General features: G+C 37.8%; 2 protein-coding genes across 2 annotated transcripts; both read right to left on the bottom strand.

The window, feature by feature from the left end:
* Positions 1–33188: 33188 nt before the first annotated feature.
* LOC124943020 (zinc finger protein 6-like) lies at positions 33189–34019 on the bottom strand. The gene is made up of 2 exons (XM_047483590.1): positions 33727–34019; positions 33189–33642 (listed from the first exon to the last, which is right to left on the bottom strand). Exons 1-2 carry the CDS (start codon positions 34017–34019, stop codon positions 33189–33191), a joined length of 747 nt encoding a protein of 248 aa, XP_047339546.1.
* Positions 34020–34216: 197 nt separating this feature from the next.
* Positions 34217–34573, bottom strand: LOC124943013 (zinc finger protein GIS-like). Its single transcript, XM_047483584.1, has one exon. It carries the CDS (start codon positions 34571–34573, stop codon positions 34217–34219), a length of 357 nt encoding a protein of 118 aa, XP_047339540.1.
* Between the last annotated feature and the right edge of the window lie 37516 nt (positions 34574–72089).

Here is a 72089-nt window from a genome sequence, read left to right as displayed (position 1 = left end):
ATCTAGCATTTCACCTACCCGCGTGCTATAACTGTACCCTACTTCTGCTCCACTTTCTAGTGTAGATTAGTACAGCAGCTATACGCATCCAATCAGGGAATGCAATGTAAGAGAATTTTACTCACATTACCTGTTTTACAGATACATCCCTGATGGAATATTCGGCGCACTACCAGTTCTGTACGGCCACGATCCTTGTGCTCAGAACCTGCTTTGTACAATGGAGGCTTTCCAATGGAAGAGTGCCACGTATCATTCTTGAAGTTTCGACCATTAACTCTTGTTCTGTATTTAACAAATCCTAAGGACAACGGACGAAGCACCTGACTTGTCAATCTTGCTTACTTAAACTACAGAGAATTCAAGCCTTTGAATATTGTGAAGCTTCTTTCTGATTGTAATGTGTGTGAATCGAGAAAGAGAGAGCTAGAATGAAAACACCTTTAGCTGAGAGATATTCTTCATCTTGTAATTGAACAGAAAGTGTTCTATTTAATAGTGAGCTAAGTGTGTGTGTAAACTGTATTTGATTCTAATCATATTATAGTGAATCCTTCCTATGGTTGGAAGAAGGGGTGACGTAGGAGAGTTTCTCCGAACATCCATAAACAAATTGTTGTGTTGTTCTTTTCTGTCATCTTTTCATATTTCATCTTGTGCTTCAAACCCAAGTAAACAATTTCGCCTTGAATCCATTTCAAATGTTTACACAAGTTTGCGTAGAATAGAAAATGTATTAAATCCCTAACAGTATTTCTTTCAAACCGTTTTTCATAAGCCTTCATCCTTAGCCAGACCCCCGTCTCTATCGATAAAGCCGATCCTATCAATTGGTATCAGAGCCCTGTTTCTATTCTCAAGCCTGTCCTGAAAAATGTCGAATATACCCAAAGATGTCAGTGCTAAAGCCATTCCTCCCATTTCTCGCGAAAACTATATTGTTTTGAAGAAAAGAGTTCGTGCTCATCTCTCTTCCTCTTCATGATGACACGTGGAGCGTCGTCACAGAAGGTCCTATATGATTTATAAGGAGAAGGATGACTGGACCGCTGATGAAAAGAGGCAGAACATGGCTTTTGATGTTCTGTACAGATATTTTGATGATAGTATGTTCAACTACATCATCAAATGTGACACTGCCAAAGAGGTCTAGGACAGACTCACTCAATTGTGTGGGCAACAAGCAAACCAAGGAAAACAAGATCATGGTTGCTACTCAATAGTTCAACAGCTTCAAAATGCGTCCTGGTGAAACAATGAATGATTTCGACACCAGATTCAGCAAGATCGTCTACTCTTTGTCCATTCTAGGCAAGACCTATAGAAACCGGGAGCTTGCTATCAAGGTCATGCGTGCTCTTCCAAGAGAATGGGACATAAAGACTATGGCGATGAGAGAATCCAAAGATCTTAACAAGATCTCTCCTTTGATCTCTTCGCTGACCTGAAGGCCTATGAGTTCGAGTTGAACTATAGGATGGAAGAAGATCAACCCACGTCTGTTATCATTGCCAAGGCGCTGGTGATTGCTGAAGAGCCACCAACCGCTTCGGACATGAAGATGGCAGCTCAACAGTTGAGCAGCGATGCCATGTCTCTCTTTCTGAAGAAGTTTGTGGACTTCATGAAGAAGAGAAACTCTAACTCAAACTCTTCAAATTCTAATAATAATAGAAAATCTAAAGCTAATATTACAAGTTTTAACTATGGTATTAAAGGTCATTATGCATCGGAATGCCGGAAGCCAAAGCTTGAAGATACCAAGGATGATGGAAAAGAACAGAGGAAGCAGTCGTGGCTCGTACTTTTCATCCAGTGAAAGTGATGAAGAAGACGTGGCTTGCTTCATGGCCAGAGAAGATGAAGAAGGAACTCAGGAGACTGAGGTATTTGATTTCTCTTCCAAAAGTTTTTCAAGGGAACAACTGGTAGCTGCACTAGATGACATGGTCATCGAGTATAGAAAGCTAGCAGAATCTCTAAATGAAACTAAATCTTCATAAGATTTAAATAAATCAAATCTGTCTAAGGAGAAAGAGTCAAATGATTTTGAAAAGAAGATTGAAGAGATCTCATCTGAGAATGAGATACTCAAGGAACAGATTCAAACTCCTTCATCTGAAAATAAAAGGCTTAACTATGTTGTCAGTGCATGGACAAGATCCTGTGATGCTATCAAATATCAGATCAGCATGTTGAAACCTGCTAGATCTAAATCCGGATTGGGATTTGATAGCAATGATCCTAATCTGTCATGCAAAAAGTCAAAACCAAATACGTTTTGTCAAAGGGAGTATGACTGACATTGAATTCGATCCTATTAATGAAGAAGTTTCTTTCAAAAATGAAATAGTTTATGTCCCACCGACTGTTAGCTGGCTTAAGAATAAGCTAGAAAAAGCTAATAAGTCTGGTAATTTAAAACCTGACTCTAAGTCAAAGAATTTTAAAAGAAAATCTTCTTCAAAAGTTAAAGGATCAGTGGCTAGTAGGAAGTCATCTGCTAAGTCAAAATCTTATGCATTATTCACAGCACAAAATGGGAAATCCATTAGAATAACTCAAATATGGATCCTTAAGGGACTAATTGATCGAGGACCCAATTGAGTGTGGGTACAAAAATGTGTAAATAGTTTATTTTGTAGGTGATGCAGGAGGATAGCAGGAAGGAAGCTAGAAGAGTACTCCTCTGAGTACACAGCTTGGAAGATCAACAATGGCATTTGCAATTCTGGAAGAATAAATGTTTTTATTTGTTAAAAATGGTTTTGGTCTTTGGACCACAAAAATGATTTATTAAACTCTAAATGCCTATATTCATAATGAGAGAGAAAAATTTCTTTGGAATTAAAGATATTCTCTAGACGAATATCCTTAATCGGTCTAATTAGACAAGGGTGCCTAAAAGAAACAGTATGTACTTAGACGTATTTTTGCTCATAATCCATACATCCAAGTCTATATGTTGAGGTGTTTTACCTACGTAATTAGACGGACACGTCTAATAGACGTTAGACGTTTTTACGTAATGAGCAAGAGGATGCTCACGTCTAATAAACACACGTCTAACACTTGGTGTTTATGCGGAATTAGACGTACACGTCTAATAAACATTAGACGGATTTTTATAAACACGGACATAGACGTATGCGTCTAATAGACTCATCCATCTAATAGACGTGTGTTATATGGATTTGTGGAGTAAGAAAAACGTCTAACTACGTGCCAATTAGATTGATCAAGGACAGTTGTCCCACGTTGAGAGCTATCTGCTTTTCCCGCTCAAAACATCAAACAGTCATCTCTTAATAACATAAAGACACGTGTCTATCAAGTCAGAGAAACTGACTGATATACCCTCATTTTTAATGACGATCTCTTGAAAAAGGACGTCTAACATTTATTAATGGGCCATACCCTAGAATAGACGGTTATTCTGTATTTCCCACTTTCATCTATATAAGGACATTACTGCATGAATTTGAAAGCTTTCAATCTCTCGAAATCATTAAGAACCCTATCTTTCTTTGCATTTCTCTCACTAAATCTCTTTAAAATCATGTGTCGATTCATATTCTTTCAAAAATGGTGAAGAAAATCACTCTCGGTCACTGTACTTTGCAGGTGGATTTTCCATCGGTGTATACGTTTGATCAACCGGAAGTGGTAAAGATGTTCCAAACCCTAGAATATTATGGGTTAAGGAAGTATCTGGGCGGACCGTTCATCTTCTACGAAGACGAAGTTCGCGAGTTCTTCAAAACGGCAACTATTGTGGATGATTCCATCGTAGAAACTGTCAAGGGAACAGAGTTTTCTTTCAACGAAGCAGTTTATGCGGAGTTCTTTGAACTTCCGACGGAGGGTCATCTATTCGACTTGGTTCTCTCTTCAGAAATCATGGAAGAGATAAAGACAACCTTCTCTGCAGACGGTTCGAAGATCCATGTGAATGGATTCAAGAAGGTATTTAAACCGCATTTCATTCTTCTAAACGACGTGGTGGCGAAGGCGCTTCAGGGGAAAGCTGGTTCCTTCAATCTCTATAGTCAAGACCGTTTTGACTATATGTGTGCTATCTCAAAAGGGATCCAGGTAAACTAGGCTCATACCCTTTTTCGGAACTAATGTTATTCTATCAGTCAAACGAACAAAGAAAGTATTACATATGCGGCTCAACTGAGTCACTTGTTGAAGCATTTGGGGGTTCCCGTTGGTGAACCAACGCATATTAACTCTCTAAGAGTATTTACTGCTCTTACAGTGGCTAACACGCTGACGAGGTTGAAGAACAACCTTGAATCTGCATCTGGTGCTTCCAGTTTCTAGACCGGTGGAAAACCTTCCACCCGATCCAAGCCTTCTACTTCTTTTACATCAACAGGGGCAAAGAGAACCAAAACGGTGAACGAATCGAAGGCCAGTTCCTCAAGTCCAAACCAGATGGACTCTAAATCTGTTGATTCAAGGTTGAAGCAAGGTCCAGGCGTACTTGCTGCAACCCCAATGTCATCATTATCCACTCCCTCAACCTTTTTGAGGAAACCTTCGAAGTCTTGTGCCTCAAAGGATAAGAAGACAAGGGCACCCCGAGCGTACAAATCTGCAAAGGTTAAGTCCTCTAAATCTTTGGCCTCTATGCCTAAATTTGATAGTCCCATAGTGGAACAAGCTGAATCCATATTCTCTCCTATGAGAGAATCTGCTAAAGGGCCTGATGTTGAGTCAGCCGGTCCAAATGATGAAACTGTTGACAGGATTGAGTCTCCTGGTGTTCAAACTATTCTTGTAGCTGCTGGTACTACAGAGTCATCGCAACCAGAACAAGGTGTTGTTCTTACCCTTGTAGCTGGTGAACCAATTATTCCAGTTCCTAAAGACTCTTTGGTAGCCGGGAAAGTTGCTTGTATGGAGCTTCCTGCTGAGCTCTGCAAGAAACCACAATCTGCGTTCGAACTGTTGCGCTCCAGAAAAGGAACAGGTGGAATCTTGATTGGTGAACCTAAATTTGCTCTAAAATATGTAGAGGTTGTTGGAAAAGGAAAATCCATTGCAATTCAAGCTCATGAGAAGGTATCTGAGGCAACAGGAATCGTTGACCTTATTTTGGATCAAGTTAAAGTTCTTACTGCTGAGAAATTGGGAATTTATGAGTCCTGGTCCATGGAGAGGCTGTCCTCCAAGTACAACGACTCTCTGTCAAACGCTGCCATAACTAAAGAATGGAAGAAGAGGGTGGCAAACGAGAAAAAAGTCTTGAAGTGGGCAAGAACTTCAGAAGTTGGTGAGGCTCTGAAGAAAAGAGAACTAGTGGAAGCTTGCATTTTTGGAAAAACTCTTTTTCCAATTTTTGAAGCCAAGAAAGCTAACTTCAATCCTGATGTGAAAGGAGCTGATGTTGAAGTGAAGGTATTAAAGAAGTTGAACGATATCCTGGACAGTTATGTCTATGATGCTTCTAGACACATTCATGGCGCCAATTGCTCTGGCGCAGAACCTCTAAATGAAGAAGAAGCTATGGACATTCCAGATACTGATAATGATGTTGATGAGCTAGATGCTGCTCTCCTGATCGAATTCGGGAATCTTTCTGCCGAAGAGAGACACATTCTAGATGAACCCTTTCAAGAATGTCTGAATGAAGAATAAGAAGAAACTGTAATTGTCCAAGAGCCTGAACAAGCTCTTGAGATAAATGAAGAAGAAGTTCTTGTGGAATATGTGACTAAGGAGGCTTTTAAAGCTCCTATTGAAGAAGACGTGTTAATAACCCTTGTTGCGCGAACAAAGGTTATTCAAGAGAAATTGGGCGAGGATACTTCGCTAGAAACTGCCAGAACTGAGGGGGAACCCTCTAAAGAGAAAGACGATGAAGAAGAAAGTTCCTCATCTGAGGAGGAACAGGATCAGCAAGCAACTTTTGTGAAGCCCTGTCTATTTCCCGACACAATTGTGGGAAGTGTTCACGAAAACATCAACATTCCTCGTCACTACTCTGGAAATCTACTTGAGAGATTTCAGAGGGCTGAAAAAGAAATTGAAGAAGAAGAACGAGACAAAGCTGCTAAGAATGCCGAAATGAATCAGCCGGAGCAATCTTTGCAGGTTCATACAAACTTTGAGCCTATTCAAAGTATGGCAGAAGAATCTGAAGAAGTCTCGTCTCATGAAGAGTCATCTACCGGAGGAAACAAAGTGTTAAGATCTATGAGGTCTATGCTTTCATAGATTCAGAAGAGCATGTCTCATACCATGAACTCAAGGGAAGAAGATAATGAGAGCTTTAGTAATATTTTCAAGGCCCTCACTGAGCTGGATAACACTTTGAAGAAGAACACATATGAGACCTTTATCGCGAATGTAAACTTTTAAAAGTTTGAAAAGGATCTCTTCAACCGTCAAAGTGAATTATTGGACATTGAAAGGCAATTCAATGATGAACGCCACAAGGAAACCATGGAAGATTTCAGTCTGGTGAAGAATCAGATGGTGGAAATCCAGGGTTGTATGAGTATAAATGATAATGAACGTCAAAAATTTGTTGACTCCATTGCTAGAAGGTTTCAAGCGAAGGAGGATGCAAAGGTCAATGCTGAAAGTGCTCAACCTCGACCAGTTCAAGGAGAATCAAGCAGAAGAAATAATTGTGTGTCAACCGGCACAAGATCAAGGCGAACTCCAATCACTGATGACAACCTTAGGCCAACCAAGAGAGGTGGTGGTCGAAGCGGTGGTGAGCTTGGAGATAGAAGTGGTGATGGCCGGAGTAGGCTATCAAATATTGATCAATGTGGACGTGCCAGTGGTGGTGAACGCGGTGGAAGATCAAGTGCAGGCGGTCGTGGTGGTCGCGACTATCCTCCTTTCTTCAACATGATTCCTGGTCAAGAGATGAGTCCAACCGATCCTCGAGTTAAAAGGGAAGAACAATGATATCTCTTCTTTCAACTTATTTAACTCTTCTGAACAATTGTCTTTGATGGTTTTTCGAATACTGGTTTTTGGATGAATGATGTAAGTGAACAAGGTTTTTGTTTATATGATGAATGCATGCTTTGATATATGTATGCAGGTTTGCAATTTCTTTATCAAAAAGGGGGAAATTGTTGGGTCAAATTATTTTGACTAAGTGTTGAAATAATTTAACCACTGATTTTTTTATGACTAAGAGTTTTGATACAGGTGTATTGAAACAATATGTCATAAGACTTGTACCTAATGAGGGTCATTATACTGATTTTGGCTTTCATTGCATAATATTAGACTTACAGTCGAACTCATCGGAGTTAGACGTGTAGTGTAATAGAAGTAAAGAATTAGACGCAAGTCTGATGAATACATAAAATTAGACTTACAGTCTAACTCATCGGAGTTAGACGTGTACTCTAATAGACGTGTAATTAGCCACAAGCCTAATTGATACACAGAATTAGACGTAAGTCTAATAGAATTAGACGTACAGTCTAACTCATCGGAGTTAGACGTGTAGTCTAATGAATGTACAAAATTAGACGTATAGTCTAACTTAGTGGAGTTAGACGTGTAGTCTAATATATTTATAATTATTTGGGTACTCTAATTGTTATTCGGAATTAGACGTACAGTCTAACTTAGTGGAGTTATACGTGTAGTCTAATATATTTATTATTAGACGGGTAGTCTAATTTATGCGGAATTAGACGTGCAGTCTAACTTAATGAAGTTAGAGGTGCAGTCTAATAGAATGTGAAAGTTAGACGTGCGTCTAACTCTTTCAGACAAGTCTGAGGTAGAACCAGAATTATACGTGCAGTCTAACTCAGTAGAGTTAGACGTGCAGTCTAATGGTTGTTGTATAATTAGACGTGTAGTCTAATTAATGAAAGTTAGACGTGCGTCTAACTCCTTCAGATACGTCTGAGGTAGAACCGAATTAGACGTGCAGTCTAACTTAGTGGAGTTAGACGTGGAGTCTAATAGTTATTGTATAATTAGACGTGTAGTCTAATTAATGAAAGTTCGACGTGCGTCTAACTCCTTCAGACAAGTCTGAGGTAGAACCGGAATTAGACGTGCAGTCTAACTCAGTGGAGTTAGACGTGCAGTCTAATGGTTATTGTAATTAGACGGGAATCTAATTCTATTAGACCAGGAGGTCTAATAAACGTTTTTATGTTAGAAGGAGATGACTTATTTCATTAGACTGATTTTCACAATCCGTCTAACTGAAATACGTTTAATGCTCAGTTTAAGCAATACGCTTGAATCTAGCATTTCACCTACCCACGTGCTATAGCTGTACCCTACTTCAGCTCCACTTTCTAGTGCAGATTAGAACAACAGTTATACGCATCCAATCAGGAAATGGCACGTAAGAGAATTTTCCTCACATTACTTGTTTTGTAGGTACATCCCTGATGGAATATTCGGCGCACTACCAGTTCTATACGGCCACGATCATTGTGCTAAGAACCTGCTGTGTACAATGGAGGTTTTCCAATGGAAGAGTTCCACGTATCATTCTTGAAGTTTCGACCGTTAGCTCCTATTCAGTATTTAACAAATCTTAAGGACAACAGACGAAGCACCTGACTTGCCATTCTTGCTTACTGAAACTACAGAGAATTCAAGCCTTTGAATATTGTGAAGCTTCTTTCTGATTGTACTATGTGTGAATCGAGAGAGAGAGCTAGAATCAAAACACCTTTAGCTGAGTGATATTTTTCATCTTGTAATTGAACAGTAAGTGTTCTGTTCAATAGTGAGCTAAGTGTGTGTATAAACTGTATTTGATTCTAATCATATTATAGTGAATCCTTCCGGTGGTTGGAAGAAGGGGTGACGTAGGAGAGTTTCTCCGAACATCCAAAAACAAACTGTTGTGTTGTTCTTTTCTGTCATCTTTTCATATTTCATCTTGTGCTTCAAACCCAAGTAAACAATTCTGGCTTGAATCCGTTTCAAGTGTTTACACAAGTTTGCGTACAATAGAAAGCGAATTAAATCCCTAACAGGATTTCTTTCAAACCGTTTTTCATAAGCCTTTATCCTTAACCAGACCCCCGTCTCTATCGATAAAGCCGATCCTATCACATTTGCCCATCTCACATTGCTAGATTACAGTATAAAATTAATCTTCGTTTCAAAATTCTCAACAAGTGGTATCAAAGCTGTTAGGTTTATTTTGAAGAGTGCTTTTGTAGGTTGAGATGGAAGGAAATAGCACAATGATCAGGTTGAAAAATAATAACTGGAAGATTTGGAAATCCAAGATGGAGGATATCCTTTACTGTAAAGACTTTTATGAGCCGGTTGAAGGACATAGTTTGAAGCCAAAAGATATGTCTGACGATGATTGGACAAAATTGAACAGGAAAGTAGTTGGCACAATCAGATAGTGCTTGATGATAGCGTGTACCACCATGTAGCAAGTGAGAATAGTGCACATGAGTTGTGGAAGAACCTGAAGTCATTGTATGAGCAGAAAACAGCAGGTAACAAAGTGTTTCTGATTCAAAAGTTAGTAAATCTGAAATTCATAGAAGGTGTATGTGTTTCTGAGTATTTAAATGAGTTCTAGAGCTTCATTAATCAATTATCAGTGATGGAGATGACCTTAGAAGATGAGTTACAAGCTTTATTGCTCTTGGGATCATTGCCCGATAGTTGGGAGACATTGGTTGTGACAGTTAGTAATGCAACTCTAAATGGTGTTCTTACTATGAGTATAGTTACTAGCAACTTGTTCAATTAGGAGACAAGAAGGAGATAAACTAATAAAGATAGTGCACAGGCCCTTGTCACAGAGAACATGGGAAGAGCTGAATACCGAAAATAATCAAGAGGCCATAGCAAGTCCAGAGGCAGATCAAAATCTTAGGGAAGACATTGTTATCACTGTGGTAAAGAAGGTCACATAAAGAAAAATTATAGAGCCTGGAAAAGACTTCAGAATGAAGACAAAAATCAGAAGAATGATGATGAAAACAGAAATACCACAGTCATAGTAACTGCAGATGATGTAGTGATTCTTTCTTGTGAAAAAGAACAATATCTACATGTAGAAGGTCACCAAGAAGTTGAGTGGATAGTTTATACAGGTGCTTGCTATCATGCTACACCAAATAGAGAATGATAGAAAAATTAAGTAAAGTTAATTTTTGGAACCGGCCAGAAAACTAAACAACTATTAACTTCTATGTGCAGGAACAGATCGAATTGCATAAACCGGCTAGAGCCTCACAAACTGGATGACACGTGTTCGAATCTACAAACCGGCTACGTCATCTTTACCTGAGGAGTATTTGCATGCTTGCCAAGTGTTAGGAAGGTGAAACGTGCAAGCAACCTGTCTGCACCGGCGTGACCCTGAATTAACAAATCCCACAGTGAGAGAAGAAAGTGATTGATGGAAGACTCTTCACTATAAAAGGAAGACGAAGCGGCCTCATTAATGACAAGTTACGAAAAAAATCTTAGAGAGATAAAGAAATCTCACGCGCGATCTAAAACCGTTGTATCATTTACCGAAAGCTATTGTTGTGTTGTGTTATTGTATTACATCAAGAGTGAGTTGGTGTAACCGGTGAGTAGTAAGTTAAGGCTCGACCAGCAGTGTAATTGTTGTAAACTTGAAAGTTAGTGGAGATCCTTCTCATAACCTGAGAAGAAGGGGTGACGTAGGAGGGTTTGCTCCGAACATCCATAAAAATCTTGTCTCGTGTCATTTCTTTTATTACCGGCTTATTCACTTAACCTAAACACAAACCAAGACAATCTTACTCCTTAGATCAAAAATCGGTCCACTTATATTTCTAAAACTGACTCCTCCTAAACATCATCTAATTCGCATACGTTGCTTCAGACTGAAACAGACATTTCCGCCCTTGAACCCGGTTCAAGAGTCTGTTGCGAAGTGCTGAGAACGGTCATAGTCTCTAACCGGACTATCACAAAAAGTGTGTTGCGTGTTGTAAGCGGCCACCCTTCCAGAAACCGGAAACACCCCGGTCCTCCACGGGCGTCCCCGATCCTAACAAGTGGTATCATTGATAGAAAAATTAAGTAAGTTAATTTTCAAACCGGCCATAAATTACAAGTTTTGAATATTTATTCTAAATAATCAAAAAGGGAGAAATTGATAGAAAAATTAAGTAAAGTTAATTTTTGGAACCGGCCAGAAAACTAAACAACTATTATCTTTTATGTGCAGGAACAGATCGAATAGCAAAAACCGGCTGGAGCCTCACAAACCGGCTGAAGAACACTTTAAAGAAATCCAGTTCCAAGTGATCAAGTCAAGATCAAGAGAAACCGATTTCAACATTCTCAAGGGACCGACTAGCAAAGAAAAGTCTACATCCCAGCCGGACTATACTATGTAAGAGTTAACCGAAACTAAAAGCTATAAAGATGACGTAATATGACGAAATAGACGTGTCTCAGAGAAATAAAAGAAGATAAGATCCGATCAGAAGCATGCAATAAAAACAATGATGATTTACTGATCCGACCTCGACAGCCGGAGGGTGCATGCCTAACACGTGTTCGAATCTGCAAACCGGCTACGTCATCTTTACCTGAGGAGTATTTGCATGCTTGCCAAGTGTTAGGAAGGTGAAACGTGCAAGCAACCTTTCTGCACCGGCGTGACTCTGAAGTAACCAATCCCACGGTGAGAGAAGATAGTGACCGTTGGAAGACTCTTCACTATAAAAGGAAGACGAAGCGACCTCAATAATGACAAGTTACGAAAATCTTAGAGAGATAAAGAAATCTCACGCGCGATCCAAAACCGTTGTATCATTTACCGAAAGCTATTATTGTGTTGTGTTATTGTATTACATCAAGAGTGAGTTGGTGTAACCGGCGAGTAGTAAGTTAAGGCTCGACCAGTAGTGTAATTGTTGTAAACTTGAAAGTTAGTGGAGATCCTTCACATAACCTGAGAAGAAGGGGTGACGTAGGAGGATTTGCTCCGAACAACCATAAAAAATCTTGTCTCGTGTCATTTCTTTTATTCCCGGTTATTCACTTAACCTAACCACAAACCAAGACAATCTTACTCCTTAGATCAAAAATCGGTCCACTTATATTTCTAAAACCGACTCCTCCTAAACATCATCTAAGTCGCATACGTTGCTTCAGACTGAAATAGACATTTCCGCCCTTGAACCCGGTTCAAGAGTCTATTGCGAAGTGCTGAGAACGGTCATAGTCTCTAACCGGACTATCGCCAAAAGTGTGTTGCGTGTTGTAAGCGGCCACCCTTCCAGAAACCGGAAACACCCCGGTCCTCCACGGGCGTCCCCGATCCTAACAAGTGGTATCATTGATAGAAAAATTAAGTAAGTTAATTTTCAAACCGGCCATAAATTACAAGTTTTGAATATTTATTCTAAATAATCAAAAAGGGAGAAATTGATAGAAAATTAAGTAAAGTTAATTTTTGGAACCGGCCAGAAAACTAAATAACTATTATCTTCTATGTGCAGGAACAGATCGAATAGCATAAACCGGCTGGAGCCTCACAAACCGGCTGAAGAACACTTTAAAGAAATCCAGTTCCAAGTGATCAAGTCAAGATGAAGAGAAACCGATTTCAACATTCTCAAGGGACCGACTAGCAAAGAAAAGTCTACATCCCAGCCGGACTATACTATGTAAGAGTTAACCGAAACTAAAAGCTATAGAGATGACGTAATATGACGAAATAGACGTGTCTCAGAAAAATAAAAGAAGATAAGATCCGATTAGAAGCATGCAATAAAAACAATGATGATTTACTGATCCGACCTCGACAGCCGGAGGGTGCATGCCTAACACGTGTTCGAATCTGCAAACCGGCTACGTCATCTTTACCTGAGGAGTATTTGCATGCTTGCCAAGTGTTAGGAAGGTAAAACGTGCAAGCAACCTTTCTGCACCGGTGTGACTCTGAAGTAATCAATCCCACGGTGAGATAAGAAAGTGACCGTTGGAAGACTCTTCACTATAAAAGGAAGACGAAGCGACCTCATTAATGACAAGTTACGAAAATCTTAGAGAGATAAAGAAATCTCACGCGCGATCCAAAACCGTTGTATCATTTACCGAAAGCTATTGTTGTGTTGTGTTATTGTATTACATCAAGAGTGAGTTGGTGTAACCGGCGAGTAGTAAGTTAAGGCTCGACCAGCAGTGTAATTGTTGTAAACTTGAAAGTTAGTGGAGATCCTTCACATAACCTGAGAAGAAGGGGTGACGTAGGAGGGTTTGCTCCGAACATCCATAAAAAATCTTGTCTCGTGTCATTTCTTTTATTCCCGGTTATTCACTTAACCTAACCACAAACCAAGACAATCTTACTCCGTAGATTAAAAACCGGATCACTCATATTTCTAAAACCGACTCCTCCTAAACATCATCTAAGTCGCATACGTTGCTTCAGACTGAAACAGACATTTCCGCCCTTGAACCCGGTTCAAGAGTCTGTGACAGTTTGCAAAGTGCTGAGAACGGTCATAGTCTCTAACCGGACTATCACCAAAGTGTGTTGCGTGTTGTAAGAGGCCACCCTTCCAGAAACCGGAAACATCCCGGTCCTCCAAGGCGTCCCCGATCCTAACAAGTGGTATCATTGATAGAAAAATTAAGTAAGTTAATTTTCAAACCGGACATACATTACAAGTATTGAATATTTATTCTAAATAATCAAAAATGGAGAAATTGATAGAAAAATTAAGTGAAGTTAATTTTTGGAACCGGATAGAAAACTAAACAACTATTAACTTCTATGTGTAGGAACATATCGAATTGTATAAACCGGCTGGAGCCTCACAAACCGGCTGAAGAACACTTCAAGGAAATCCCGTTCCAAGTGATCAAGTCAAGATCAAGAGAAACCGGTTTCAACATTCTCAAGGGACCGGCTTGCAAAGAAAAGTCTACATCCCAGCCGGACTATACTATGTAAGAGTCAACCGAAAACTAAAAGCTACAGAGATGACGTAATATGACGAAATAGACGTGTCTCGGAAAAAAATAAAAGAAGATAAGATCCGATCAGGAGCATGCGATAAAAACAATGATGATTTACTGATCCGACCTCGACAGCCGGAGGGTGCATGCCTAACACGTGTTCGAAACTGCAAACTGGCAACGTCATTTTTACCTGAGGAGTATTTGCATGCTTGCCAAGTGTTAGGAAAGTGAAATGTGCAAGCAACCTCTATGCACCGACGTGACTCTGAATTAACCAATCCCACGGTGAGAGAAGAGAGTGACCATTGGAAGACTCTTCACTATAAAAGGAAGACGAAGCGACCTCATTAATGACAAGTTACGAATATCTTAGAGAGATAAAAAAATCTCACGCGCGATCCAAAACCGTTGTATTATTTACCGAAAACTATTGTTGTGTTGTGTTATTGTATTACATCAAGAGTGAGTTGGTGTAACCGGCGAGTAGTAAGTTAAGGCTCGACCGGCAGTGTAATTGTTGTAAACTTGAAAGTTAGTGGAGATCCTTCTCATAACCTGAGAAGAAGGGGTGACGTAGGAGTGTTTGCTCCGAATATCCATAAAAAATCTTGTCTCGTGTCATTTCTTTTATTCCTGGCTTATTCACTTAACCTAACCACAAACCAAGACAATCTTACTCCTTAGATAAAAAACCGGTCCACTCATATTTCTAAAACTGACTCCTCCTAAACATCATCTAAGTCGCATACGTTTTTTCAAACTTAAACATACATTTCTGCCCTTGAACCCGGTTCAAGAGTCTGTGACAGTTTGCGAAGTGCTAAGAACGGTCATAGTCTCTAACCGGACTATCACCAAAGTGTGTTGCGTGTTGTAAGTGGCCACCCTTCCAGAAATCGGAAACACCCCGGTCCTCCAAGGCATCCCCGATCCTAACAAGTGGTATTAGAGCGAGGTTCTTAGCACTCAAGCAACTGAAGAAGATGGGAAGCATGAACCACAACGACAAGCCACCAATGTTAAACAGTGAAGCGTTTAGTAGTTGGAAGAAACAGATGTATCTACATCTGATCACACTAGATGATGAGATGAGCCGAGTTCTGAAAAAAGGGCCAATCAAAATCAATAAGTAGTTAGACGAATGGACAAATGAAGATCGAAAACGGAGTAACTTGGACAACCATTGCATGAGGCACATCTATAAGGCTATAGACGATAATACCTTAAACAAGATATCAACATGTGATAATGCAAAGGAAGCCTGAGAAACAATCATTCAGATTCATGAAGGAAACGAAAGAACAAAGGAGAACAAAATTTTGGTGGCTACACAGAAATATCAAAACATTAGGATGAAACTAGGGGAAAATATGAAGGAATTCAGCAACCGGTTGACCAACATGGTCAACGAGCTTCAGACACTCGGAAAGAAATACAATAACCGAGAAGTAATCATTAAAGCCTTAAGATCACTTCCGAGCACATGGGATATCAAAACCATGGTGATGAGGGAATCAAGCAACCTCGAACAGATGAAGTTGCATGACGTGTTTGAGGATCTAAAAGCCTACGAGTTCGAGATTAAGTCTCGGATCGAAGATGAAGCATCCACGTCAACCGCAACAAGAGCTTTAGTTACATCGGTGGAACCGTCGGTCCAAGTATCAACCGTTCCGGCTCCAGTCAAAAACGCTGATCAGATCAGTGAAGATGTGATGGCGATGTTAGCTCAAAAATTTGGGAGATTCATGAAGAAGAATCAGCCGCCATCTAACAACAACATTAGTTATAATTATGTAGATAAATCCAATAAAAGATGCTATAACTGTGATGGTTTTGGACATTTCAGGTCAGAATGTAGGAAACCGAGAAGAGGCGACAGAAAATCGGAAGGCAACTATCAAGGCAACAACTACCAAGGTAACCGGTACTAGGGTAACAACTACCAAGGGAACAACTATAGGAGAAATGATAACCAGCAAGCCGACGAAGGAAAGGAAATACATAAAGCACTCATTGCATCTGACAGTGGAAGCGAATGGGCGTACTCTGACAACGAAAATGATGAAGAAAGAGTAACATGCTTCATGGCAAACGACGAAGAGGTATTTGATTTCTCTTCTGATGAGTTCTCTAAGGAAGATTTGATTTCTGCACTCAACGAAATGGTCGTTGAGTTCCGAAACATATCTGCATACATACCGACTCCGGTAGAACACAAAACCGTAGAGTCAAGTGGTATCGCTGATAAGTCATGCGAAACTGCAATGTATGAACCGGATGAACTATCCTTAGAAAATGAGGAGACAGTTCAACCGGTAACTAAATGAGCACTGTATGTTATGGCTGCGTGGGAAAGATCTCGTCAAGCCTTAAAACAGATGTGTAATTATAAAAGACACCCTAAGTGTAGATTTGGTATTGGTTATGAACAGAACAAACAAAACGAATCAAATCAACCTAACGGGATGAAACTCACAAAAGACAATCTTCCATTCATAAGATTTTTCAAGAGTTCATCAACCGAAAACGAGGAAGCACGTGATCTAAAACCGGAAAAAAGAACTTAAATATATAAGTTCTACTGAATCAGAAAACTGGCTTCATCCTAAGAGAAGGAAAGCCAACCGGAAAGAAAATAAACAACATAAAATAAGCAAATCTCGGTCTCAAAGACATTCATCACCACAACATAAGGCATTCTTGAGCAAGGATCAATAAGTTAAGCCAAACATTAGAAGAACAGATACCGGGAAAGTGATCCGACTTATTAAAGTCTGGATCCCAAAGGGACTAATCAACCATGGACCCAACTAAGTGTGGGTACCAAAAAGGTGTAAATATTTTTATTTTACAGGTTAGGAGAAGCAACCGGCTAAAGAACTCGGAATGGTACCTAGACAGCGGATACTCAAGACACATGACCGGCAACAATGAACTACTAACTGACATCAAGTATGAAACCGGAGTAGTCATAACATTCGGTGACAACTCGAAAGGTAAAACCGTGGGCAAGGGTAAGATTGTCCATGGTAACCTATCCATAAATAATGTATTACTGGTAGAACACTTGCATTTTAACCTATTAAGTATAAGTCAAATGTGCGATGTAGGTTATAAAGTTGAATTTCATAAGAATGCATGTTTAGTTAAGAATCATCAAAATGATATTCTTTTAACCTGTAACCGAATGAGAAATATTTACAAAGTTGATTGGAAAACTGAGTTTGAAAAACCTATATGCATGATAGCTGGAAATAATCCAAACTAGCTTTGGCATAAACGGCTAAACCATTTGAATTTCAAAACAATCAACTTTATATGCTCTAAAGAACTAGTTTACGGTTTCCCAAATGTTAAGTTTTCAAAAGATAAGGTATGTGTTGCATGTCAAATGGGTAAACAAATAAAGTCATCTTTCAAAAGTAAAGGAAATTATCAATCTGAACGGTGTTTAGAACTCTTGCATATGGATCTGTTTGGTCCAATTAGAGTAACCAGTCTAAGAGACATGCATTACACTATGGTAGTTATTGATGACTATTCTAAGTTTACGTGGGTAACATTTTTAGCCTCTAAAAATCAAGCAACTCCAAACCTGATCAAATTGATTTTGAGAATACAAAATGAGAAATCTATTCGAGTAAACAAAATCAGAAGTGATAGAGGAACTGAGTTTATAAATAGCAGATTAACTACTTTTCTTGATGATTCCGGTATTAGACACGAGTTGTCTAGTGCTAGAACTCCTCAACAAAACGGTCTGGCTGAGAGAAGAAACCGAACTCTCAAGGAAGCTGCAAGGTCAATGATAGCCGATTCGGGTATCGCTCAAAAGTTTTGAGCTGAGGCTATCAATACCGCATGTTACACCCAAAACCGATCTTTAGTAACTAAACGTTTTTCCAAAACTCCTTTTGAAATATACTATGATCGAATTCCAAACATACGCTATTTTCGAATTTTTGGTAGTAAATGTTTTGTTCACAACAACGGCAAAAATTATTTGACCGTTTTTGATGCTAAATCCGATGAGGGAATAATGTTGGGATATTCAGCTGTAAGTAAACAGCCCGCGTTGTTTTTGATGAAACGATTGAACGAAACACTGCTCTACCCTTCGACCTTCACAACAGAATGGAAAACATCAATATCTATTCTGATGATGAAGATGAGGTTCCGGTTTTTAGACGATTTATCAATGACCAAGCGGTTGATGCTGAACCTCAGCCTGCTCAAGCTGCCTTACCGCAGAAAGTTGACTTTTCAGTTTCGACTGAAGAAATCGGTCGGTCTGACTCTGTTCAGCCTCCCGATTAGTCTAACCTTGATCAGCCAACCGAAAGTTTGATAGACACGTCTCGGATAAACCTCAAAAGGAACAAAAATCATCCTCTTAAACTAGTAATAGGTAACATATCCTCACCCGTCCGAACTAGGCAACAAAATTTGGAACACTATGAAAACTCCGCTTTCATATCACAAATTGAGCAGAAAAAGGTGGATGAAGCATGGGAAGATCCCGATTGGATCCTAGCAATGCAAGAGAAATTAAACAAGTTTGAGAGAAATAAAGTATGGTACCTAGTTCCTAGACCGAAAAATAAACCGGTTATAGGAACACGATGGGTATTTAGAAATAAACTCAATGAAGACGGTTTAGTTACGAGGAACAAGGCCCGGTTAGTGGCTCAAGGCTACAAACAGGAAGAAGGCATTGATTTTGAAGAATCATTTTCCCCTGTAGCTAGACTTGAGGCCATTAGAATATTTTTAGCATATGCAGCTTTCAAAAATTTCAAAGTTTTTTAAATGGATATTAAAAGCGCTTTTCTAAATGATAAGGTAAATGAGGAGGTGTATGTTAATCAACCTCTAGGTTTCAAAAATCCAGAACACGAAAATCATGTTTACCGGCTGAACAAGGCCCTTTACGGTTTGAAACAGGCTCCAAGAGCCTGGTACGATACGTTAACACAATTCTTATTTGATCACAAATTTACAATAGGTTCAGTCGATAAAACACTTTTCAAATTTGAGAAAAAGGAACACCTATTACTTGTTCAAATATATGTTGATAATATTATTTTTGGATCAACCGATCCAAAACTATGTGATAAATTCTCAAAAATGATGACTGACCAATTTCAAATGAGTATGATGGGAAAATTGAGTTTTTTCCTAGGACTTCAGGTTAAGCTGATTGAAGCAGGAACGTTCATAAGCCAACCAAAGTACACAGCCGAACTACTGAAGATGTTTGGAATGGATACATGCGCCGAGGCGGCTACACCAATGAGTCCTTCCGTAAAGTTAGACAAAGAGGAGGATGGTCAAGCCGTTGACATCACAGCATATCGGGGAATGATTGGATCCCTGCTCTACCTAACAGCCAGCCGGCCGGACATCCTGTTTGTGGTTGGAGTATGCGGGAGATTCCAAGCCAATTCAAAGCAATCACATTATACCGCGGCTAAAAGAATATTGAAATATCTGAAGGGAACTCAACACGTGGGACTTTGGTAACCAAAAGACTCAAGTTTCAATCTCATAAGTTACTCAAACTCGGATTATGCAGGATGCAAAATCGATAGAAAGAGTACAAGTGGAACCTACCAATTCCTGGGTGACCGGCTCGTTACTTGGAGCAGCAAGAAATAGACCTCAGTTGCAACGTCAACCGCAGAGGCAAAGTATATAGCAGCCGGAAGATGCTGTGCACAACTCCTCTGGATCCAACAACAACTAAGGGACTTTGGCGTAGTAGCTGAGGAATCACCAATATTTTGTGACAACACTAGCGCGATAGCGATTACATACAATTCGGTGTTGCACTCAAGAACGAAGCATATTGATATAAGACACCATTTCATCCGGGAGAATGTTCAGGAGAAACACATCCGGTTGGAATATGTCTCAACTGAGCAACAAGTAGCAGACATCTTTACCAAACCGTTGCAGAAAGCTAAGTTTTCTCATTTCAGAAATATTCTAAGATTTACTGATGTTAAGCAACTTATACCATGATCATACATACTGCTTACATACATAATTATGAAAATCCGGGATATGTGTTCAGAGAAAAGCTCTCGCTTCTCAAACCATATTCAAATAGTCCATTGAAAATTCAAGGATGCTAACTGGGAGGAAGTCTCCGGTTATGCCTGATCACTTCTAGATGTCAAATCGCGTGTATATTTACTACACGGTTGAAATGACCTGGTAAAAGTGGATATACTTAATCCAAAGCTGAACAAATGTTGATATGATTCAACATTTCTTCACATCGGAATAAAATATCCAACTAAAATCGGTCATGGAAAACCGATTAGTACAAATGCACTCCGGTTTAGATGAATTGAACTTTTCGGTTAATTTGAGACGACTAACCGTGTTTTCGTGCAAAACCTTGAGAAATGAAGCCTGTAACTAATAAAATAGTTTACCTCAATCGAGATGACGACATGTGTCCATCATCAAGAGAGGGAGACTCACATCTTGTCAATAGATTTTTGTCGTCATGAATATCTTGGTAATAATTACCTTTGCATTGGAAATAAACATTATACACTTCAATAAGTTAAAGCCTATTAACTAATTGATGACATCACTAAGCATGCTTAACCTATTGATCTAGCCGAACCCCTGGCTATATAAACAACCCTCAAATTTTCACAACTGTTCACAAAAATCTACTATTCACAAAACTATCTTGAGCTTAAACTACCTCAAGAACATGAACTCCGACCCACTCGCAAAGAAAATTCTCTTGGCTGATTTCAACTCGATTTATCAATACGAAGATCACGATGTCAAAGAAATGTTCTTAGCCGTTGAAAGAAGCGGGCTAAGAGGATTTCTGGAAAACAGATTCATCCTCGACTACCTAGTAGTCGATGAATTCTTCCAGATTGCAAAGGAAGTGCACCGAGACATAATCGTTGCACGAGTTTACGGTCAGTCCTTTCTATTCAGCGAGACGGATTTCGCTGAATACTACGGTTTGCCCACTGAAGGGGTAACCGATCTAACCTACTCCCCGGTGATCATTGAGGAAATGTGTCATCGGTTCTCCAACTCTGACATCCCGGTTAGACCCTGGGGTGCTAAAAGCCAACTCTCTCACAAGTACCAGCTTCTATGTGAGATTCTGGGAAAGTCTGATCTGGGTAGAGAGAAGAGCTACTACTACACCCAAAGGCTCTTCGAGATGATGATTGCCGTTACGGTTGGGACACCGGTAAACTGGTCCTGGATCATCTTCAGTAACCTGAAGAATTTGATTCTCTCAAACAAAACCGGCTATGCACCTCAGCTAAGCAGTTTCTGTGCTAGTCTGGATATCCACTCCGGACTTTTCGTCACTCTCCATCCGAAGCACGTGCTAACGAAGGAGAGAATCCAAGAGCTGATCGACCGGTGGGAAGCAACTAAGGCCAAGAGGAATCAAGCGGCCGGGTCATCAAACGTTTAACTCTTCCTCATCTCCTTTATCCTTTCCCAAGCCGGTAATTTTGTTGTACTACCGGTTTAGTACTTTGCATTAATGAAGACCATTTCTTCCTTCCTCAATCAAAAACAAAGAAATCCTAAAGTAAATAACCAACATTAAATTCGCCGTATCAAAACAAATCAAATCACTCTTGGAAACAGAAATATTCGCTTTCAAGAAGCATGCCTGATCCGATTAGACTAGACATACCCTTATCCTCTTGAAAATTGATAAGGCATTTATGACCAGACATAAACGGTCTGATTTTTCAAAATATTCTCATTTAATGCATCCAACCGCTCACGCTATAAAAGGGGACTTAATCCCTCCTCTTCAAACACACTTTCAATACTCTTCTCTCTCTAAGCTTGAAAGTTCAAAGAACTCTGTTCGATTCTCAATCTCTTTCTTCTCCAAAATGAATGCTGAACTACGAAACACAATCATAGTTAACTTCCAAGAAATAAGAAATGCCCGGTTTCACGAAAGCATATTCCAACCGATCGTAGAATCGGGGCTACAAGAATTTCTTGAAGGATCAGACACCATTCTCGAAGATGAGGTCTACGAGTTCTTCAACAACGGGCATATTCTTAATGATGGTAGCATTCAGACCATCATTAACGGGAAATTTCTTTGGCTTACCGAAGAACACTTTGCTCTATTCTTCGACCTTCCAACCGAAGGATTCTCAGACTTCCCAACGCCGTTCTTCCCGGCTAAGGAAGACTACGCCTATATCTTCTCCTCCTCCATCGAACTGGTCGCCGACCACGGGGATAAGGACAACCTCGCTCCTCAATACCAAGTCTTTCATGACTTGGTTCAGCGGTCTATCATGGGCCGAATGCCCAACCAAAACTATAACCCAGAGGCTTTCGACATCATGATAGTCATCGTCCGAAAATCGCCCATCAATTGGGCTTCCTACCTCTTCACAAATTTGAAGAAGCTCATCACCGCTCCAAGGGGAAGGATCGGTTTCGCTCCACAAATCACTCGATTTTTGGAGGATCATCGCCGCAACCTCGGGCCCGGTGTTCCTGTCGGACCGGCCAACACCCTAACTTTATCCATGCTAGATAGATGGATATCGAGGATTGAGGAACGAACACCCGACAACACCGTGAACAAATGGCTTGTCAGAATGATCGATGGGGATTGGATCGATCTAGTTTAATCTATTTGTATTTTATGGTTTTCTGGTCATTGTGTTTTACGACCGGAAAACCACTTCATTATTCTATGTCTTGGATTCATCCATAAAATTTCCCATTTCTAAAAGTCTCCGGTTTTTCACATTACATTTCTTTCTGGTTTTGATCTGAATAAACAAAGGACTCCATGTTAAATGAAACTTCCGGTTAATAAGCTTCCGGTAAATCAAGATCACAAATAAAGTTCGAAAACTTACCCCCCACGGTTTTTACCACGCATAAATTACTGCCCATAGTATTCTCCGCATTTACCGCCGAAAGTTACTGCAGTAACTTTTGGAGGGAAAGTTGGCGCCAAAAACATAACCAAGTGACGGTTCACCTTCTAACCGCTCAAAACCGCCTCCTATATAAGTTCAAAACAGTCCATTTTCTACACAAGCTTTCGCTCTTTAAAATTTTAAAATCTTTAAAATCTCTCTGACTTCCGATCATCGTTGTTCTTCATCTTCTTCATTCACAAAATCATCATGGATCTAGTTAAAACACCCTTTCAATACATGTTGCAGGTCGATTTCAGCGACATCGGACGAACACGCTGCGAAAGAGAACAAGGCCGTGCTGCAATCGCTAAGGGATTCAGGATTAGAAACGTATTTGTTTGGTCCATTCATCGTGCACCCGACGGAAGTTATGGAGTTTCTGGCGACAGCGACTCTAACGAAGAGGACGGTCTCCGCTACCGTGAACGGTAGAGCGGTTAACATCACGGAGGAGATCTTTTCTGAAGCACTCGGTTTGCCAAATATCGTGCTGGACTTCAAAACAAGTTTGACAGACGCAGAATCCAACGCGGTCCGGTTAATTGTATCGACTGACGACAAGGATCTAGTAACTCACTCAAGCCGGAAGAACAAACTCAAGCCAGAGTTCAAATGGCTGCTAAACATAATCTCAAGATCACTTCAGGGTAGAGGAGGAAACATCGATAACCTAACCAAGCTGAAGTTGAAGATGATGATGGCGATTGTCCGTAGTGACAAGATCGATTGGGGAACCGTTCTATTCGAACAGTTTTGGGAAATGGTGGTAAAGAAGGATGGCCGGGTTCAGGCCTATGCAATGCAAATAGTGAAGATTCTTAAGTCCTTAATGTGGAACTCGGTGAAGGTGAACCGCTTCCATCCGCCAATGTTCTTAACTCTGAGCAAATGAGGAAGAAAACTGCTAAAGCGGCTAGGCCAAAGTCCTCCAGAACAAAGTCATCAAAAGGAACCAGCTCATCCGCACCGGCTGGTGAAAGTTCGAAACAAGAAGATCCCATAGGGAAGGCGGTTCAAGCCGAGGCTTCTCAGAAGAAAAAGGAAAGGAGTAAGACGTCCGCGAAGAAGAGCTCCAACAAATCGGCAGACTCCGAGAAACTCTCTCCTCGGATCATTCACCAAAAAGAACCGCAGACATCTTTCAGCCCACTCCCATCAACACAGTCCATCCCATTCCAGTCGACTCTCCATCATCAAGGCAAACTGAACCCTCGGGGATCCAAGAAACCAAGTCAGCATCGAAGGAGGCAGAAGAGGTTAGTATTCATTCTGAAAACTCCAAGTCCCCGAACAAGAAACTCAATGAAATAATGGTTGAAGTAGGTTTAAGAACCTCAGAGATTATAGTGGACGTGGTCCAAACTCTACATCATGAAACCGAAGACGACGTAACAAGTCTTCTCAAGCCAACTGATCAGGTTGAGATACCCGGTCAGAATGAAATCCATCCGGTCGAAGAAACGGCCAACACTGAGAACATCATCCCTCCGGCTTAGGAGGGAAATATTGAAGAAAAAGAACCATCCGGTTCGGCGGGGAACAAATACGTTCGAACCGAAACAACGCTCCAATCGGCTCAATACGGGCCAGTCGATTCAACAATCTTACCTGAAGGTCCATCTCAGGTTAGCAAAGGAAAAGAAGTCCTAATTGAGGATTCTTAGGCAAAAGGAAAAAGTGCATTGCAAACCGGTTCACAAGCTGAGATTGTAACCGAAGCTGAGGTCCCCATTTCAGCAGAAGAAGAGGAGGAGATGTATCAGAAGTTCCTTCTAAACATGAACAAAGAAGCTGAAGAGATGGCCTCATCATACCACTTATGGGTCAAGCTACGTTGTGAAACAAAGCTATCAGACATGATCCCCGATATGAGCGGCAACAAGCACTAGGAGAAACTGTTGGAATTAGAAGAAGAGGCTCTCAAGCTAACAGGTACCGACGTTATTCAAACCGCATACACCAAAACTTTGGCGATACATGAATACGCACGGCTACATGCAGTAGAAGATGCCTTGAGAGAGGCAGAAGGGGCAACACTAACTCCAATGGAGTCAATAATGTTTGAGCGGTTTCACACGGTGCGTAATAAACTCATTCAAAGTGTTGACCGGCTCAAAGCAGAATGGAAGGACGAATGAAAACACGTCTTAACTCATGTCGATCTCTATCAAAGCAAACCCTTCTTTGTTACCGGAGAGTCCTCCAAAACAGAAAAAAACCGGAGCAGTGCCCCTCCACAGACTGATAAGACTCCGGAACTTGAGCAAGTAAAGGAAATAATGGTTGGTACAATCATCTATTGTCTTCACAAGTACAACATTGCTACCGATGAGAAGATTGCAACCGTTGAAACCAATTTGACAGAAACTATCCGGGCATCCATTCAATCTGAAATTGCCAACACCACTCAAACATCGATCAAGTCGATGATAGATGAAACCTTGCAAACATCAATTAAGTCAATGATCTCCGAATCCGTTCAAATCGCAACCGCTCCTTTGATAGACATGATGCAGGCCATGGCCGCTCAGATTGAGGAGCTGTCCAAACTTCAAGTCAACAAAACTCAAGCGCAGATTAGTTCTGATGCCGAAACTGTCAAGAAACTTCAAGACGAAGAAAAGGAGAGGGAACGGTTAAGGAAGGAAATTGAAGACAAAGATCATGAGTTTGCCAAGAAATGCAATGATGAAGAAAAATCCGCCCTACAAGAATCCACACCGGCTCAAGCCTCGCACTCTATGAAAACAAGGAATAAGAACAAACGAAAAGCGGTTGCGGCTGTAATAAAGCTGGCGGAACGAAGCGGTCTAGGAGAAATTCAACCGGTCGGACTAAACGAGGAACCTCTTGACGAAGAAGAAGAAGAGAATATCAAACAACTTAACCGGCGAAAGAAGAAAGCAGTCAAATATTCAATTGCAATTCCAAGTACCAGGCCGATTGTTGCTCAACCGTCTCGCCCACCAAGACCAGTAAGTGGCGGTTTTAGATTCGGCAAACGAACTCCCGGCATCTCAAGTGTATGTACCGGATGGCAATTCGATACTGAACGAAGAGAGAGGGAATGGAAGGCGAGGGAAGAAGAAGAAAGGAAGCGGAAGGAGAAAGAAAATGAAAAGGGGGGATCATCCAATCCTTAGTTTATTTTCTTTCTGATGAACAATTTATCTGTGTTTGGTTTTATTTCAGAACTCAATCACCTTTTATCATATTTTAAAGTACTTATTTCACTAAACATCCTTTGAAAAATCAAAATATGTTTTGAAATTTTTCTTAAACAGAAATACATCAAATAGGGAGAAATTGTTAAACAGATTTTTCAAACCAGCCATACATTACAAGTTTTGAATAATTATTCTAAATAATCAAAAAGGGAGAAATTGATAGAAAAATTAAGTAAGTTAATTTTCAAACCGGCCATACATTACAAGTTTTGAATATTTATTCTAAATAATCAAAAAGGGAGAAATTGATAAAAAAAATTAAGTAAAGTTAATTTTTGGAACCGGCCAGAAAACAAAACAACTATTAACTTCTATGTGCAGGAACAAATCGAATTGCATAAACTGGCTGGAGCCGCATAAACCGGCTGAAGAACACTTCAAAGAAATCCAGTTCCAAGTGATCAAGTCAAGATCAAGGGAAACCGGTTTCAACATTCTCAAGGGACCAGCTAGCAAAGAAAAGTCTACATCCCAACCGGACTATACTATGTAAGAGTCAACCGGAAACTAAAAGCTACAAAGATGACGTAATATGACGAAATAGACGTGTCTCGGAGAAATAAAAGAAGATAAGATCCGATCAGAAGCATGCGATAAAAATAATGAATATTTACTGATCCGACCTCGACAGCCGGAGGGTGCATGCCTGACACGTGTTCGAATCTGCAAACTGGCTACGTCATCTTTACTTGAGGAGTATTTGCATGCTTTCCAAGTGTTAGGAAGGTGAAACGTGCAAGCAACCTCTCTGCACCGTCGTGACTCTGAATTTACCAATCCCACGGTGAGAGAATAAAGTGACCGTTGGAAGACTCTTCACTATAAAAGGAAGACGAAGCGACCTCATTAATGACAAGTTACGAAAATCTTAGAGAGATAAAGAAATCTCACGCGCGATCCAAAATCTTTGTATCATTTACCGAAAGCTATTGTTGTGTTGTGTTATTGTATTACATCAAGAGTGAGTTGGTTTAACCGGCGAGTAGTAAGTTAAGGCTCGATCGGCAGTGTAATTGTTGTAAACTTGAAAGTTAGTGGAGATCCTTCTCATAACCTGAGAAGAAGGGGTGACGTAGGAGGGTTTGCTCCGAACATCCATAAAAAAATCTTGTCTCGTGTCATTTCTTTTATTCCCGGCTTATTCACTTAACCTAACCACAAACCAAGACAATCTTACTCCTTAGATCAAAAACCGGTCCACTCATATTTCTAAAACCGACTCCTCCTAAACATCATCTAAGTCGCATACGTTGCTTCAGACTGAAACAAACATTTCCGCCTTTGTACCCGGTTCAAGAGTCTGACAGTTTGCGAAATGCTGAGAACGGTCATAGTCTCTAACCAGACTATCACCAAAGTGTGTTGCGTGTTGTAAGCGGCCACCCTTCTAGAAACCGGAAACACCCCGGTCCTCCAAGAGCGTCCCCGATCCTAACAGAGAGTTCTTCACGACTTACAAGGCTGGAGATCTTGGTACAGTGAAGATGGGTAATACTAGTCACTCAAGCATTGTGGGTATTGGTGATATTTGTTTGCAGACAGAGCTAGGATATCAGTTAACACTTAAAGATGTGCGACATATTCCTGATTTGCGTCTAAACTTGATATCAGGTGATGCATTGGACAAAGATGGATTCAAGCATTATCTTGGTAGTGGAAAATGGAAGCTCAGTAAGGGATCAATGATTGTAGTAAAAGGGAAGTCATGGCACTCCTTATACTGAAACCATTTGAAGATACTCAAGAATGGGTTGTATGCAGTACAAGCTGAAAGCTCTTTAAATCTGTGGCATCAACATCTCGGCCACATGAGTGAGAAAGGGTTACGAATTCTAGTGAGGAAGCTTCACATCCCCTCAACTAAAGATGAGGTTCTAGATCTATGCGACTACTGCCTATTTGGTAAGCAACACAAAGTCTCTTTTACTCAAACATCAGAAAGGAAACATAATGTGCTGGACTTTGTTTATTCTGATGTGTGTGGTCCTTTTGAGGAGGAGTCATTGGGTGGCAATCGATACTTATAACATTTATTGATGATGCATCTAGAAAGGTGTGGGTTTATTTTATGAGAACGAAAGACCATGTATTTAATTACTTTCAAGAGTTCCATGTCATGGTAGAAAGAGAGATAGACAATAAGCTGAAATGACTTCGCTCTGTAACGGAGGAAAGTATATTTCCAATGAGTTTAAAGTATATTGTGTAAAATATGGAATTCGATATGAGAAAACAGTGCCTGGAACTCCACAACACAATGGTGTGGCTGAGAGAATGAATCGCACCATTGTAGAAAAGGTGAGATGCATGTTGAAGATGACAAAGTTGCCAAAACAGTTTTGGGCATAAGCAGTTAGCACAACTTGCTATCACATAAACAGGTCAACCTCTGTACCTTTGAAGTTTGAAATACCAGAAAGTGTATGGTCTAAGAAGAATATTTCATACTCGCATCTAAGGGTGTTTGGATGCAAACATATGTGCATATTTTAAAGGAGCAAAGATCCAAGTTGGATTATAAAGCAATTCTATGTATTTTCCTTGGGTATGGAAATGAGGAATTTGAGTACAGATTATGGGACCCAAAAAAGAAGAGAATTGTTAGATGCAGAGATGTTGTGTTCTTCGAGAGTTAGAATGGGATAAATCTAGAAATCATTGAGAAGTCAGAGAGAGTTGATGAGTCCATAGAACTCATACCAATTCCTTCACATGCACAGCAACAGTAACCGATGAAGATGAACATAATGAAGAAGTCACTGAGAAAACCTCTGACATGAATGATAGTAATGATGATGAGACTGTTTATGATGTTCTTGAGTAGGGGAGCAACATCATCAAGAGGAGCCAGAAGAGCCTCCATTAAGAAGGTCTAAGAGAGAGCACCAACCTTCTAAAAGGTACCCTTTTTCAGAGTATATTCTATTGATAGAAGAAGGAGAACTAAAATGTTTTCAGGAGGCACAAGTTCATAAAGACAAAGTTAAGTGGCAAAATGCAATGAAATATGAGATGAAGTCATTGCAAGAAATGGACACATATGAGCTGGTGGAACTTCTAAGGGCCGATAGGCATTGAGAAACAAATGGGTGTTCAAGCTAAAGAGAGATGAAGATGGGTGTTCAAGCTCGACTTATTGTAAAGGGTTTTGGACAAAAATAGGGCATCACTTTGAGGAGATTTTCTCACCAGTGGTAAAGATGAATTCCATTCGTACAGTGTTAGGTCTAGTAGCTAACTTAGACCTTGAGCTTGAGCAACTTGATGTAAAAACTGCATTTCTTCATGGTAACTTCGAAGAAGAGATCTACATGGTGCAACCAGAAGGTTTTGAAGTGAAAGAAAAGAAGAACATGGTTTGCAAATTGAAGAAAAGTCTATACGGTTTGAAACAAACTCCGAGACAGTGGTACAAGAATTTTGACTCTTTTATGATGAGTCATGGGTACTAGAGAACCAAGGTAGATCCGTGTGTTTACTTCAAAAGATTTTATAATGGAATGTTTCTGATCCTTTTACTTTATGTTGATGATATGTTGATTGTAGGACATAATGCTGAGAAAATAGCGATGTTGAAGAAGGAGATGTCCAGGACATTTGATATGAAGAACATGGGCCAAGCACGTCAGATATTGGGAATGCAGATTACTCGTGACATAAAGGCTAAGAGACTTTGGTTGTCACAAGAGAAGTACATTGAAAGGGTGCTTGAAAGATTCAACATGCAAGGAGCAAATGAAGTAAGTTGTCCACTTCCTAGACATTTTAAATTGAGCAAGAAGATGTGTCCATCAACAGAGAAAGAAAATGATGAAATGTCAAATGTTCCATACTCCTCAGTTGTGGGGAGTTTGATGTATGCAATGGTTTGCACTAGGCCAGATATAGCGCATGCAGTCGGTGTTGTAAGTAGGTTCTTCTCTAATCCAGGAAAACAACATTGGGAAGTAGTGAAGTGGATTCTTAGATATCTAAGAGGCACATCCAATTTGTGTTTGAGTTTTGGAAATGATGAAACTGTGTTAGAAGGTTACACAGATGCTGATATGGCTGGAGATATAGATCACAGAAAATCCACTTCGGGTTATGTGTTTACTTTTGCAGGGGGAGCCGTGTCATGGCAATCCAAGTTGAAGAAATGTGTGGCTTTATCAACAACAGAAGAAGAATACATTGCAACAACTGAAGTTGGTAAGGAGTTATTATGGATGATTAGATTTCTCCTAGAGCTTGGTATACAACAAGAAGATGCAATTGTTTTCTGTGATAGCCAGAGTGCCATAAATTTGAGCAAGAATGCTACATATCATTCCAGAAGTAAGCATATTTATGTGAGGTTTCATTGGTTAAGAGATGTAATAGAAAACCAGCAGATGAAGTTGAAGAAAATCCACACGGATAAGAACCCATCAGACATGTTTACGAAGATTGTTCCAAAAGACAAGCTCGAGCTCTGTTGTCGGCTTGTCAGCATGAATACTAAGTGATGACTTGAAGATTGGTGTACCTCTCTCTATGGGATGGAGGGGGAGATTGTTGGGCCTTTTGGGTCTAGGCCAATCAGGCAGTTAATTAAATGAGAAAAACCTAAGAATGTTTCTCATTCTATCACTTCTAGAGAGAGAATACATTTTACAAAGAAGAGAAGAAATAGAGGAGAAGAAACAAAGGAAGAAGATGAGAAGGAGAAGTAGATCTCTTACATTTTCACCTTCATGTTCTAATCTCTTGTTGTCTTATATTTAGACTAGATTAAGTTTGAATGAAATTGGTTTTCTCTGTTTGTATACCTCAACTTTGGGTTTAAGTTGAGAAGAACATTTGTATATGTTTCTTGTTTATAGTGAAATTTGCTGGTTGGCCCCATGGTTTTTTACCCTCCAGGTTGAGAGGGTTTTTCACGTAAATCTGGTGTTATTTTGTTTTGTGCTTGATCTTCTGTTTTAGACTTGGATAACCTGTGCATTTACCCATCTCACATTGCTAGATTACAGTATAAAAGTAATATTCGTTTCAAAATTCCCAACAGTTCTAAGACCATCAATTCATCCCAGAGATTCTTGATCTTGGAAAAATATTTTTCAAGACTTGATGTACCCTATCTCAGGTTACTAATGGCCTTCTGGATCTGATAAGCTTGTGGACCGTTGTTTTCTTTATATCGTTCTTTGATATCAAGCCATAAGTCCAACGATGTGGTTGTGGAAGAATAGTTTGATTTAATCTCATCCGACACAGTGTTCAGAATCCAAGAACGGACTAAACAGTTCATTTTTCGCCATTTATCAAACAATTCTGATTCTTTTGGTACAACTAAAGATCCATCAATAAACCCTAACTTTGATTTCGCTTCTAGCGCTAATTGCATTCCACTACTCCAACCAATATAATTTCCACCATTAAAAATAGTAGTACATATAATCGCTCCTGTATGACCTGACTTACGCATCGTTAGCACATCATTTTCGTCTTTCTTCTTTCTAGACATTCTTGATCTTTCGCCGTTCGAACTATTTGTTGAAGAAGATGTAAGGTAATCGCTGGAAGAAGAATCGTCAATGTTAATCTGAGTCTCTTCTTCGTCTTCTTGATTTCGACGAGCATCTAGCTCTGATACCATGTGAAGTTTCTGAACTTTGGATTGATTTGTTGAATTAGGTTTGAGAAGAATGAAGAAGCTGATTTAGAAAAACATGAATGGCTTTGGGAGCCTTCGATCCCTTTTATTAATGTAATAAATCTGTTACAGTCCCTGAAATATCTATCAGGTTTTAATAAGTCTATAAACTTATAAAAACATATAATATAAACATATTTTTACAGTAACAAAGTACGATGCAATGCATATGCACATAAGTTGAATCTAAAGAGTGAACATCTCTTTTGTGATTGGAAAAGAAAACATAGAGTTGTTATATAAACATTTATTTAGTTTCTTATTTATTCATTAAATTTGTGTGGGTGTTGGCTCAATGGGAGGTGCGACATTAGGGAAAGATCTTCAATAGTTAAGGGATCTTCCTAGAATCAACCATTTCACCTAAAATTGACGTGGTTTTTGTATTTAATTATGCTGTCTACGAAGCACTCCGACATCTTATAATTATTTATTTTTACATTAATGTTCTGAAATCAAATTTAAATACTTCAATCTTTCTTTTTGTTATTTGCAATTATTTCCCCTGAACTTTCTATTGCTGCTCATTTCTCATCCTTTGATGAGTAGATTCTATTAACTTGCTTATTTGGAATTGAAATTTGATTAATAGATATTTAATTATTGACTTTTTAAAAGAGGTGTGTATGAAATTATATAATAATTTGAGAATTGAAATTTATAATTTTGATTTTAAATATTTAGTTTAAGTATTGATAATACATTAAATAAAATAATAGTAAAATAAATTTAAGAATAATAACAACATCTAAAATAGATTTACCAGCTCATAATTATTAACTACACAAATTTATGTCTTAACATAAACATTGGTGGACTCCACATTAAAGTTTAAACTACAATATGTGAAGCATCGCACGATTTTATGCGCTAGAAAAAAACGGTTTTATGTGCTTATAAAAATCAATTTTGGTGTAGTGATTGAAGAGTGAAAAATGTATTTATTGCTTCTCTATATTTTGTAACATTTGTGTGGTAAATAACAAATAGCTTATGTTTATTTCATAAATAGGGAGGAAATTAGTTAATACAATATTTTTAATAACATATTTGATTGATTTGGGAGGATATGAGAATTATAAAACAAATAAACATGTCTTCCTAATTCAGCGTTTTGCATTATTATTACTAATTTATTTTGTCGTGTGGATGTGTTTTCGGAATTTACAATAAAATAAGATGAATAATCATTAAATAAAAAATAAATTATATTAAAAACCAAGAACATGTTACATCCCATTTAAAAAAACCATAAAAACTAATAAGAAATGCCATCACAATTATTCAACTTCTTTTTTCTTAAACTACAACAACAACAAATAAAAAAAAAGTCCTTGAAAAAAAAGAAGGAAATGAAACAAATCACATCTTTCAAAGTTTCAGATCCAAATCAAGTTCACCTCCACCATCACCTTCCACAGATCCATTAACAAGATTGAGAAAGCCTGCATCCATAGTGCTATTCCCATGGGGATTCAGTGGCTCTGAAAGATACCTCGACACACCTCCTCCATGGTTCCTAATACTTCCCGGGAACCTAAATGGTGGTGCAATATTGATGTTATTGCCTCCACCACTGCCACTACCACCACCACCATTAATGTTTGCATGATACACTCCAGTACTCCTAAACCTACTTGAGTATAGTGGTTGTGGGGACACATAGTTGTGAGGCATGATTGGGGATCTTGGACTAGAAAAGGACAAAAAAATTGATCCATTATGATTGTTTGACCCATTAAATGGAGGCCCATTGGTATAAGAACCCATTTGAAACCCTAAAGGAAATGGCTTATTAGTGTATCTTAACCTTAATGGAGAAGTTCTGTTTAATGCGGAAGAAAACATAGGTGAATGGTGATGGGTGTAAGGGTAGTGACGATATGCGGGAGGAGGGGACTAGTAATACCTATGCAACTCAAATTCCTTGTTTACGAGGTCACGCTCACGCTTATGCAAAGTTTGGTGCCCTCCCAAAGCACGGAAATCCGAGAAAGATAGGTTACAATAGTCGCAAGAGAAAAACCTTTTCTGAGAAGGTAACTCTACCTTATTTTCCTCCAAGAGAGAGGAGGAATCCAACACACTAGAGCCAACCGGGTTGTGTTCACTCAAGGGTTCCATGTTAAGAACCGGCTCAGATCCAGTGGTTGGACCTTCCACAACATCGTCTCCCTCCTTCACTTCATGAATTCCCTCCATCTTCTAAAAATATTTTTCTCTCGATGTTAGGAAGGAAGATGATATATGTGAGTGTGAAGAGACTAATGTATTTTACAATATATATATACACTAAGACTATCCACAGCAGGGTATCAAATTTTTTCATTTAATACCTGGCCACGTCAACTTAACACCTATTTTAACACCCACTTTTTAACATATCCTACAGCAGAGTGTTATTCAAGGTGATGGGTGTAAGGGTAGTGACGGTATGCGGGAGGAGGGAACTGATAATACCTACGCAACTCAAATTCCTTGTTTACAAGGTCACGCTCACGCTTATGCAAAGTTTGGTTCCCTCCCAAAGCACGGAAATCCAAGAAAGATAGATTAAAATAGTCGCAAGAGAAAGACCTTTTTTGAGATGGTAACTCTACCTTATTTTCCTCCAAGAGAGAGGAGGAATCCAACACACTAGAGCCAACCGGGTTGTGTTCATTCAAGGGTTCCATGTTAAGAACCGGCTCAGATCCAGTGGTTGAACCTTCCATAACAACATCGTCTCCCTCCTTCACTTCATGACTGCCCTCCATCTTCTAAAAATATTTTTCTCTCGATGTTAGGAAGGAAAATGATATGTGTGAGTGTGAAGAGACTAAGGTGTTTTACAATATATATATACACTAAGACTATCCACAGCAGGGTATCAAATTTTTTCATTTAATACCTTGCCACGTCAGCTTAACACTTATTTTAACACCCACTTTTTAGCATATCCTACAGTAGAGTGTTATTCAAGGTGATGTGTGTAAGGGTAGTGATGGTATGCAGGAGGAGGGGACTGGTAATACCTACGCAACTCAAATTCTTTGTTTACGAGGTCACGCTCACGCTTATGCAAAGTTTGGTGCCCTCCCAAAGCACGGAAATCCTAGAAAGATAGGTTACAATAGTCGCAAGAGAAAGATCTTTTCTGAGAAGGTAACTCTACCTTATTTTCCTCCAAGAGAGAGGAGGAATCCAACACACTAGAGCCAACCAGGTTGTGTTCATTCAAGGGTTCCATGTTAAGAACCCACTCAGATCCAGTGGTTGGACCTTCCACAACAACATCGTCTCCCTCCTTCACTTCATGACTGCCCTCCATCTTCTAAAAATATTTTTCTCTTGATGTTAGGAAGGAAGATGATATGTGTGAGTGTGAAGAGACTAAGTTGTTTTACAATATATATATACACTAAGAATATCCACAGCAGGGTATCAATTTTTTTCATTTAATACCCTGCCACGTCAGTTTAACACCTATTTTAACACCCACTTTTTAGCATATCCTAAATCAGAGTGTTATTTAAGGTATCAAAATTATTTTCACTTTCTCTCACTTCTACATCATTTATACATAATTTCTTTTACGTGATCGATTGTTTCGCCTTTGAAGCTCTTCGAGAATTTCTTTTTGCCTTTTGAGTAAAGATTCCTCCAACTCCCATTGTTGTTGAATCTCTTCGAGATTGAAAAGGTTTGGGGGAATATCCATATGATGATATGAAGAAAGGTGATACAAACAAGAATGATAATATGGTGGAAAATTTCAGAAATTTTTTGGTGTACAAATGACACAAACCAAATCTCTATTTATAGATCTCTAAAAATAAAAAATAATGATATATATATATATATATATATATATATATATATATTGATCAATTATTAAGCAAAAGTGTATTTAAAAAAGAAAACAAAAACAAAAAAGTAACCACCAGCGCTGCCACTTGGAATGCTGTGATTGGGCCACATCAAATTTGGTCCCGTATCAAAATTTGATACCCATATTTTTACACTTAATTTTGATACTTTGCTGCACCATTTGATATTATTTTAACACCCATTTGATACCTTATTTGACACCCTGCTGTGGATAGTCTAAAGAGTTTAAGAGCATTATTGTAAAAAATCTCTACACTAATTGATGAAAAGATATTATACCATAAAGAGATTTTTTATATTTGAAGATAGTAAAAATCTAAAGATTCTTACAAGATAATTCCCAAATAATATCCATCCTAATTACACATGAAGAGAGTTTGAATTATTTTTTATTTACATTTACAAATAACAAGATGTTAAAATGTGTTACAATTTCTCAAATAAAACTATATATGAAAATGTTCAAAACGACATTTAATTTTCAATAAAAGTAAATTAATATTTTTTTTAATGTTTATCTATACTAACAAAAAAGGAAGAAGTTTAATGGTAATAAAGGAGGCCAGATTTTTAATCAAAATAGAATTCTATGCCAATTAATACAGTTCTTTTATTTTTCTAACAATTTTATAAGTTTATTGAAAAATCAAGAATCATGAAAAATGTGATGGTATAATGACTTTAGAACTGTAAAGACAAACAAAAATGGATGAACGAAAAGAAAATAATTATAAAAATACATTAAACGAATTAAGTTTAGAGAAACGACATCTAAAAAACGTGATTATATTATTTCCCAATATCCTAAATAAAATAAAATCTTCATTTCAAATACGACAAACAACACATTAAACAGGGCTTCTATGACTTTAAAAAATGATACAATATTGGCTCAATATAGCTTAATAAAACACATTCCAAACATAATTTTTTATATACTCTTTACTTCAAACATTATTACTTACTTTTAAGAGAAACCATATCCAAGAAACGTGGGTGTGTATAGTATAGTACTTTATTAAAATTAAAAATTAGACAATATTGGCTCAATAAAGCTTTAACATAAACATTTCAATGGTTAATAAAATTAATAAAAAAAATCAAACATTATTACCTATTCTTTTCTATTTATTTGAGAAATAATCAATATGAATACCTAAAATACAGATAAATTAAATAATTACATGATTTTAATATCTATTAACATCTTAAATTAAGCATCAAGTTCATTAGAGATGCTGAAAATATTCTTCAAATTAAGTATCAAGTTGATCCAAGCCGCATCCCATACAGTTTCTTCATTTTAAATACCCACAAATAACATATTTAATTTTAAATACGAAAAACAATATATTTAACCAAGATTTTGTTACATTATAAAAATTAAAGTAGATAATATTGGAAAATATAACTTAACAAAAACAACTCACTAAAAAAGTTAATGTGACAAAAGTGGTTTCGAAGAAATTAAAAATTACGTGTTTTATTTCATGTTAAAACGTTTTAAGTTGGAGTGAATTAATATTATGTTTGTGATAATTCTAACTTTCAATAATAAAAATAACTTAACAAAAATATTTTAGTGGCAAGTAAAATTCTATCAGTTTTTATTTACTCTCTATTTCAAATCTTATTATTTAATTTTTCAAAATTAATTGAGAAATACATAAAAAGATATAAATTAAATAGAGTTATATTTATTAGGTTAAAAGAAACAACATCTAAAAATGGTTGTGTATATCAAAACATCTCAAACTAAGAACTAGGTTCATGAAAGCCGTATTCCAACAACTTTCTTCAAATTAAGCAAAAGGTTAATTAAAGTGACATTCTATAAACTTTGTTCATTTAAAATAATATAAACAATACATTCAACCAATAACCAATCTTCTTTTACTTTATAAAAAATAAAAATTAAACAAGCTCAATATAGTTGAACAAAAACTATATAGTGGCTAGTAAAATTCGTCATTTTTTATTTACTATTTACTTATTATGGATTGGATATGTGCTACTTAGAAGATATCCTGATAGAAGATTTGAATTTGACACAAAGATTTGAATTCCAAGTTATCTTACAACATTTATAAGACGAGGTCCTCCTGAATCCATTAAATTCATTTATTTCAATATCCTATGCATAAATTAGATGCATGAAAGTATTAAAAATGACTTCTATACCTAGACCCATGATATGAACATATACAATATATTAATATATGATATATAGGAATAAAGATGCAGGATTCAATACATAAAAACATGATAGGAACGCATATTATTTGAGTCTAGACACATGATGAAAATTTGAATTATCTAAACCAAAGTGCATGTTACGAATGAGAATGATTTGAACTTAGATGCATGTTAGGATCTGGATGTCTTTCAACTTAGATTTCAAATAAAAATGGAAACAAAAACGGTTTTATCTATGAATGACAAATATTTTCATTTTCGCATTTCATTACCAAAAACATTATTTTTTCGAGTTTCTCATAGAGAAAACGTAATAGTAACTCTAAAAAGTCTAAGCTATCTTAATCAGATATTTAAATTTGTGTAATTATTTTTTGGTAACTAAATTTAATTCTAAAGAGTTAGAGTATGTAAAGATTTTAAATTTACTTTAAGAGATTATTGATTAAAATAAAGAGACTCAAATGGGTTGCTCTTTATTTTTAAATGTAGAATCTTTAATACCTTCTCTCAAGTAAAATACGGAGGCACATTGCGAATTTGTTATGTAATAATACAAATCGGTTTGATGCAAGTTGTTTAGTGAGGATATCGATAATCTGATCATCCGTAAGTATGTATTGGACGAAGATATATTAATGAGCAACATGTTCACGAACTAAATGAAAATCAATCTCTATATGTTTTGTATGAGCATGAAAAAATTGGATTGGCTGAGAGAAATCCATCACCATTGTTGTGACGTCATAGAGTGGGAAGGTTGAGGAGGGGAGATGCAAAGTTAACGTATCAAGACTTGGAGTCGGATGAGTTTGTAGTGTCAGGAGATGAACTCAATATTTAGACTCGGTATTAGACTAATCAATGACATGTTCTTTCTTTGAATTCTAAGAGATAAGATTGTCACCAAGAAAATATACAATAGCCAATTGTGGAAGAATGATTGGCCAAACAACCAACTCAATTGTAGTTTGAATAGGTAGATAAATCGAGAGAAGATGGTGGATGAGTTAGAGGTCAATAATGAGGAGTATGACAAAGATATCATAGAATTCTTTTTAGTGCATACCATTGAGTTGTGATAAGAGAGGACGTGAATTGGAAAGTAAAGTTCACAACAAAGGCTAGTTCAGGTATTGGAGAGCAACAACAATGCCGCACTACATAAATGGATCAGGAAGAGTGTTTTCATCGTAATGAGATAAAGATGACTAAGAAAAAATTAGCGTATTAAGAGATTTTGAGTTATTCATATTGACTTAGATAAGAATGTCATGAATATAATTTGATTGAGAGAGAAAAATATCGGGAGTAGATTGATGAACTTCAATTAAAAAAAAATAGTGTAGTGTACCTAAATCTTTTAGGGGAGAAATGTGATTAAGTTGAGAGATTATGAAGGAGATATGAAGGATGAATGACTATTGAATATAATATTATTCACATAGACAAGAAATAATGATGTAATTTATGGAGATTGGTACATGAATAAAGACAAATCTTTTTTGAATTATTGAAAACTAATGGAAAAAATGGCATATTTCAAAGTAGTATATCATTCACGGAAAACCCGTCTAAGAAGTTAATTGTTTGAAAACAACATGAATGGAGTAAATTGACAAAACTGTGAAGAACCATTATATTACAAATCTCAGTCAAGTTTCTATTCCACGGAGAAGCTCACACATGATCCAAACTATAATAGTTGTAGAAATTCGGATATTACTAGACATAATTAAGAAGAGGAATTAATTAAGAAAAATTCAAATTAAATACTTACTATGAAAATAGAGAACATTTATAAGAAGATAAGTTGTCCACAAGAATCAAGCTATATGTTTAAACCTATAATTAAACAGGTTAGAAAAGAAATATTATATATGTTGACTGTTATATAAAATTATATATTTTATATATAATTTATTGACATTGCACTAATTTTATATGAAAATTCATATAATAACAATAACATAATTGTTAAATATAAAAAGTTTACTCTATTATATGTTATATAAAATTATATATTTAAATTATAGATATTATATTAACCTTATAGTAAAAAAAGAGGTATTAGTAAAGGCGAAAACCGTTACTAAAAGCATTGAACGCCGTTACTGAAACATAATTGTAACGACAAATAAAACCGTTACCAATCGTTACTAAAAAGTACGTTACAAAAACTTCACATTTATCAGTAACAACGTTCGAAAACCGTTACTGATAGTTAAGGAACAACAGTAACGATTCTAGCCGTCTTAAAACCGTCACAGAAACAACATAGGTATCAGTAACGGTTTTCGAAAACCGTTATTGATATTAAAGGAATAATAGTAACGGTTCTGCCGGCTTAAAACCGTTACTGATAGACAGTAGTATCTGCAACGGTTTTCAAAAACTGTTACTGATACCTATGTTGTTTCTGTGACGGTTTTTTATTTGTTAAATCGTTACAGTCAGGTTTATAGTAACAGTTTTTTAATTTATTTATCCGTTACTAAACCATAATCGTTTTTATTTCTCCAATTTTTTACCTATATAAAACCACAATCATCAATAACCAAAAACAAAAAAGCACAATCATCAATAACCAAAACCCAAAACCACAATCATTAATTCAAAACAATAATCATCCACAAACTACAATCCATCCACAAACTACAATCATATCACAAACTACAATCATATCATAAATCCACAAAAACCATTAATTAAAGTACTTCAAATAACATTTCAACTAACCATAATTCATGTGGGAAAGCGACGATCAAGTGGAAGGGGCATCATCTCTAGTGGGAGGGGCATCATCTCTAGTGGGAGGGGCAGGTGGACGTTGAGCACCGGGAATCATGGATAATAAGAAGTTTATCGTCGATCTCATTTCAATCATCTCATCTCGCATTCTATCACGCTCTACCAATGATTGTTGTCTCTCCCTTCGAGCTTCTTCACGTTCCTCTTGACGCTGCATTTGTAATTCTTCGCGCTCCATTTCACGCTGCCTTTGTGCTTCCTCACGCTTCATCTGACGCTCGAGTAAAGCTTCTTCACACTCTCTCCATGACTAAAGCTTCTCTGCTGCACGCTCCTCTCGCATCCTCTGCATCTCCTCAAGTAAAATTCGATTTTCTTCACGGAAATGTTGCGTGTCACTACGCGGTGTGCTAGAACCACCACGAGCATCAGCTCTAAAAGATCTAGGTGTAACACCGGAGCCCAAACCCACAACTCGCCCATGTCCTTGAGACCCGAATGCGCACTCAGCCAACTACAATTCATTTCTATTCGGGTCTTCTTCTATAGTAGTTCGCAAGGCAGTCTACAAACACAAATTAAATTTGAATATTACATACATAAAATAAATAAAACTAATAAACATGACTTACCACTTTTTCTTGAATAATAGGGGGAACCTCCGGATTTGGATCTTACACGGTTGGTTTCTTTGTATGAGTGTGCAGAAATAATTCCGCAAAATTAGGCGACGTACCGGTAGTCTTCTCCTGTACAAATTTAATAATTAATAAAAACGTAATAACATTATAAACTTTGTTATTCAATGATAAAACGAACCATTTGCTTCTCCACTTGCGAAAATGAGATGTTGCCCGCATGATTCTTGTACACAACACGCGACATATTTTGCGCATTCACAGTACTTGTTTTCTGCAAATAAGAAAACATTTGTGTTTAATGAATGATTAATGTAAGAGCTCTTTTTAAAAACTTTAATTTACCTTGAATTCCAGAGTGAGAAAGCGACGATCAAGTAGATAATGCCAATCACTTATTTCGATCTCGGGAGGGGGATTTGTCTTAATCGCTTGCTCGTTACCTTCACGGGCTTTAATGTACATGGTATTCCAATGACATCTCCATCTATCCCATAATTTTTTTTCTTGAAATAAACCTTGTCTTCGATAGTTGTTGATGTCCTCCCCCACAGCCACGAAAGGATCCTAAATAGTCAACATTAAAATGATTATAGATTGTGATAAATACATAATGGACTTAATAATATAAAAAGTTACCGTGATAGCCATCCATATGTGATCTAGCTATGTAGAGCTCAGGTCCGACCAACGCAAAGTCCTGTGAGGTAGTGCATTGGAGTCTCGAATGACACTCCCAATATGCCTCGACCAAGTTGTCCTATTCTCGCACATTGGTTTACCATCTACCGGGTTAAATTGAAGATTCATCTTTTGCCCCGCTTGCAATCTACCAACTGCCTTATTTTTGTTCTTGCCCCGTCTCCTCCTCGAAATACTAAGTAATGGCTACTATGATTCTAACTTTCAGGAATAGAACAATAACGTTGCTGCTATAAATCCAATTCAAACAACAGTTTCAAACTTTTGATTTCAGGATATTTCATTAGATTTGCAAAAACATCAAACTAACGTCAATACATTGAAATTGTTTCACAACAACCTAATCAATGAAAAATACTAACCTAACAAATTATCAGACTAACCTAATCAATTGCATGGGCACTAAAATATTTCAGAAAACCGAAATGAGGAAAAAGAGAAGAACTTACCTCATTGATCGGAAGGCAACGCGGCGGTGATCGGAATGTTGGTCGGCAGAATAAGAGAAACGGATGGAACAGAGAAGAGGGAAGAAGAACTTAACTGATTGGGGCGGATGATCGGCGGAATCAGAAAATGGGCGGAATAAGAAGATCGGCGGAAGAAGAAGATGATAACCGGCGGCGACTTTAGACGGAAGAAGGAAAAGAAACGGGCGTGGAAGAAAACGGAAGAAGAAAAGAAAAGAAAGAAAAGAAGAAGGAGGCGCGCGGTTTATTAATGAGTATCTGTAACGGTTATATAGAAAACCGTTACAGATACTAATAGAGAATTTTAAAAGACAGATACTCTATCTATAACAGTTATAGTGAAAACCGTTACTAATAGATTATCTGTAACGATTTTCATCAAACACCGTTACACATATCCCTCACCAAAAGTTTTAACTGAAGTCTTATCTGTAACAGCTTTCTCTATAACCGTTACAAATATTAGCTGAGATGTTGAAAAGACGGCTTGCTTTCTGTAACGGATTTCATTATAACCGTTACAGATAGAGTATTTGTAACGGTCTCCATAAAAACCCGTTACAGATATCTCTCACTGAAGCCTTAACTGAAGCCTTATTTGTAACGGTTTTCTCTATAACCGTTACAGATACTAGTAGAGATGTTGAAAAGACGGCTCGCTTTCTGTAACGGTTTCCTTTATAACCGTTACAGATATACTATCTGTAACGGTTTTGGAATAAAACCGTTACAAATATCTCTCCTTATCTGTAACGGTGTATATAACTGTTACTGATGTACTGATAATTGTAACGGCTTAATATAACTGTTACTGATAAAAAATATTAGTAAGGGCGTTCGAACACCGTTACTAGGAGTCGTTACAGAAGACCTATTTTCTATTAGTGATAACAATATAAGTATTAATAAGATAAATTGTGAAATATCAATTTTTTATATTAAAATTTTGAAAGTTATATACATTTTTATTTAAAATTAATAATTAAGATCACATGTCTCAAAAATCATTTAATAAATATTCAAATAATTAAAAGAACACAATATGATAAAAAAAATATAGTAAAATAGTATAATTGTCAACTAAATTTCAAATTGTTTTTCAACTATTATATAATGTCATCAAATTGAGAGTCAGGAAAAAAGACAATAGTAAAAGGGGATTGAATATTGTTCTATTTTTCACATAAATATTATTTTAGTCTTGTTGAAGATTGAAAATCTGTTTATATTCAAGAATAAATTATAGCAAACTCTTCAAAGGTTTAAAGTGCGGAAAATGTTTGTGGAATTTGAAGCGATAGATATAATAATGAATGAAGCAATGCAAGACAACATAAGATTTTATGGATGTTCAAAGATAAAACTTCTACATCAACCTTTCTTCTGTTTCCAGAAGGATTCTACTAGGAGACTTTGATTTGTATAGACTATACACAAACTCTCTTAGATCACAGGTCTTAACACTTGCATGTCTGATCTTCTAGTTCTCACACTATCTTGTATAATAGACGACTATTTGTTCAACTTACACAAGTAAATTGATTATATAATGATACAATAGATTATCGCTCAACGTATATCGTCTCGTGTATGCTTAACGTAATGATTTTCAAAGAGCCATAGAGAATTCCAGAGGATTCACCGTTATTCTCTCAAGCTTTTTTATCCTTCATGTATAATAACAGTCAGTTATATTTTATTGATACATGGAAACGGTACGTTTTTCGTACTCCTAATGTACGGGATTTTAGTGCGCAATATAATGGAATATTCGTTTATCGTTTTGCATGACAAAGTAGAGAGCTGGTTATAAATTTGTGTCGTATTGCAATCTATGAGTGCTCATCTACCTGACTTATCTGATAAGCATGTAGCTGATGTGGAACTCAGCTACTAACGAGCTCTTCTGATTATCAGCTCTATTGATGAGCTACTCTGCTGATAACGTACTCAGATGTTGATCAACTCTACTGATGAGATACTTTGCTGATAGAGAACTCAGTTGTTGATCAGTTCTACTGCCAGCGCACTCTTCTGTTTGATCAACTCTGCTGCTAATGCACTCTACTGTTTGATCCACTTTGCTTCCAGCGCACTTTGTTGTTAGCACGTCTTCAACTAATGACAACTCTACTAATGGAGCAACTCAGCTGATAGCGAGTCTGCTGATGGAAACTCTACTTTTGCTGAAGGAGAAACTCTTTAGTTTGATCAACTCTATTGTTGGCGAACTCTTTTAATTGAGCAACTCTGCTGATTGAACAACTCTTCTACTGGAAAACTTTGTTGATTTGGCAGCTCTGCTGCTAGCGAGTCTTTGGTTTTATCTACGCATTAAAACATTGTTGAACTTAGTTTTATTCATTCATCAAAAGCACTCTACTGTTAGTTTTAATCATCCTAAGTTCATTTTAATCAATTTAAGCGTTTTTCATAATTCAACTTAATTTAATGATTTTCCCTTTAATCTTAATTTAACAAAATTTCCTCTTTTTTTGCCTTTTAACTTTAATTTAATAATTTCCCCTTTTTAAAAATGTTAAAACTACGTTATGAATATAAATTTCCCCCTTTATAGGTTGCTTGAGCCCACTCCAGTTGGCTTCTCTGCCTTGCCATCTTCCTCTTCCAGGTTTCCCCTTCACAGGTTTCCCTTCGCTACTTTCCCCCTTTATAACATCAACATCCCCCAACCGTTTAAGGAAGTCAATGACTTCAACAATCTGTAATCCGATTGTGTCAATCTTTGCGGAGAGCTCCCTATTGTGAGATTTGAGGGAATTGCTCAATACGTGTTTGAACCTGCTCAAAGATTCCCTGATTATAGCAGTCTCTATATTACTCTTCGCGACATGTTCCAGAAGCTTATCCTAGGCTAACGTTGTTGAGGCTTCTAACACTCACTCTTTAATAGATTTTATTTCTCCAAAGAGAGTGGAAATGCTCTATTGCAACGGGACAAAGGAATCTTGGATAAAGTCGTGGAGATCCGTCGTCCCATGTGATAACTCGTCTGGTGAATGAGGAGTCGATTGTTAATGTGTGGATACGACTGGTAGCATTTTTAAGGGAAGAACATGTTCACCTTCCTAAATTTCCACTTCCTTGTCGGCTGCTGGCATAGGCTCTTTTTGAGATGATTGTGGAGGAGGAACCTATTGTAGCTCTATAGATATGAATTCAGACTACTCAAACTCCGCACAAATGTCTATGAATATTTTAGTTGATGCTACAGAGTGACTGGATGTAGCCAGTTAGGTTTGCTGCTTAGTTGGGTTGAGTTGCTGCTCGGTCAGGGAAGATTGCTTCTCAGCAGCTGGGCTGATTGGCACTACATTGACTAGAACTGATTCTAGTGGAGGAGTGGAGTCGGGAATTCCGTCAAGTGGGAGTCTAGAGGGCTTGCGTTGGATGCAATGAGTGGTTCCCATGATAACCTAGGAACACCGGAAGACTCAGTACCATGCTTGATTACATGGCTCTCGAGGTGAGTGAGTCTAGGATTTGTTGCAGCATCTCATTAACTATACCATCCATCCATGTGGTTTTGTCCTTTTCCCTATAATTGGCCATCCTATGGTGAATGAGTGTTTGCAGGTTAGCTCCTCTAAGATTGATTGCAACTAACTCCCTCCTTTTTAGAGCCTCCTGAATGTTGGTAGTAGAGGTCCACTTCAGGATTGCATTCTCTTGAAATATCAACCCTTCAATCTTCTTGTTAAGATAGTTATCACTTGTTAGAAAATCAGAGAACCTCCCGTGAAGCCTCATGTTGCTCCTTTTGTTGAAGAGTTTCAGCCTTTCCTTCGCTTTCTCCTCGATCTCCTCCATTATCAGATTTATGCTGAGTTGTACTGGGGAGGGAGTCTTGGGTTCAAATACCACAACTTCTTTTACTTTACCTACAACTTTGACATGTCATGCAGTAGTTGTGACTGGTTCTCTTATTTCCAAACCTTTAGCAATAGGAGCTGCTTCATTGGTAGTTTCTGGTGAGACAGTTCTTAGTAAAACGACTGCTGGTGGAGTTGCTTTTATTGGTTATGTTGTAGAAGGGCCTTCAGTAGACATGGCAGATGGTACTACATCAAGACGTACAGTTGACACTTTAGTTGTAACCACTACCACAAAGGTTACCTCCGAAGTTGTAGTAGAGACTGTAGTGACATTTACTTCAATTACTACATCAGAGTCTGTTGCTGTCTTTGTTGTGGTTTCCTCTAGTTGTTCCTTCTTGGCCTCAGAAGTAGTCTCGACTGACTCTCATGTTAAGTCAAGGGCTCGGTTGCTTGAGCTCTTAATAGATTCATTAAGAATCAGCCTCCTTCTCTTTTCTGGTGTTGGTTGCTTGGAGAGGGTTGTTGACTGTCCACTCGAAGGTTGTACGGATATTTCGAGGATGGAGTCCTGCACCCCTCTTATCTTGAAAATATATTTAATGATCGTCCTGGTGGTCAGAATCCTAGATGGGTTTCACTCCCTCGGCCTACATTTACCTTGAGGTTCTCGAGCATCTTGCTGATTTGCACAGTAAATCCAGTGTGCTGCTTCTTCGGGAGCATCACCATGGTCACTAGGGTTGTGAAAAGGACTGATGACCAATTGATGGTCATTTATTTTGTGATACCCACCATGATTTTGAAGCGGTACTAAGTGTAAGCGTCGAAGGACCTATCTATGCCCGAAGCGATTTGGCTACAATATTGTTCCTGATAAGTAAAAATAGTTTAATAAGTAATAGTATTAATTAACTATTTAAATAAGAAATGAGAAAGCCTAGCTTATTAGGACTCTTGATGATGACGAAATGGAGACAATAGTAACTTTGGAGATAAGGTGAGGTTGAGCAGACAATATGTGCGACATAGCGACAGAGGGGCAAAATGTGGGTCCTTGATTTAAGCATAATGTCTCATCCTCATGCACACAGTTCAATAACGGTGCACTATTCTTTGCACATCCAATAAATTTTTTTTTACATCTGACATGAAGCGTGTTTGACAGATTAAGACTTTTCTATTGATAAACCAACTTTAGAGATGAACACTTGTTAGATAAAATTAGATCGGTTGTTAGATAAAATTAGATCGGTTAAATAGAACTTAACAAAAACAAACTTCTTCTGCAGGAACCGGTCAAGTTACTCAACCGGTCAAGCAACCCAACCGACCAAAAACCTGACCGAACAAGAAGAAAAGATCGGTAAAATCAGAAGGCCAAAATCATTGAACATTCGGTCAATCTAAAGTTATGGAAAAACCGGAAGCCATCCGGTTAACATAAACAACCGACTAATATAAATAGACACTTCGAGTATCTGTTGAGGATGATACCAAAGGAACAGACTTTAGTATTGCCACTTTCATACAAGTCTGAGGACAGTCTGCCGGCTGCAGAAGATCGTCCGGCAGGATCTTTCTACTTCAGGATAAATCAGAAACGCAATCTTCCAGGTACAGGAAACTGTCCAACCGACAGTTGCCATATTGAGTAAAAGAGAAACCTAGCCGATTTGACCTACACACTGGAAGACTAGACCGCCAGGTCTGAAGACTAGACCGCTAGGTCTGAATCACTTAACCTCTGCTCAACTAATCAGATTCAAGGAAATGAAATGTGACCGTTGGCACATTTCACCTATAAAAGAAGGAGCTGAAGAGGAATAAATGCGGTTACAAGTTCTGAGAGTTTTCTACAACCTAAGTCAAAAATCGTGTTCTATCTCTCTAAAGAGCTTAAGCATTTATTTGAAGAGTAATTACAATTTCGGTTAAAATTGTACGGGTGTTATCGAGCAGAAAATAAGTCTCGATCGGATTGTGTTTGTGTATTTCTTGGTGAATATCCTTCTCGTGGTTTCGAGAGGAAGGGGTAACGTAGGAGTTTCATCTCCGAACATCCATAAAAACCTGTCTTGTTAATTACTTTCCGACGACTTTACATTCTAACCGATCTGCACTAACCTACTAATACCGCTCCAACCGACTCAACATCACCTAAACCGAATTACTAAGCTGCAAAACCGACCCAGCAATCTCCAAACATATCTTATTCAAATCCGGTTCTGCCTATCTCGTGTGTGTGCTGCTTCAACCTGAAACAAACCACTTCCACACTTGAACTCGGTTCAAGGGTTTGTGACAGTTTGTGTAGTATTGAAACCCCGGTGTTAATCTCTAACCGGATTAACCACCAACCTTTGAGTGAGACGCGTTACCGGCTAGACCCCTGTTCCCCAGTCGCGACCTAGATCCTAATAATTGGTATCAGAGCAGTTAGTTTCAATACTCAAACAAGCATGTCTTTCGATAGGCCCCCAATGCTAAAAGGTGACGACTTTGCCAACTGGAAGGCACACATGCACCTCCATTTAATTACCATGGATGACGAGATGCAGTTCATTCTGTCTGAAGGACCGATAAAGATTGACAAAGATAGAAAGGAATGGACAACTGAAGACAGGAGAAGAAACAACCTGGACAACCATGTCAGAAACCGTATCTCCAACGGTTTGGACAGAAATACGTTTTGTAAGGTCCGAGACTACAAAACCGCAAAGGAAATATGGGAAACGGTGATTCAGATTCATGAAGGAAATGAAAGAACTAAGGAAAACAAGATAATGGTGGCTACCTAGAAGTTTGAGAACATCAAGATGAAACCAGGAGAAACAATGAGAGAATACAGTGACCGGTTCACAAGTGTGATAGACGAGCTAGCAACTCTTGGAAAGAAGTATGACAACAAGGAGGTCATCATGAAAGAGCTAAGATCTCTTCCAAGTGCATGGGATATAAAGACAATGGTGATGAGGGAATCAAACTGCCTAAGCAAGATGAAGCTACACGATGTATTCGAAGATCTTAAGGCATATGAGTTTGAAATGAGATCTAGGACTGAAGATGAAGTCTCAGCCTCAACCTTAACCAGAGCATTGGTCACATCCACAAAACCAGTTGCTCCTGCACCGATCAGAATCGCTGAACAGTTCACCGAGGATGCCATGGCAATGCTTCCACAGAAATTTGGTCGATTCATGAAGAGAAGCCAACCGACAAACAACAACTATAACTACGGTGATAAATCTAATGTTAGATGTTATAACTGCAATTGTTTGGGACATTTCAGGTGGGAATGCAAAAAACCGAAGCGAGATGACCGGAAACCGGACGATCAGAATCACCGAAATAACTATCAACAAACCGGTGAAGGAAGTGAAGTTCAGAAAGCACTGATAGCTGATGATGGAGGAATCTTATGGGCTCACAGTGACAGTGATGATGAACTCACATGCCTCATGGAAAATGAGGAACAAGTATTTGACTCCCCCTGCGATGAATTTACTAAAGATGAGCTATTTAATGCACTGAATGACATGGTAGCAGAGTATAAGAACCTATTAACATTAATACCTAACCAACTCAACTTTAGAACCGACCCCATAGTACCTACCTTGACCGAACCAAAGATCACTCAACCTAATAGAATCCTGGAAACCGAGGTAGCACCGGAACCACTTACTGAGACCAAACAGGTCGAGGAATCAGTCCAAAAGCTGACCGAGGAGGAAGATGCCCGAATCCAGTATTGAATGGCCGCATGGAAAAGATCCAGTGAAATGGTGAATAGAATGTGTAACTATAATAGACACCCCAAGTGCATGTTCGGTCTTGGATACAAGAACAATAGATCCAGCAACCGGAACCATTCCGACAAAATAAGGCTCATAAAGGATAACCTTCCCTTTGTAAGCTTTGTCAAGAGCTCATTAACCGAAGAACTAAGTGCCTCATATCTGTAAGACAAACTAATCTATGTAAGTCCAACCAACCGGCCCAAAGGTAAGAAAACCGAACCACATAGGTTAAATCAAAGACAATCTCCGAATAAGGCCTTTTTAGGAAAGCAGAAAGACTCCAAACCAAGTGCAAGACAACTAGTTAGAACCATATCCGGGAAAATTGTCCGACTTATCAAAGTCTGGATACCTAAGGGATTAATCGCCTGTGGACCAAAGTAAATGTGGGTACCAAATAGTTGTAAATATACATTTTGCAGGATATGAAGAAACGGCTAGGAAACTCCGAGTGGTACCTGGATAGCGGTTGCTCCAGACACATGACTGGGAACAACAATCTTCTAACCGACATCAGAATAGAAACCGGTGCAATGATCACTTTCGGTGACAACTCAAAAGGTCTTCAGGTTAAGCAACTCGATGGAGGAACCTTTATCAGTCAACCCAAATATACAAAGGAACTTCTAAAGAAATTTGGGATGGATAAATGCTCGTCAGCCGCTACCCCAATGAGCTCATCGGTCAAATTGGACAAGGATGACGACGGTTAGGCAGTAGACCTGACAGCTTACCGAGGAATCATCGGCTCTCTCTTATACCTGAAAGCAAGTAGACTGGATATACTATTTAGGTCAGTGTGTGTGGAAGATTCCAGGCTAATCCAAAACAGTCTCACTACACAGCCGCAAAGCGAATCTTGAAATACCTAAAGGGAACCCCTGAAGTCGGTTTGTGGTATCCAAAAGACTCATCTTTTAATCTCACAAGTTATTCAGATGCAGATTATGCAGGCTGTAAGATTGACAGAAAAAGCACCAGCGGAACATGTCAATTCCTAGGTGATCGCCTTGTTTCATGGCACAACAAGAAACAGACATCGGTTGCCACGTCAACCGCAGAAGTTGAATACCTGGCAGCCGGAAGTTGTTGTTCACAACTTCTTTGGATCCAACAACAACTGAAGGATTTCGGTATCACAACCGAAGAGTCTCCGATATTCTTTGACAACACAAGTGTCATAGCAATCACTTACAATCCGGTTCTACACTTTAGAACAAAGCACATCGACATAAGGCATCACTTCATCCGTGAACATGTCATGTTGAAGCACATCCGGCTGGAATACGTATCAATAGAACAACAAGTAGCCTATATTACAAAGCCTCTGCAGGAAGCTAATTTTTCTCACTTCAGACTCATACTTGGCTTAACCGATATCAATCAGCTTATTTCCAAAAATGTTTAAAAGGAAAATGGGTTCGGACACACAAAACTGGTAGCTCCTCCTAAATTGTCGGATTCCAAATTCACCAAGGTACCTATTGAAGAACCGCTTTGTCTATCAGTTGGAGTAAACCGACCGGTTACTTAGTGCATGCACCAAATAACCGCATCGGAACGAATAACTGAAACCAACCGGTTTGGAAGTAGTTTACTTCAGATTATTTGGCCTCCGAACAAAAGTGGAATAATTATCTGTGTTTAAATTTATCTGTTCTGAAAAACCACCTTTCAAAGAAAAATGGTCATACCTCAAAAGACGTGAAGATGTGATATCTTTCACCGTCCAGTCCTATGACCCACATCCTAGGTTGTAGGCATGCTTATTTCATCCAATTTGTCTTATCCTATGGTCAATAGAATACATCAACTGTCACCCACAGGATAATATTATCATCCCTCCACTAATATATAACTTAGGCAAAGATCAGACAAAATATTCACAAGTATCAGCTCATCCTCTCACTAAGACAAAATGTCTCAGTTTACAAACATCCTTCAAGTGGATTTCGATTCAGCTCAAAGTACAGAGCACTATGAAGTTTTCAAGATGATTATGTCACTTGAAGACACCGGTCTCAAACATTTTCTAGATGACAAACATGTCATCTTTCCCGAAACCGTCCTGGAATTTTTCTACAATTCCAGGGTTTTCCGAGGTACCCCTCACTTCGACACTCACATTCAGTCCAAAGTGGGAGGAATCGTGTTTGATTTCACAGAAAGTGACTTCGCCAGATGCTTCAATCTTCTGAAGCAAGGGCTCACCGACCTAAATGTTCCGGCTGAACTAAAGGCCGAAATCTCCTTAAGCTTTGCTCGGTCAAACCGCCCGGTCGATGACCACGGTGCCAGGTCATCGCTGAGAGCTGAGTACCAGCTTCTCAATGACATCATCGGTTGAAGCATCCTAGTTAGGTATGTGACAAACACCTACTGTGCTGCAGTTTTTAACATGATGTCGGCTATCATAACAGACACGTCAGTCAACTAGTCAAGGGTGTTGTTCGATGTCCTGATCTGGATGATCGGCATTCGCCAAACCGGCCTCATCTCCAGATCAGCTGCCTACTTTTAGAACTTGGGATTCCACTCTGTCCGGGTGAAAGGTTGAACTAGGCTCAGGTTATAACCAAGGAGGTTGCCAACTCATTTTATGAGCGGTTCGAGAAGGCGTGGAAGAGGAGGAACCGCCACCTGAACTCCTCCGGGAATTAAGTCACTCCTTCCTACAACCGGTCTTTTTGCTGTACGAACCGGTTGTATCATTATCTCACTCTATTATTATCATTTCGGCTTAGATTACGTCTCTAGTCGGTTTTCACTATGTCTACTTCGGTTTCATGTATCTCTCTCTCATTTAATGAAAAGTAACTTTCAACTTCCAATTACATGGGAAATTACATAACTTAGTTACTTTCTAACTAGATTCTCTACCTCGAGCTCCGCAACCGGTCAAAAGTAACTCCTTCCCAAGGAGTTTTGGAAACATAAATATTCCCTTCATAAAAGAGACAAAACTAAATTTCAGCATTAAATGTTCCTATTTTCCCTCCAATTTAGGATCTATATAAGGAACCCCACCTTATCAACTCACCACATCCTAAAATCAAAATTTCTCGAACTCTCTCTATGTTGGCAATGTTTGAAAACATGTCGAGCCGAACACTAAGGAACTATTTGAGCATTGATTTCGACTCATGCATGGAATATGATGATCTGGAAACAAAGGAACTCATGTTTGAATCACTAATCGACACCGGTCTTCGTGATTTTCTCGAAGAATCCGGACCCATACTCATTCCGGAAGTAACCGAGTTCTTCAACAATGCATCTATGAGAGGAGATTTCATTGTTTCCACGGTGAGAAGCCGCTTCATTTCTCTGGACGAGAGCGCATTCGCTCAAATGTTCAATTTACACACTGAAGGGTTTTCCGATTTCCCATCCCGGGTGGGCAGTGCCGCGAACGACTATTCGGAACTGTTCTCCGGAACCGAGGTGCCGGTGGAGAACCACGGGCTGAAAACCCGCCTTGCCCACCACATCCAACTCCTTTACAAGATTGTCAATCGATCTATCATTTGCCAATCTCCGAACCAACACTACTCCAAGAGGGTTTTTGACATGATGACCTACATTGTCAACAATACACCCATAAATTGGTCATCGGTCATCTTCAATAACCTGAGGACTATGGTGGAGACAAAAAGAGGTCTCGCTTACGCTCCTCACTTAAGCCGGCTCTTTCTTAAGTATCGTCCAGAATTTGGACCAGGTACACCGGCATCCCCATCAAATGTTCTCGATAAGGATGGGGTGGAGGACAAACTCTTTAGAATAGTTATTACATAAGTTGTATTTCTATTTCTTATGTATTCTAAACCGATCAATGTATCGGTTTCTATCATGTAACTTTTCTTTCAATGATTATCTGATTTCTAAGCTTGATAACCGGGTCAAAAATTCGCAATATTAGAATATCTATCTATCTAACTAACTTGTTAATATCGCTAATTTACTTCATTGAAAAATCTGGTCAAACTCGAAAACCGCATCATCACGGTTAAATAACCGCATCACTTAACAAACGGTTACAAGAAGAACCGTCTCATCGCCGGTTAAATAACCGCAATTAAAAGACCGCTCAAAGCCTTTGGAGGGAAAATTCCCGCACATCTCTTCCCGCTCATAAGTTCCCGCTCATCAATTGTCACCCATGGTTTCCCGGTCATGGTCTTTGGAGGAAAAATTCCCGCTCAAACATGATGTGACGGTTCGCGGCGGTTGGAATTCCAAACCGCGACTATAGAAAGGGTCCTTAGCCATTTTCTTTAACTCTCACGCGAATCAACTTTCTCTCTCTAGCTCTCAAACCTCTCAATACTTTCAATCCTTCGATCCTTCAATCTCTTCAAACTACAATGGGTTGCGATTCAGTGTTGTACAAACACATCTTCCAAGTCGATTTCGAGGAAGTTCGGACAAACGGTTCGGCGGAGGCAAAGCGGGTGTTAACCCAGATCTCCGAGTCCGGTCTCGAACACTTTTTGGGCGGTCCATTCGTCCTATATCAGGATGCGGTCAACGAATTCTTCCTAACCGCATTCTTAACCGAAGGAACAATCATCGCAACCGTATTCGGTCAACGACTCGAATTAACGAAGGAATCGGTCGCTAAGATACTGCATCTGCCATCCGAGGGGAGCGACTTCTCGGTGGCCTTGGACGAGTAATCCTTCCAGGCGGCTTGCCGGGATCTTTCGGATACAGCGGTCCCTATTGTGGTATCCGGTAAGAAATCATCTCTTAAACCGGAGTATAAACTGCTGTGTGATATCTTCACAAAATTGGTCCAAGCAAGAAGAGGGAACTTTGACAGTCTTACCCGGGCGAAAATTGAAATGATTGCCGGTTTAGTCAACGGCATCAAAATCAACTGGGCAAAGGTGGTTTTCACAAACCTATGTGAGATGGTGGATCCGACATCCACTCGGTCATGGGGATACGCCATCCCACTAGGTAAAATAATGCGTCATTTCAACATTAACACCGGTCCTGGTGTTCTCCTCGCCCCCAACAAGATTATAATGTCCCATCAATTCATCAAACCGGAGGACAGGAAAGGCAAAAGGAAGGCCTCCGGTTCTACAAGTGGCCAAAAGAAGAAAGCAGCTAGTAAGAAAGCGGTTCCGGTCAAAGAAAAATCCGGTACCAAGGGGGATGGGCAATCAACCGGATCGGCTAATCCGCGGTCAGACACCCCCAACAATGAGAACTCAGCTTCCAGCTCTGGCCAAACCATTTCACAACATACCGGAGGAGATCAGTCCGGTAAGGGGGAAAAACCAATAGTTAAGGAACAATCGGTCCAACATGTGAATGATGATACCGGTTCGGACAGACTTCGGGAGGAAGATGACTCTACGAATGAACACACCTGGCAAACGGCCGAGGATCTCGTCAACAGAATGATGGACGAGATACATCAGCAGGTTCGCGCGACATCCGACGTGTACTATCAATGGGTCCTGCACCGGCATCGAATACTCTACAAAAACATGCTACCGGATCTCACCGTTAGCAAGAAATTCGAGAAGTTGGTTGAGATGGAGGAGGAGGTCATCGACCTCACAAAGTCTCAAGACGTCACGACCGCCCTATGACGAAGCAAGATGGTCGAACCGCATGCTCGGTTACAAGGGCTCACCGAACACATTCAACGCCTCCAAGAAAGGCATATTCAAGGGACACCGGACTCCTCACTTGAGCTCTTGGTGTTGAACTTGCTAGCGGTCAAAGAAAAGGACCTGACAAAGGAGATGGCATGGCTTGAAGCGGAGACCGAGCACAGGGAAACATCGAACTTATGTAGATCTCCTCTTGAGGATGTTGACGGTCAGAATCTGACCGATAATGAGCACTCCTCTTCTCCACCGGAATAGGATATCAACATGACCGAACCCAGGATGGGCACACCGCTCACAGAACAGCGAGTCTCTATTCAAACCGGGGATTCAGTACCGGCCGTAACGGAAGAAAGGGTAAAGGCCCTCATCGAAGAATTTGTCAATGACGTCATTCGGCTGTGGCAAAAGAAAATCAAAGAAACCGCAGCCAAATCCGTTGAAATGATTGATTCAACAAACAAGGAGTTCAAATCAGCGGTCGACCGGATCACGTCCGTTGAAGGGAATTACGGCACCACAGATCAGTTGTACGGCGTTATCTTGACAGAACTAAGGCATTGGAGGATATAACTCTGAAGCTGGTGACCGACCTCGCTTCTGTCAGCCAAAAGGTTGCTATGCTGGAACAATCTCAAGAAACAACCGATCAAAGGTTGACAAAGGTTGATGAGGACTTGGCTCAATCCGGTGCCCAAGCCGGATCTGATCATCAGAGGGTGGTAACGCTTGAAGAAAGGCATGCCAAGCTCGAAGCTGATCTCAAAGCGGTCACCGAACAGGTGGCGGAGTTAATAGAGGCTAAGCTAGCTGCCGATAAGGCACTTGAAGAGGCAAATGCTCTCGCGGCCCAAAAGCTTCAAGATGCCCTGGACGAGCAGGTCCTGATTCAGAAGGAAATGGTTGTGGCAGATGCGAACCTGGCCGGACATATGCAAAATATAGAGAACAGTGCACCGGCCATAACAGCTCGACATGCCAAAGATGCTGCCCGGCTAATGGAACAACAGGAAACATATAATGAGTTCGCCGCAGCTCATAAGAAGTCCAAAGCGGTTGCTTCCCCTTCCGTTCCGGTTACACGAAAGAGGAAGGCTGCTTCGAAGAGGGCGGAAATCACGACATTATTGGACAGAGTCACTGATACGGTTGTTGAGCCTTCATTCAACCTGGTTCTGCAAGCCAATGATGATTTCGAGAAAGAGCTCGAGCCACAATTCAGAAGACAGCGAGGTCTCGATGCGGTTCCAATTAGATCGATCGCTCAACCGATCTCTCCCTTAACCGGCAATTCTGGCGGTCAAGGATCCTCTTCCAGGCCGGTTCCGGCGGTCAAGGGAAAAACAACCGATGAACTGCTGGAAAAATTCATGCTGCCCAGATCGAAGAAATAGGGGCCTTCTTTACTTTATTTACTCTTTTACTTTATCTCCTTGTGGTTAATCGGATTTTATATATAAAGTATTTTTACCTTAGTATATTTCATATATATATCAAGTATTTTTGGAAACCGGCCTACTTTTGCATTCTTACAAAGTTTTGAATATTTTAAATAAAATAATCAAAAAGGGAGAAATTGTTAAATAAAATATATAAATTCTTCAAAAATTTTCAAAAAATTTTGGAAAATTTTTCGAAAAATTCTCCCAAGTCAACCGGCCCACTTTTGCATTCTTACAAAGTTTTGAATACTTTAAATAAAATAATCAAAAAGGGAGAAATTGTTAGATAAAATTAGATCGGTTAAATAGAACTTAAAAAAAACATTGTTCTTGTGCAGGAACCGGTCAAGCAACCCAACCGACCAAAAACCTGACCGAACAAGAAGAAACGATCGGTAAAATCAGAAGGCCAAAATCATTGAACATTCGGTCAATCTGAAATTATGGAAAAACCGGAAGCCATCCGGTTAACATAAACAACCGACCAGTATAAATAGACACTTCGAATATCTGTTGAGGATGATACCAAAGGGACAGACTTTAGTATTGCCACTTTCATTCAAGTCTGAGGACAGTCTACCGGCTGCAGAAGATCGTCCTGCAGGATCTTTCTACTTCAGGATAAATTAGAAACGCAATCTTCCAGGTATAGGCAACTGTCCAACCGACAGTTGCCATATTGAGTAAAAGACAAACCTAGCCGGTTTGACCTACACACTGGAAGACTAGACCGCCAGGTCTGAAGACTAGACCGCCAGGTCTGAATCACTGAACCTCTGCTCAACCAATTATCAGATTCAAGGAAATGAAATGTGACCATTGGCACATTTCACCTATAAAAGAAGGAGCTGAAGCGGAATAAATGCGGTTACAAGTTCTGAGAGTTTTCTACAACCTAAGTCAAAAATCGTGTTCTATCTCTCTAAATAGCTTAAGAATTTATTTGAAGAGTAATTACAATTTCGGTTAAAATTGTACGGGTGTCATCGAGCAGAAAATAAGTCTCGATCGGATTGTGTTTGTGTATTCCTTAGTGAATATCCTTCTTGTGATTTCGAGAGGAAGGGTGACGTAGGAGTTTCATCTCCGAACATCCATAAAACCTATCTTGTTAATTACTTTCCGTCGGCTTTACATTCTAACCGATCTGCACTAACCTACTAATACCGCTCCAACCGACTCAACATCACCTAAACCGAATTACTAAGCTGCAAAACCGACCCAGCAATCTCCAAACCTATCTTATTCAAATTTGGTTCTGCCTATCTCGTGTGTGTGCTGCTTCAACCTAAAATAAACCACTTCCGCACTTGAACTCGGTTCAAGGTTTTGTGACAGTTTGTGTAGTATTGAAACCCCGGTGTTAATCTTTAACCGGATTAACCACCAACCTTTGAGTGAGACGCGTTCACCGGCCAGACATCGGTTCCCCAGCCGCGACCTAGATCCTAACAACACTCAACCTCGTGCAAACATCTATCAATCTCGATAGACTAACTGTGTCAAAATAATCTTGAGAAACTAACTGTGTCAAAATAATCATGTGCAGATTAAACCAGATCAGTATTCAAATTAAATTCGGTCTTGTCAAAAATCGGCTTTTGGAACATAACGGTATTTGGAATATATTGGCATTTGAAATATATCAGCATTTGGATCAAATCGCCTTTTGGTGCATATTGGATTTTGGTACATATCAATATTTGGTACAAATTGGATTTCTGGAACATATCGACTTTTGGTGCATATTGACTTTTGTTGCATATAAATATTTGGTACAAATTGGCTTTCTAGAAATATTGACTTTATGTGCATATCGGAATTTGAACCAAATCGACATTTGGAATAAATCAGATTTTGGGACAAATTGACATTTGGTACAAATCGGCTTTTTAGAAATATCGTCTTTTGGTGCATATCGGTATTTGGACCAAATCGGCTTTGGGAAAAAATCGGAAATTTAGATATAAAAGTATTTTGCAGATTGTCTATCTGCAAAAACGCTTCCGGTATTTTGTATATCGGCTTTCTGCAAGCACATCCGGCATTTTATATTTCGGCATTCTATGAAGCGCATCCGACATTTCAGAACTCCCATGCTTTACTAACCTGGGGAACATATATATGGATTCTTTTGGCAATTTCACACATCATCTTTAAACTTCCCAGATGAATGTTTCCATGTAAGTGCAAAGACTGATGAAGATCTCTCTATAGTAGTAGAACCAGAATCAAACACATGTCAAACAATCCGAATCATACATCCCTTGGAGATTGAAATCACATTAATGTAACTTTGTCTTACTATCATCCAAGTACATATAGGATCAAAGAATATCTCATCTATGGTACTATTCTGGATCTCAACCAATCTATGAAGCAGATATGGCCGTTCAGCTGCAAATATGTCCGTTGACATATGCCTATTTAAGAAGACTAAGCTCAACCTGCTTCAACACCTTTTTCCTGAACATTTTACCCATTGTTCACCTTTTACTAACCTTCAAGTAACTGATCCTTTTCAACAATCTTGAGGTACGCCGTAGGGAAGAGTTGGCGTACCTCTTCTTCGTGTACGCAGTTAGTCCCCCTACGAACTTCTTCAGACCAGTTTCCTCGAGGGTTTAAAACATCTCCACCATCTTAGGTAATGCTAGAATGTAGACAGATTCGAAGTGTACTGGCATAATGTTTTGAGAGAAAGATGCCATTTCAGATGCTTAAGGTTTCAGGGAGGAAATTAAGAAAGTTAGGGTTTAGGGCTGAAATCGCAAGAGAGAGAATATGAATTGCCTTTTGAGAATGTGAGTCGTTTAGAAATATTGTTCACATATTTAAATGAGTTCCAGAGCTTGATTAATCAATTGTCAGTGATGGAGATGACCTTAGAAGATTAGCTACAAGCCTTATTGCTTTTGGGATTATTGTCCGACAGTTGAGAGACATTGGTTATGACAGTCAATAATGCAGCTTCGAATGGTGTTCTTACTATGAGTATAGTTACTAGCAGCTTGTTCAATGAGGAGACAAGAAGGAAGTCAACTAATACAAATAGTGCATAGAACCTTGTCACAGAGAATAGGGGAAGAGCTGAATACCAACAACAATAAGGAGGCCATAGCAAGTCTAGAGGAATACAGTGTTATCACTGTGGTAAAGAAGGTCACATGAAGAAAAATTGTAGAATATAGAAAAGACTTCAGAATGAAGACAAAAATCAGAAGAAATATGATGAAAACAGAAATACCACAGCCACATTAATTGTAGATGATGTAGTGATTCTTTCTTATGAAAAAGAACAATATCTACATGTAGAAGGTCAGCAAGGAGTTGAGTGGATAGTTGATACAGGTTCTTGCTATCATGCTACACCAAATAGAGAGTTTTTCACGAGTTACAAGGCTAGAGATTTTGGTACAGTGAAGATGGGTAATACTAGTCACTCGAGTATTATGGGTATTGGTGATATTTGTTTGTAGTCAGAGCTGGGACATCAGTTAACACTGAAAGATCTGCGACATATTCCTGATTTGCGTCTAAACTTGATATCAGGTGATGCATTGGACAAACATGGATTCAAGCATTACCTTGGTAGTGGAGAATGGAAGCTCAGCAAAGGATTAATGAATGTAGCAAAAGGGAAGTCGTGGAACTCCTAATACAGAACCCATGCGAACATACTCAAGAATGGGTTGAATGTAGTACAATCTAAAAGATCTTTAAATCTGTGGCATCAACGTCTCGGCCACATGAGTGAGAAAGGTTTACGAATTCTGGTGAGGAAACTTCACATCCCCTCAACCAAAGATGAGGTTTTGAATCTATGCGACTAATGTCCTTTGGTAATCAACACAGCGTCTCTTTTAGTCAAACATCAGAAAGGAAACATAAGGTGTTGGACTTGGTTTATTCAGATGTGTGTGGTCTTTTTGAGGAGGACTCATTCGGTGGCAATCGATACTTTCTAACATTTATTGATGATGCATCTAGAAAGATGTGAGTTTATTTCATGAGAACGAAAGATTAGGTATTTAATTACTTTCAATAGTTCTGTGTCATGGTAGAAAGAGAGACAGACAATAAGATAAAATGTCTTCGCTCTGATAACGGTGGAGAGTATACCTCCAAGGAGTTTAAAGCATATTGTGTAAAATATGGAATTCGACATGAGAAAACAGTGCCTGGAACTCCACAACACAATGGTGTGTCTGAGAGAATAAATCGCACCATTGTAGGAAAGGTGAGATACATGCTGAAGATGATAAAGTTGCCAAAACAGTTTTGGGCAGAAGTAGTTCGCACAACTTGTTATCTCATAAACATGTCACCCTTTGTTTCTTTGAAGTTTGAAATACCAGAAAGAGTATGGTCTAAGAAGAATATTTTATACTCGCATCTAAGGGTGATTGGATGCAGAGTATATGTTCATATTTCAAAGGAACAAAGATCCAAGTTGGATGATAAAGCAATTTCATGTATTTTCCTTGGATATGGAAATGAGGAATTTGGGTACAGATTATGCGACCCTGAAAAGAAAATAATTGTTAGATGCAGAGATGTTGTGTTCTTCGAGGGACAGAATGGGATAAATCTAGAAATCAACGAAAAGTCAGAGAGAGTTTATGAGTCCATAGAACTCATACCAATTCCTTCACATGTAGTAACAGATGAATATGAACATAATGAAGAAGCCAATGAGGAAACCTCTAACATGAATGGTAGTAATGATGATGAGTTTGTTTATGATATTTCTAAGCAGTGGGAGCAACATCATCAAGAGGAGCCAGAAGAGCCACCATTAAGAAGGTCTAAAAGAGAGCACCAACCTTCTAAAAGGCACCCTTCTTCAGAGTATATACTATTGACAGAAGAAGGAGAGCCAAAATGTTTTCAGGAGACACAAGTTCATAAAGACAAAGCTAAGTGGAAGAATGCAATAAAAGATGAGATGAAGTCATTGCAAGAGATGAGCACATATGAGCTGGTGGAACTTCCTAAGGACCGAAAGGCATTGAGAAACAAATGGGTGTTCAAGCTAAAGAGAGATGAAAATGGAAAAATTATGAAGTACAAAGCTCGACTTGTTGTAAAGGGTTTTGGACAGAAACAGGGTATCGACTTTGAGGAGATTTTCACACCAGTGGTAAAGATGACTTTCATTCGTACAGTGTTAGGTCTAGTAGCTAACTTAGACCTTGAGCTTGAGCAACTTGATATAAAAACTGCATTTCTTCATGGTAACTTGGAAGAAGAGATCTACATGGTGCAACTAAAGGGATTGGAAGTGAGTAAAAAAGAGAACATGGTTTGCAAATTGAAGAAGAGTCTATATAGTTTGAAACAAGCTCCGAGACAGTGGTACAAGAAATTTGACTCTTTTATGATGAGTCATGGGTACCAGAGAACCAAGGAAGATCCGTGTGTTAACTTCAAAAGATTTTCTAATGGAAAGTTTCTAATCCTTTATTTTATGTTGATGATATGTTGATTGTAAGACATGATGCTCAGATAATAGTCATGTTGAAGAAGGAGATGTCCAAGACATTTAACATGAAAGACATGGGCCAAGAAAGTTAGATATTGGGAATGCAGATTACTCGTGATAGAAAGGCTAAGAGACTTTTGTTGTCACGAGAAGTACATTGAAAGGGTGCTTGAAAGAGTCAGCATGCAAGGAGCAAAGGAAGTAAGTTGTCCACTTCCTAGCCATTTTAAATTGAGCAAGAAGATGTGTCCATCAACAGAGAAAGAAAATGATCACGTGTCAAGTGTTCCATACTCCTCAGCTGTAGGGAGTTTGATGTATGCAATGGTTTGCACTAGGCCAGATATAGCGCATGCAGTCGGTGTGGTAAGTAGGTTTCTCTCTAATCCAGGAAAACAACATTGGGAAGTAGTGAAGTGGATTCTTAGATATCTAAGAGGCACTTTCAATTTGTGTTTGAGTTTTGAAAATGGTGAAACTGTGATAGAAGGTTACACAGATGTAGATATAGCTGGAGATATAGATCACAGAAAATCCACTTCGGGTTATGTGTTTATTTTTACAAGGGGAGTCGTGTCATGGCAATCTAAGTTGCAAAAATGTGTGGTTTTATCAACAACAGAAGCAGAATACATTGCATCAATTGAAGCTGGTAAGGAGTTATTGTGGATGATTATATTTCTCCTAGAGCTTGGTATGCAACAAGAAGATGCAATTGTTTTCTGTGATAGCTAGAGTGCCATAGATTTGAGAAAAAATGCTACATATCATTCCAAAACTAAGCATATTGATGCGAGGTTTCATTGGTTAAGAGATGTAATAGAAAACCAACAGATGAAGCTTAAGAAAATCCACACGGATAAGAACCCATCATTGTTCCAAAAGATAAGCTTGAGTTCTGTTGTCGGCTTGTCGGTATGAATACCAAGTGATGACTTGAAGATCGGTGTGCTTCTCTCCGTGGATTGGAGGAGGAGATTGTTGGGCCTTTGGGTACAACCCAATCAGACATTTAATTAAACAAGAAAACTCTAAGAATGCTGCTTATTCTATCACTTCTAGAGATAGAACATTCTACAAAGAAGAAGAAAAACATAGAAGAAGAAACAGAGGAAGAAGAAGAGAAGGAGGCAGTAGATCTCTTACATGTTCACCTTCATGTTCCAATTTCTTGTTGTCTTATATCTAGACTAGCTTGAGTCTGAATGAAATTGGTTTTCTCTGTTTGTATATCTCAACTTTGGGTTTAAAGTTGAGAAGAACATTTGTATCCGTTTCTTGTTTATAGTGAAATTTGTTGGTTGACCCCGTGGTTTTTTACCCGCCAGGTTGAGAGAGTTTTCCACGTAAATCTGGTTTTGTTTTTTTCTGTGCTTGATCTTCTGTTTTAGACTTGGATAACCTGTGCATTTACCCATCTCACATTGTTAGATTACAGTGTAAAAGTAATATTCGTTTCAAAATTCCTAACAATGCAGACACGGAAAGAAAAACGTTATATTGATGACTTGTTAATTAGTTCTTGGGGGTCTTGCTTCGTTGTTGGTTTTAGATAGTTCTTGGGGCAGTCCAGCTCTTTCTACTTATCGAAGAAAAAAAAGGTTTTTCATAGATATTCACTTTCTATTTGCTGAAGTAAAAAAAGGGTTTTCTTAGTTATTGAAATATGGATAAAAGAAAAACAACAATGCTACTGTAAAGAAGAAAATATGTCGGGTCGGGTCAACTATTTTAATGTGAGGTAAAGTTATTGTTTCTACAAAATAAAAAAATGTTTGATAAAATAAAATTTCAAAAATAAAATATATTTAAATTTCAAAGATAAAATACATTAAACTAAAATCTTAACTTTTAAAGTTATTGATAATTATTTTGATAAATAAAATGTAATCATTAAATTTTCTAAATAACCAAAATTTTGAAAAGTAAACCTTTATTAACTGACACGAAGGACATATCGCTTAAATCATTTTTGAGTGTCCCTGAATTATGTTTATACACATAAAATTATTTTCTTGATTTATTTTAAAATAAATTAACGGGTTAGCCATTTAAAATTAATTTTTTTTAAATTATTTTTAAATTAATTTATTCTGTTATAAAATTTTCGTCACTAGTTATTTTAAATATACAAACTTTATTGTAAAAAAATAGTAACTAAATATTCTAAATACACAAATATTATTTCTAAAAAATCAACTAGTTGTTCTAAATATATAAACTTTGTTTCCAAGTAATCATGACAAGATATTCTAAATATACAAACATTGTTTCCAAAAAATTGTGACAAGATATTCCTAAATATACAAACTTTGTTTCCAAAAATCCGTGACTAGTTAGTATAAATATACAAACTTAGTTTCTAAAGAAATCGTGACTACTACACTCTACACAGAAACAAAGAATGGCAATACCTGCAGTCAACCCTGATCGTGCTATGGCTGAGTTGAGAGAGAATATTTTGAGTATGAAAGGTGATGTCTTTGATACGATAATCGCTTCTATTTCATTGGCAGCGGAGATGCGACCACAATAATTCTCACTAAGAAGGGATCAGATAATGACGCATCTTTTATTCCCATCAAAACAGAACAAATATGTCGCCTTCTTTTCTTTTAGGACGGAGGAGATGAAAGATCTCGATCTCAAGGCGTCCATGCCTGAACCTGATGATCATGTTGCTGATGATTCACAGCAACACAAGTACGTGAAGCCACAAAATAAGAAGAAATTGGATCACCTCATTATCCGAATAAAGAAGAACAATCTCACGATCATCAATGGAAAATCAACTACCATTCATAGACATGATGAAAACAATGCAGCTCATGATAACAACGTCGGGATAATATTAGGCGCTCCTACAAATGATCGAAATCATACCCTGGGTTCTAAAGATGGTGAAAAATCATGTTCCAGTTTGAGTCAGAATTTAGACAAAACAAAGCCAAGAAAATTTATTTATGCAGAGAAGAAGATATTCGAGTGCTCAAAGAAAAGTACGGTTGAGTATATGAAGTTCGAGTCTAGCAAGAGGAAGATGGCAGAAGAATACAAAGGAATAAGAGATTCCAGAAAGAAAATAAAAATGATCGACATGAAGGATCTTCCCAAACTCATTCAACCGTACTCAAGTAAATGCAAGCAAGCCCATTTTAGAAAATTTGTGAAGTGATACCGATTATAAAAATGTAATTAATGCACATATTCTTATTAACTAATAATAATAGTAGTTCAATTTGTGTTATTGTTAATTTTAGAGCTTTCCCATTATTCACAAAAGAGTAGAGAGTGCGAAACGGGTAAACAATGTCTTTATATTTACTTATAACCTGCATTGAATTCTTTAAATAATCTAGAGAGACGTCTGAATGTTTCTCTCAAGCATCGATTGAATCACTAATATCTTTTCGTACTTAATAAGTAATTAAAAAAACTCCATTTAATAAATAAATACTAAATGTTCGGCACGATCAGTACGATCGGCATGTTCAACACATTCGTCATAGTTTGCACGGTCGAGCGATTCGGTTGATTTGGTGTTCATTCAAGGCTTCATTGTTAAGAACCGACTCAGATCCAGTGGTTGGACCTTCCACAACAACATCGTCTCCCTCCTTCACTTCATGACTGGCCTCCATCTTCTAAAAATATTTTTCTCTCGATGTTAGGAAGGAAGGAAGATGATACGTGTGAAGAGACTAAGTTGTTTTACAATATATATATACACTAATCTTGTAAATATGAAACCTAGCATGACTTCACAACCATATATATACACTTTAACTTAAATATGTTTTAGTAAGAATCAATCATGCATCACTAGTAGAAGTTTGTTGATAGGCGCCCTTTCCAATATTACTTTTGTAATTATTAATTTCAATGTAATAAAGTAATATAGGTTAATCAACATCAGTAAAAAAAATTAAAAAAATTAAAAAAGGTAAAATACAAATTTTAACTTCATATATTTACAAAATAAGAAAATCTTCACTTTTTTTTAAACTAATATTTTACTTGTGTACTTTTTATTTAACTAAGCATACAAGGAATTGAATTATAGTTTACCATAAATAAATCATTATTCATAGATACTTAAAAACCCTAAGTAATGCGACATCTTTTCCTCCCTACCTTTTCTCAGTCATAGTTTTTGTAATTTAAAATTTTGGTCTTCTCCTTCTTCGCGGTCTATCATCTAGTTCTACTTCTTTAAACGTTATGAAAGATTATATTCAAATTTGAATTTCTGGATTTTATTTATCGGTTAAAACTATGTTCTTTCAATGCAAGTTAGAATTCATTGAATGTATATTTTAGTCTGTTATTTTAAATTTGAAATTTTGGTGAAGAAAAAATTTAAACTAAGAAGTAATATATAAAAAATACTTCATTGACGCAAAATAACCTCTGAATTATATATAATAAATTACTTTGGAAATTTATATAAATTGTGAAACCAAATATAATTAATTACTTTAAAAAAAATTGACGATCTAAAAGAATATATTTAATTAGGAATCGGTTCAATTTTGAACCGATTTTGCCTATGTTGATCGGTCAAAGACTTCGCTATATTTTTTTATATAACTTCGGTTATTATGCAAATTAATATAGTATATATTAATTCATGTCCTTCTATTTCGGTAATGAACTACCTATTATTTCAGATAATATCCCTATTAAAAATCTGAAATTAACATCATGTGTAACCATTAATCTCTTAGGAACCTAGACACTTGAAGTAAACTGAGTGAGTTACATTTTATATATATATATATATATATATATATATATATATATATATATATATATATATATATATATATAGTTATAGTAAATTACCTAACCTGTATAACTCTGATAGATACTGAATGATAAGGTCAATACATTTTTTTTTGAGATTTGATTCAATATTAGTACTAATTGATATTTACCATTTACATTGGCTTGATTGTATTTTTGGTTTTCATGCATTAATGTTGACAAATATGCCTACTTAAATAACACCAACTTAACACATTACACATTTAATTTTTATATATGTACACCATTTGAACTATATATGTACACCATTTGAACTTCAAGAGTGTGTATTTAACTAGGATGGAGGTAAGTTTAATTATTTTCTTTACAAATTAAAGTCATATCTTCTCTATTTGTCTTATATAAATTACAAAACGTGTTATTATCTTTGATATCTAGTGTGACAATATTATGATATAGCATAATAAGCCGCACTTTTAAGGGTGCTTTAATATGTCATAGATCTTGATTGAACCATTTTGATTAATCTTGGCTTATTTCATTTTAAAATATGAATTATAGATTTAATTGATTATAAAATTGAGCAATAATTTAAGTGAAGGGAAATTAATTAATATTTCAAATGATGATTTGAATTCACGAGATTGTTTGAATTGGGAATTGAAATAGAAATGAGGTTTATGATTTGATAAAAACAAAATGCGTTTACGATGATGAATTGTGATTGGCAATTAACTATTTTATTTTAGTGAGATGCATGTATTTTGAAAGATCGAATTGAACACTTGATTGAGGATGAACGCACTTATTATATGCTTTGAGCTCTCAATTAATTGTCAATGTGTTAATAATTTTATTATAGATATATAGTTATCTCTTAGTGTCACGAATTTATGTGTCAATATATTAATAAAATATTTATTTATCGGCTGAAAAAAAAGGTTTTATGTAGATAAAAAACAATTTTAGTGCAGTGATTAAAGAATGAAAAAATAAATTTATTGTCAATCTTCATTTTGTAATAACTTATTTTAATGATTTGGGAGGATAGGAGAATTATAAAACAAATAAATATTTTTCTTATTTTTTTCTTCTTATTGTAGCTTTTTGCATTATTGTTATTATTTTATTTTATTGTGCATGTATGTTTGGTATTTGCAATAAAAATAATGAATACATTAAATTAAAAGAATAAATTATATTAAAATCCAAAAACATGTTACATACCATTTAATAAATCAAAAGTCCATAAAAGCTACAAATTAAGAAATGCAATCATAATTGTTCAACATCATTCTTCTTAAACAACAACAAAAACTACTAGAAAAAATGAAAGAGATGAAAAACTAAAAACAAAACTCACAAACAAACTGAAAATCATGACATCCTTCAAAGTTTCAGATCCAAATCAAGTTCACCTCCACCATCACCTTCCACAGGTCCATTACCAAGTTTCAGAAAACCTGCATCCATGTTGTGTATACTAAGGGGAGCCAGTGGTTTTGAAAGATACCTCGACACACCTCCTCCATGGTTACTACTACTTCCCGGGAACCTAAATGGTGGTGCAACATTGATGTTGTTGCCTCCACCACTACCACTACCACTACCAGTACCATCACTATTAATGTTTGCATGAAACTCTCCAAAACTCCTAAACCTACTTGAATAGAGTGGCTGTGGGAGCACATAGTTGTGAGGCATGATTGGGGATCCTGTGCTAGAAAAGGACCCAAAAGTGGATCCATAACGATTGTTTGACCCATTAAATGGAGGCCCATTTGTATAAGGGCCCATTTGTAACCCTGAAGAAGATCTGTTTGTTGGCCTATTAGTGTATCTTAACCTTAATGGAGAAGATCTGTTTGATGCGGAAGAAAACATAGGTGAATGGTGATGGGTGTAAGGGTAGTGAGGGTATGCCGGAGGAGGGGACCAATTATACCTGCCCATCTCAGATAACTTGCGTTTTTTTATGAGGTCACGCTCACGCCTATGGGCATTTTGGTGCCCTGCCATAGCATGGAAATTCGAGAAAGATAGATTACAGTAGTTGCAAGAGAAAGTCCTTTTTTGAGAAGGTAGCACTACCTGATTTTCCTCCAAGGTTGAAGAGGAATCCAACACACTAGAGCCAACACTTTGGCCACCCTCCGTGTTCAAAGACTGCTCTTGTCCGATAGTTGGATTCTCAGTTACATCATCATCTACTTCCGCCATTTCTTGTATGGCTTTTTTCTTCAATTCAACATCATGTGGCAATATTAGCACCACATTAGGGTCAACAACCGGGTTGTGTTCATTCAAGGGCTCCATGTTATGAATCGGTTCAGATCCAGTGGTTTGACCTTCCACACCAACATCGTCTCCCTCCATCACTTCATGACTGACCACCATCTTCTCATCATTGACATGGGGCTGCATTGTCACCACATCAATGTCAACAATCGGACTTCCCTCATTCAAGGGTTTCACGATCAAAACATCGCATAAGAATTTCCTTGTTTCTGGCTTGTAGGCCATCTTCTTGTTATCAACTAGGATGCTACAAATATTTTTCTCTCGATGTTAAGGAGGAAGATGATATGTGAGAAGAGACTAAGTTGTTTTACAATATATATACACTAAAGAGTTTAAGAGCATTAATGTAAGAGTTATCTAGATGAAATGATATTATACCATAAGTATATTTTTTATATAAATACTAAAGATTCCTAGTAGATAAATATTCAATTGATGATTCCCAATTAATATCATCCTACATCTACATGAGGGAAGTTTGAATTATTTTTTATTTAAATTTACAAATAAGATTTGTGTTAAAATTACACAAATCAAACTATATATGAAAATACTCAAAATGACTTTTACTTTTCAATCAAAGTACCTTAATATTTTTTTATATTAATGTTTATCTATACTAAGAAAAAAGGAAAAAGTGTAATGGTAATAAAGGAGGACAGAGTTTTAATCAAAATAGACTCTATGCCAATTAATATTATAATATCTTTTATTTTTGTAACAATATAATAAATTTATTTAAAAATCAAGAATCATAAAAAAAAGACTGCATAATGAATTTGCAAGTGTAATAACAAACAAAAATGAATGTTCAAAAAAATAATCATAGGAATACATAAAATACTTATGAATTAAATAATTTTAAACCTATTAGATTTAAAGAAACGACAACTAAAAATTGTCAAAATCTTAAATATTCATTCCAAAAACATCTTCAAACTAAATATAAGGTTCATTAAAGCGACATTTCAAAAACATTCTTTTATATGTAATACGACAAACAACACATTCAACCGAGCTACCTTACTTTATAAAAGTTAAAAATTACACAATATTATATGTTAAAAAAATACATTTTAGTTGCTAACAATTCAATATTTATTTTTGAATACTTTATTTCTAACATTTTATTTAGATTGGATAAAAACTCTAAAAGAGAGAAATGGAGATTGGATCTGGTTCTGGTCGAGGATGGATATTAGAGAGAAAGAGAGAAGAAAGAGATGTCAAGGGGGAGCGGATTTCGGAAAGCAAAAGAAGAAAGTAAAAGAAAAAGAGAGATGTGTTAATTAAACTTATATTGAATAGTGATTGGTTACTTATCCAATCTTTACTAACACTTCAAAAAGGCTGTAAAACATTGCGCCTCTTTTTCCGTAGTTTTTATTAGGTTTATAGAAATTGGTTTTCTAACCAATTGTCTTTATATCAAGGTAGTAGAGATTGGTCTAAAGGTCAATCGCTATTATCAATGAAATAACAATTGGATTTAAACCCAATCGTTACTACATTGATAATAGCGATTGTCATTTAGACCAATCGCTATGTTTACTCGCTTCATGGCCTTTTTTGTACTAGTGATTGTTTCCCCATATGAAGTTCCTCATCAGTGTATCTAATTCCTTCATTATTTTCATTAGGAGAATAATCTGTTGTGCCCAATATCCTATGATTCCCATAACCACACTCTTAACTAGTTCGATCCTTCCAACATGCGTGAGTTTCCTTTCTGCCCATCATGAAATTGTGTTCTTTGCCTTCTCGGTCAATGGTATGAAATGTGAAATTTGTATATGTTTTTGTGTAAGCGGGATCCTTAAGTATCTAACTGGAAAGCTTCTTTCTGCAATGCCCATGATACTAAAAATATTCGCCTTCATGTCCTCCTTCATGCCTCCATAGAATGCCAAGATTTTGTTTTTGTTAATTGTCAAACTTGTAACCTCAGAAAAAATGTTAGTGCATCCCTTTCAGTTTTGATGTAATCAACGTCCGCGTGTGTAAGGATGAAAAGATCATTAGCAAAGCATAAGTGGGTAATCTCTTTCTCCTCACAAAATGGGTGGAAGTGATATAGTCAATTCTTTTGGAGCATTGTAAAGATGTTCTCAAAGATCGCCATGTTGATGACAAAAAGATAAGAAGAGAGGGGATCTCCCTATCTCACTATATTTTTACCCTTGACATAGGCTTTGTAGATTCCATTGACGCTAACTACAAAATGAGAGGTAGAAAGACATTGCAAAATCCATTCTATAAAAATCATAATAAAACCAGATACAACCATGAAATCTTGAATGGCTTCCCATCTAACTGAATGAAAGGCCTTTTTTATATCAATTATGAAAGCAATTCTCGGAAATATTTTTCTTTTCCAATAAACT

This window comes from Impatiens glandulifera, chromosome 1, assembly GCF_907164915.1.
Source record: "Impatiens glandulifera chromosome 1, dImpGla2.1, whole genome shotgun sequence".
Classification (NCBI taxonomy): Eukaryota; Viridiplantae; Streptophyta; class Magnoliopsida; order Ericales; family Balsaminaceae; genus Impatiens; species Impatiens glandulifera.
This window is presented reverse-complemented; position numbering and strand designations above follow the sequence as displayed.

What these genes read in the sequence shown, in the direction of transcription:
- LOC124943020 (XM_047483590.1), bottom strand. Translation starts at nt 34,019, where the DNA reads ATGGAGGGAATTCATGAAGTGAAGGAGGGAGACGATGTTGTGGAAGGT. An exon ending in AAGGAATTTGAGTTGCATAG is followed by an intron (nt 33,643 to 33,726) that starts GTATTACTAGTC and finishes CGCATTAAACAG; the next exon opens with AACTTCTCCATTAAGGTTAA.
- LOC124943013 (XM_047483584.1), bottom strand. Translation starts at nt 34,573, where the DNA reads ATGGAGGGCAGTCATGAAGTGAAGGAGGGAGACGATGTTGTTATGGAA.